Genomic DNA, 72,089 nt, shown 5'->3' on the forward strand with positions numbered 1-72,089 from the left:
CTGCTCTCAGACCACACACACACACACACTGTAGTCACTACACACTACACAACACCCGCTGCTCTCAAACCCCCGCGGACACACAGCAGTCGCTACACAACACACTAGTCTCAGACCACACACACACACAAAGCTGTCACTACACACTACACAACACACTGCTCTCAGATCACACACACACATACAATAGTCACTAAACAGAACACACTGCTCTCAGACCACATACACACACACACACACACCTGTCCCTACACAACACACTGCTCTCAGACCACACACACACACACAGCTGTTACTACACACTACACAATACACTGCTCTCAGACCACACACAGCACTCACTACACAACACACTGCTCTCAGACCACACACACACACTGTAGTCACTACACACTACACAACACCCGCTGCTCTCAAACCCCCGCAGACACACAGCAGTCGCTACACAACACACTAGTCTCAGACCACACACACACACACACACACACAAAGCTGTCACTACACACTACACAACACACTGCTCTCAGATCACACACACACACAGCAGTCATTACACACTACACAACACACTGCTCCCAGACCAAACCCACACACACACAGCAACAACTACACAACACACTGATCTCAGACCGCACACACACACACACACACAAAGCTGTCACAACACACTACACAACACACTGCTCTCAGACCACACACACACACACACACACACACACTGTAGTCACTACACACTACACAACACCCGCTGCTCTCAAGCCCCCGCGGACACACAGCAGTCGCTACACAACACACTAGTCTCAGACCACACACACACACAAAGCTGTCACTACACACTACACAACACACTGCTCTCAGATCACACACACACATACAATAGTCACTAAACAGAACACACTGTTCTCAGACCACATACACACACACACACACACACCTGTCCCTACACAACACACTGCTCTCAGACCACACACGCACAGCAGTCACTACACAACACATTGCTTTCAGACCACACACACACACACAGCTGTTACTACACACTACACTGCTCTCAGACCACACACACACAGCACTCACTACACAACACATTGCTCTCAGACCACACACACACACTGTAGTCACTACACACTACACAACACCCGCTGCTCTCAAACCCCCGCGGACACACAGCAGTCGCTACACAACACACTAGTCTCAGACCACACACACACACACACACACACAAAGCTGTCACTACACACTACACAACACACTGCTCTCAGATCACACACAAACACAGCAGTAATTACACACTACACAACACACTGCTCCCAGACCAAACCCACACACAGCAACAACTACACAACACACTGGTCTCAGACCGCACACACACACACACACACACAAAGCTGTCACAACACACTACACAACACACTGCTCTCAGACCACACACACACACGCACACACACAGCAGTCACTACACAACACACTGCTCTCAGACCACACACACACACACACACACACACACACTGTAGTCACTACACACTACACAACACCCGCTGCTCTCAAACCCCCACGGACACACAGCAGTCGCTACACAACACACTAGTCTCAGACCACACACACACACACACAAAGCTGTCACTACACACTACACAACACACTGCTCTCAGATCACACACACACATACAATAGTCACTAAACAGAACACACTGCTCTCAGACCACATACACACACACACACACACACACACACAGCAGTCATTACACACTACACAACACACTGCTCCCAGACCAAACACACACACACAGCAACAACTACACACTGTTCTCAGACACACACAGTAACAAGTTGGCGGTTGTAATGCTATGGTTGACGGGTGTATACAATCTGTTTTTAAACAAATCCACATAATGGCTCCAGAACAGAGAGATCAGAGAAAACCAGAGAACAGAACAGCAGCTAAAATAACGGGCATGTTTATTAATCTGTAAACACACACACAGTAAACACAATGGATGATGCTGAGGTCAGCAACAATCAATTCAATAACTCGTATTTCACACCTATGGCTTTATTCAGACAGATTCTGTATACACTGAGTCTCCTGTTGTTGTGAGGACTCACACATCCATCAGCTCAGTATTAATATAGAAGTGAGTGTGAGAGGTTTTCAAACGGTGAACTGGACTACTCTGGCAGCTGGTGAAAATATTCAAGGTGGGGCTGTGTGTGCGCGTGTGACCACCATGACCCTGGAGTGTATTAAGTGGTAAAGATGATGATAATGATAATGATGATGGCTGTGTGTGTCACACACAAATTCAACAACCATCAAAACACAGTTTAACACCCACTGCAGGACACACACACACACACTGAGAAAATCACTCGTCTTTTTTACTGATATTGAGAGATGAGACAGAGAAAATGTGAAATAGAAAGAACAGAGAGAAAGATGGATAGAAATGAGATGGAGGCAGAAAGAGTAATACAAAAGGACAGAAAGATGGAGACAGAGGAATAGAATTTAATTGAATTGAGAAGGGATCCAGTAAAACAAACTATAAAAAACAATAAAAAAGGAGAAATATAAAATGGAGAGATAGAGAGAAAGAGAAATATAAATATAAGAGAGTGACAAGAAAGAGAAAAAGGAGAAAGATGGAGAGAGTGATAGGGTGGATGGGGGGGTGTGTGTCACCATGACCGCTGTGGTTCCAGCACTTAGCAGATCCTTATCAGAAGACACGTCTCTCACACACACACCCCCACCCCCACCCCCACACACACACACTCAACCATTAGAACTGTTGCATATTTGCAGGTGGTGGTGAAATGGTGGCCATCACTTCTTCAGTATGTTCCTCTCTTCTCTGCAGTAACGCTCTACTATGGTGGGAGGGCTTTACACTTGACATCAGAACATTGCTGTGAGGATTTGATGGTGTTCAGCCTCACAGTCATCAATGAAGCTCAGGGGTTCCAACTAATCCCAGAAGAGCGCCATCGCTCCAGAGAACACATTTCCACCAGTGCTGAGCTCTGGGCATTGGGTTTGCTGGCATTTGGCTCATGTGCAACTTTGGCACAGGCCTCGTTTTATTTTTTATTTTTCCCCATTATTTTATATTTAGCAGAGAAATAGTAAAGAAAAATTCTGTATTATGTGTGTTATGTTTATAAACTGTGTGTGTATATGTTTTAAACTGTACAATGTGTGTGTGAGTGCATCTGTAGTGTGTATGTGTCTCTCGTTTGTGTAGTGTTTTCAGCATCTGTATTGTGTGTGTGTGTGGTTCCTGAGTGTCTCTCTCTCTCTCTCTTTCTCTCTCTCTTGCTATCTCTCTCTCTCTCTCTCTCTCTCACTATTTAGAGTGTGTGTGGTTACTAATTGTGTGTGAGTGTTTGTACATCTGTAGTATGTGTGTGTCTCTCTCTCTATATAGAGAGTGTATGGGTGTGCTGGTAGTACGTTTGTTTGCATTCTCTTGTGTATTTTGTGTGTGTGTGTGTCTCTGTTCAGTGTGTGTGTGTGTGACTGCTTAATGTGTTTGTGTGGGTAGTAAGTTTGTGTGCATTTTCTCTCTCTCTCTCTGTAGTGTGTGTGTGTGTTGAGTGATCTGATAAAGTGTGTGTAATCGTTTCACCACTCAGTCGGCTAATCTCTCTCTCTGTCTTAAAGGGGAAGTTGTGTTTGTAAGGGGAACTCAGTTCTCTGACACAACCTCTGGCCTCTCTTGCTTCAGATGGACGGTTAGTTTTCATCACCCTGAGAAACACACAGTCCTTTTCTCAGAGCATCTCAGTGTGTCTCATAGCATTTCAGTGTGTCTCAGAGTATCTCAGTGTGTCTTTGAGTGCAGCAGCCAATGCTGTATAATGTGTCCAACAGGAATTCATCTACGTTAAAGTTAACCCTCTGTGTATCCTCCACAGGACAGCAGTGATTAAGGCCAGCAGTGTCCAAATACCATCAGATTCTCACTGCAATGTTCCACTTCATCAAGAGTAAAGCCTCCCAGAAGAGCAGAAACTCTTACTCCCATGAAGAGGAACACACTTAAGAATAGAGACAAGCCAGTGTCCACAAACTTGTGGTCATATGGTGCATTTGATTAATTATAACTTTGTTGCGATTATTAATTTTAATATCTTCAGTAATTATAGATTAACGTGAAGCATAAAGGGTTGTGTCTTTGAAGTGGACATAAGGGGTGTTGCCTTGAGAACAATATTTTAAATGTACTTTTACTCTCACTGCGTTCAGCTCAGCTCTGAGAACACAGCTCTCTCTCTCTCTCACCTCGGGTTCAGCTCTCAACCACAAGACACTGCTGACTCACAGCAGACACTCCACACTCTCAAAATATAAACCATAATGTCCTCTTGATGTCTCACTAATCTGTTTAATATCGCCATGCTTTTTTTCAGAGAAATGCTGTTAACACAAACACACACTCACTATACACAGACATACTCACATTCTCAACTGCCCCCAAACACGTTATATACGTATACAAACTTTACATACATTCACTATACACACACACACACACATTCTGTACATGCACACACTCACTATGTACACATACACTTTACATACATTTACTATACACACACACACACACATTCTACATACACACACTCACTATGTACACATACACACTTTACATACATTTACTATACACACACACACATTCTGTACATACACACACTCACTATGTACACATACACACTTTACATACATTTACTATACACACACACACATTCTGTACATACACACACTCACTATGTACACATACACACTTTACATACATTTACTATACACACACACATACATTCTACATACACACACTCACTATGTACACATACACACTTTACATACATTTACTATACACACACACACATTCTGTACATACACACACTCACTATGTACACATACACACATTCTGTACATACACACACTCACTATGTACACATACACACTTTACATACATTTACTATACACACACACATACATTCTACATACATTCACTATACACACACACAAACACACACACACACACACACACACAAAGAAACGAGATGTTCCTGAGCAGGACACAGGGCTGTGAGGTTTTTGTGCTGAGCGTAGTTTAGTGTCTGTTCTGGGAGACTGCAGCAGTGAAGGTAAGAGTCCTGTGTGTGTTCTTCTCTGCATTAATATTTAAAGCTTATACAGTGTGTTTAATCTTCAGAGAAATGAAGGAATTCACTGCTCAATGCCAGGGGTCCAACAGAGAGGTGTAAAGCTCCCCGGCAGAGGGTTAGAGCAGCGCTAATGTGTTCAAGCCATACAAGACCTCAGGCAGGGAACCGGAAGCCTCCCTGTACAGTCCTGCTGGGTTGTGTTAGCGCCCCCGTGGGGTTCTAACAATGCATTAGCTCTGAGGCTTTAGAGACTAACATGAACATTTAATGATCTATTATTGTTTCAGAGTGTTTCCCCTGAAGACCCAGAGTGAAAGAAGAAACACAGGAAGTGCCTGTCACTGCAGAACATTACACATTTGTCTGTCTGTCTGTGTGTGAAGTGAGTTTGTGCAGTGTGTGTGTGTGGCTATTTGTATATTGCATATATCTATAACTACAATGTTATTCAGTGTGTGTACTGAATATCTGTGTGCATGTTACTGAATATGTCAGTGTATATGTGTGTGTGTGTTTATTGTATGTGTATATAATAAGAGTGTGTGTGTGTGTGTGTGTTTATTGTATGTGTATATAGTAAGAGTGTGTGTGTGTGTGTGTTTGACTCTCACAACAGGATGCTCTGTAGCAGTTATACATGGGCCTAAGGTCACCATACTCTTACAAAAAAGAAGTTTATTGAAGTGTGCTATTAGTATACATTTTTTGAAAAAAATAAAATAAAGTAAGCAAGTATATTTTCAGTTAATTTTTATGCACTCATCAGTGATATACTAAACACAATTATACTTAAGTATACTTGACTTACACTGACAGGTATACAGAAAAGTCTTAAGTATACTTGGCCTATATTTGTACTTAATTTTTAATGGAGATATGCTTAAGAAAAGTATAATCAAGAAGTATTGCCTTTTACATAAAGTTTAAGTATACTTGGCTTGTACGCTTGGGTGGAACTGAAATGTATATTTTATGAACACATTGTTATTAACCAACAACAGATTAACATTTGGCTAATTTTATTGACAATGGACTCTCACAAAGCTGTAAGTGTAATGTAACAGGCTTCATTCATACTGACTGTTGTCATATATATATATATATATATATATATATAATATTCCATCAGAAAACATCAAGTCAAACAACAAAAGGAGTGAGTCACTTTAAGTAATACAAAATTCATTGGCTACAACACTGGATTTTTGATGTAAAACCTACTAGACTGAAAAAATGTAAAACTGAGGGTTGTTCAAATTACAAATATGCAGTTTGTAAACATTAGCGATACATACTTGTGAACATGATTAAATCTTAGCAAATTATTTCAATCTTGAGTAGTCTACGTTCTACTAATCTATCGCTAAATCATGATATGAAGAATAAAAAGAATGATGTTTTAATAACCGGAAGTGGATGTTCCCGCCTCCTTTGGCAAGGCTCCAGCACAAAGAAACAGTTGCCGTTGAGTTTTCATAAGTGCCATTTTTCAGTGGATTTGGAGGTCTCTGCACGGTTAGGGTGACCAGACGTCCTCTTTTACCCGGACATGTCCTCTTTTTTAGACTTAAAAAAATGTCCGGCCGTAATTTCACAAACGTCCGGAATTTTGTTTTTCTAGAGTTTACATAGAATTTCAAGAAGCGTTTCGTTCACAAACTAGTCCCGCCTTCCCTTACTCCGATTGGTTCGCTTGAGTGAGAAGGGGGCGTGGTGAAGTAGCTTAAAATCTTCTGATTGGACGGTCTGACTGTAGAGCTACAGTTATTGGTCGATAACCTTCTCTGTAAACATTTAATTGGTCAGTCTGCACGTCAGTAGTCCTTGTTTACGTCAGTAGTCTCATGTACCCACCCTCATCTCGAGCAGCTATGCCGAAACGTAAATGTAAGTTCTCGGATGAATCCCCATGTTTTGTGTAGCAAATAAAGGTGTAAAGGACCTAAAAGCACACATAGGTTCCGCTAAGCATACAACGGCAGCGAGGAGCGAGAGCTCATCACCGCCCCCCCTTCCGAGACGTGTCCTCTTTTTCACCATCTCAGATCTGGTCACCCTATACACGGTGAGTGTAACTATAAACTGTCAGTCAGAGTTAGAGGTCGTGTGACTTCACGCAGTGTTTTAACAAGTTTAGTATTGTGTTTGCAGGAGATATAGAGGAAAACAAATTCCATTTTTAATGCTAGCCCTTACTCAGCTTCACTAATCACACAGTTAAAATATCTGAGTTATCAGAAATATGTTTTAACGTAATATTTGCCTGGGATCTGTTTAGGAGCTGGACATCATATGTCCAATTTTCTGTTCAAATTCACATTAGTTGCTTAAACCGTAAACAAGCTGATCAGCGTCGGAGAGCTAAGCTAAACGTATGGAATCAAAAAAGGGTCAAAAAGATTTTGAGATTTGTAACTGTGTTTGAGTAACTACATATACGTAAAATTCAAATCCACTAATGTACTGGAATGCACAAATTTAAAACAACAACAATAATAATTAAAATTCACAAATGTGTAGAAAAGATTTGCATAAATTGTAAATCAAATGTCAAATGAAAGTGTGAATCAGTACCTTCTCAAATGGCTTAAGATGTGCAAGAGCAAACATTTTTAAGGTTCCAAATGTGATAGTGGGAGTTTTTGAATGTGGTGGAAAAAAAGCCCCATGCATTCACCACCTCTGCTGCTTGCGTGAATCTCTTTGCAGTTGGATTTATGATCGTGTTTTGTAAGCCTATTGATGGACCAATAGGAAAGCTTTAATTGGACCAATCAGATCGCAAGGTTTGATTAACCAATCAGAACAGTGATTTGTTGCTGACGCCTCCTTGCAACATAAGTATAGTTTGGAAATATACTTGAACTTTGTTTTCATTAATTTATTCATTGTCTGTTCCACACATCCAGTTCAGGATCGCGGTGGGTCTGGAACCTACCTGGAATCACTAGGCAGGAACACGCGCTGGATGGGGCGCCAGTCCCAACACATACACTCACACCTATGGACACTTTTGAGTCACCAATCCACCTACCTAAAGTTTTGGACCGTGAGAGGAAACCGGAGCACCCAGAGGAAACCCACACGGACACGGGGAGAACACACCAAACTCCTCACAGACAGTCACCTGGAGCGGGACTTAAACCCACAACCTCCAGGTCTCCAGGCTGTGTGATTACGACACTAACTGCTGCACCACCGTGAGGCCCTAAACATTACTTAAGTTTACTTAATGAAATTAACTTTAAGTATACTTTTTTTGGTAAGGGTACCCTTTGAGTCTTGTGTTGTCCAGAGTGATAAAGTTCCGCTTGGTTGAGTTAGAGTGGTGTGTTTGATCCAGAACTAATCACCAACACCATCAGATCCTCACAGCTATCACCTGATATCGAGTCTAAAGCTGTCCCAGACGACCAGGCAGCTCTGGGAGCAGTTTCAGTTCTGTCCTGTTGGTGGCAGCATTATTCAGTAAGAGACACTCACTGATGAGCACTGAGCACTTTTTTATTCACCGTATACAGGACAGTAACAATGAAGGGAGTCATAGTGTGAGCTACAGAAGTTTAATTTCGAATATTGATGCCACTGAAGAGTATTGTTTTCTTTTGTTTTAGTGATATTTTTTGTGTTTAAAGGTGATATTCACAATTTTAATCAAACAGACTATAAAATTCAGAGATTTATTTCTTTCCTGTCAGCCCTGGAAAAATCTATGGTGGTTGTACACAGCTCAGGCGCAGTAAATGGGAAACAAACTAAGTGTCTCTGTCCAAAATGGCTCAAGCGTCTCTCTTTCTCTCTCTCTCTCTCTCTCTCTCTCTCTCTCTCTCTCTCTCTCTTTCTCAACACTCTGGATATTGAAAAGCACGAAAAGAGATGAAGATGTTGCTCAAGGTGGGTAATACTGATTTATTTTTGCTGTTTCAGTTCCATTAGTTAAGGTGGAACTGACTCTAAATTCAGGATAGCACAAACTACATCAAAGTAACCACAGAGCGAAAGCGTTACACAACTAAACAACTGGAGTTGCAAATGAGTTTTTGTGGTAATTCAAACTATGTATAAAAACTTACAGATAAATTAAATTTCAGCCACCAACAAGACACAGTATCTTCTTGGTCAAACACACCGTTCCTCCTTAAAAGATATGGAGCTTCTGAATGTCAACAAACAAAGGAGGGGGAGTTTGTTCAGCTGTGAAAAGCAGTAGTTCTCCAGAATCATCGTGTTTATCTCAGTTGGGCTCCCCCTTTTTGAGTTTCCTTGTGTCAAGTCTTCCTCAGGGTCTGGGGGCCAGTGTCTGTGGTAGCACATCAAACCATGGGTTGCACCTTTGACGTGATTTCTCTAATATTCCTAATTTATAGATTAATTTAAGAATATTAAAATATTAGTTACATATTTCCGGACATTTTGAACTAGATTTAAATGATTTTTATCTCTGGAAAAAGTGACTCATTCCTCTGGCAGATTGTTTGACTTGCTTCAGGAGATAATAAAATGATCTGCCCCTGTGAGAACTTTTTTTAACCAAAGATAAAATCACTTAAAACAAGAGAAAACTTGCAAAAACAGGGAGGACAACTCATAATATTCTAAAGCAATTCCAGAGTAAGGAATATCAGAGACAGCCACTGGATTTTACTAAGAGAGAATGTTTATCCGAATGATTTATGGTAAAATAACAAGTGAAAAAAGCACAGAACACTAAAAGTAAAAAGTGAAAGATGAGTAGAAAATGCTTTAAATCCAAGAGAGAGAGAAGAGAGGGGGGTCAAAACTTTGAGAAGAAGGAAGAAGGAGAACAGGAAAGGGGACGGGTAACAGATTTGGAAAAGGGGGAGGGTGGAAGGGAGAAAGAAGGGAAGAGAGGAATAGAATGGGTGGAGAGAGAGAGAGAGAGAGAGAGAGAGAGGGAGGGAGGGAGGGAGGAGGAGGGAGAGGGAGAGGGGTGTATTTTCCTTTAGTGGAAGAAGCCGTGGAATGAGTTCTGTGTGGAACTAAGTGCAGGACAAAGTGCTTTTGATTGTCATTTTTGAAAATGAAGCTCTGAAAGGTGTCTTTTTTTTTTTAAAGATGGACTGATCCAGGCCTGGGGATAAAGGAGAAAAACTGACCCTAAATTCTGGAGTTCACCTTCGTTTGGACCAAGCTGTTATGGATTTACAGAGTGCAGGATTAAAATGACCCCACAGCAGGGCACCACACTATCCTCTGCACTAAAGGACTATGAGACCTGCAGGAAGAAGGTAAGATGGGAGGGATGGAGAGAGAGAGAGAGAGAGAAAGAAAGAAAGAGTGTGTTCCATTACTGGCCAGTGGTGAGCAAGCAATATTCAGTAAATCATGGATTAAAATGTCTAACAACGTGCAGGAACAAATCTTTTTATATTTGACCTTAATTCAATTAATTATGTTTAATTTAATTTAACTGTTTTAATTTGATCTTGTTTTAGTTTCTTATTTTAATTTAATTACTTATTTTTAATGTAGTCATTTTTATATTGTTTTAATTTGTTTTATTAAACTTTATCTTATTTTGTAATTCACAACAGTGTAGCTTTTGTTTTACATTTTTTTCCCGTAAACTTCAGCATCCTAGAATTAGAAGAATATTTGGGTAGGGATTAAAAAATATAAATATACACAGATCAGCCTCAACATTAACACTGATCTGGTTACAGCGCCCCCTATTGAAGGTATGGGGGGGTATATCAGACAGTGACTGAACGGTCAGTTCTTGAAGTTGATGTTGGAACCATGTGTCCATAAGTGTGAGTGTGTATGTAAATGTGAGTATGTGTTGCCCTGCGATGGACTGGCACACCCTGTGTGTATTCCCACCTTGCTCCCAGTGATTCCAGGTAGGCTCCGGACCCATGCGACGGTGAACTGGATAAACGGTTACTAATGATTAATGAATGAAAGTTCTTGATCATTCCAAAATAACAAGGACACATGGGTTCATGACTCGCCAGCTAGAACAACCTGAAAAGCCAATTGTTAATGGTGTTTTTAATGGCGAGGTGATATTTGAGGAACAGTCTGCTGGAGGACATGTCCGTTCTGTGTGTTTTTAGGGTCTCCTGGGGTTCTGGTCACAGGGATTTAGCCGCCCTGATGATCTCTCTCTGTTTCTACAGATGATGAAGACAACAATTCACAGGAGACAGACCAGACAGACGGGTATTAAAGCCCTTAGCAGAACCAGATACCACACCAGGTACTCTCTCTCTCTCTCTCTCTCTCTCTCTCTCTCTTTCTCTCTCTATATAATTAGAATTAGAATCACAATCACTTTATTGGCCACTGTGCTTGCACACAAAGGAATCTGTTCTCCACATTTAACCCAGTCCCTGCAGTGAAACATACATTTACACAAACTAGTGAAAACTAGGCTGCAGTGAGCACACATGCCCGGAGCAGTGGGCAGCCCCAGCTGTGGCGCCACAGGGAGCAGTTCTCGATCTCAGTTGATTTATTGATATGACTGTGTCAGTACAGTGTTATCAAAGTATTTAAATTCAGATAATATTTACAGATAATTCAGAATGTTGTGTCTTGGTCAACAGTAAAAGATGCATAGATAAGATAACATTGAATTACATAACATGCAAAATACTAAATTTTCAAGTTCAAGGTGGGTCCGGAGCCTACCCGGAATCACTGGGCAGGAACACACCCTGGAGGGGGCTAGTCCTTCACAGGGTGACACACACTCACACATTCAAACCTATGGACACTTTTGAGTCGCCAGTTCACCTACCAACGTGTGTTTTGGACCATGGGAGGTAACCGGAGCACCTGGAGGAAACCCACATGGACAAAAGGAGAACACACCAAACTCCTCATAGACAGTCACCCGGAGCGGGACTTGAACCCCCAACCTCCAGGTCCCTGGGGCTGTGTGACAGCGACACTACCTGCTGCACCACCATGCCGCCCCATGTTATATTATATATTCTATTATTATATTAGACGTATTATATTATATATTATACATATAATTGGGGAGTAGAGTGCCTCTCTCTCTCTCTCTCTCTCTCTCTCTCTCTGTTGTTATGTATGGCATCTGATTCTTTATCATGTAATAAAACAACTATTACCCTGACATGATGAAACTAAACACTAAACTTGTTAAAATGATGTGTGCCCCCATGTGGGTGACCCGCTCTGTAGAGCATAAGCTGCTTCATTCAGGGACAGACCAAGCAGATTAATTCTTTAGCTCATGTGAGCTGCACTTTACAAAAATTTTTAGAAATGATTAATAAACACTTTCATAAAAGTTTTTGGTGCTAAAAAACCTTTTGCACCTTTAAATCAGTGGTGAAATGAGGTTCAAGGCACTTTAACTCAATAGCAGAAAATAGTGTGTGTGTGTGTTTACAGCTGAAATGGAATCTCTTTTCCTCTTCTCTACTTCCCTTTATCACTACAGCCATCGCCAGGACAAAATCATTAAGATAAAGCTCTCTGTTCCACACGCAAACGCATTCACACACGCAAACACACACATGCATTTACACTCTTTCTCTCTCTCCCTCTCTCTCTTTCGGCTCCTAGTGGTGTCCAATTATACACATTCACTATTTTTTACATAAAGAGACAGTGTTTATGTTCATCTGATTTGGTGCTACCAGTTACTCTCGACCTTATATGGGCAGGAATGTGGTGCTGTAACACACACACACACACAGGGAAGAAAAAATAAAAGCATATAACCTGCGTCATTCATGCCTGAAGTAGAGAGAGAGAGAGAGAGAGAGAGAGAGAGAACAGTAATTTTTTTGGATGTCAAACACAATTCAATATAATGATATCACACAGGAGATCACAGAGCATTCAATTTTCCCTCCTTTCAACTTTCATCTCTCGCTCTCTTTCTCAGAACTCTCTCACACACACACACACAAACACACAGGGAGAGATTCAATCACAGGTGTAGATTGTATTTTTACTGTGCAGATATTGATCTTATGGCTGTGGGAAATTTTAATTATAATGTAGGACTGACTGAAATACAGCATCACCATAGACACCTCAGTGGATTTCCACGTCCATGGCTACACAACATTGGTTTGCCATGGTTATGCTAAATTCATTTTCATAGTACTGTATATACATGTCCTGTGATGGACTGATGATTCTGGTTGAGCCTTGGACCAGTCGCCACCCTAGATTAAGCACTTGGAGGAGATGCATGAGGGAATGAATGCAAGAATGAGTAAAAGAAACTGCCAATTTTATCATAGTTAAATAAGAGACATATACATAAGTTGTGGAACGTGAAAGGGTATATGAAGGAAAAAGGTTTTGGTCCCCACAATGTAATGTATTCCTGGCACACACACACACACACAAAAACCAAACTTCGATACAGAAATTCTAATTGGTCTCCAGCAGCATCGAAACTCCAAGATGTCATTACCACACTCAAACCGATGTGTGAGTATGTGTGTGTGTGTGTGATGCGTGTGTACAGGGGCCACATGGACTTTCTTATTTTTAAAAGACTTCATTTCAGGTGTGAACTGAGGCAGACTCTATTACAACTTTTATGTTTTTAACTTTTAAATACTCTTTTATATAACAACACTTTCTATTTTCCTTGGAGGCTTCAAACTAGACGCAGTGGAACATTAGTGTGAGGATCTGATGGTGTTCAGCCTCAATCATCAGTGAACAGAGAAACACCATCACTCCAGAGAACACATTTCCACTGATCCACACACAATATGATTTTTCATATCATATTTAGAACTTTCACTTATGAAAGGGTCGTCATGGTAACACTAACACTTCCTGTCCACAGTGATGTTTATGGGGAGGACCTCATGGCTCAGAAGGCGGTGCTTCTCATGGAAGACCATGCCCACCTCTCCATCGGCATGGAGACGCAGGAGAGGCTCCTCCTGCTTTTCACAGACTCACTTGTCATCGCCAAAACCAAGTAAGTGTGTTTGTGTGTGTTTATGTGTGTTTGTGCTGGTCTCTGTATCTGAAGCTGAGGTTGTGTTTTTTGTGTTAGTTGTGTGTGTGTGTGGATCTCTGAGTCTGAAGCTAGAATTGTGCATGTGTGTGTGTAGGTCTCTGTATCTGAAGCTGAAGGCTCGTGTGTGTCTCTCTGATGTTTGGGTGGCGTCATGTATCCATCACGTTACTAACAGGAAGTTCAGCACAAAAACCTCGTTCGTGATTGGCTGGCCGACCATCAATTATGCTGTCACCTTCAGGTAAAAATAAACACAGCACACTGAATAGGATTTGTGAAACACACAAGAACACTGAGAAAATACCCGGGACCTGAAAAAGCTCAGCATTGTCAATTAATGTATTATAGGAATGAAAGAGATGATAGGTCGGAGAGTTTTTGTCAGCCCTTAAAGCAATTGGACATAGTGGGGATAAAATAATGACATAGTCTGACTAATGTACTCTCCTCCCGACTGTGGGAGACAGCAAGAAACAGTTAAAGACATTGAGAAACAGTAGGACAGTGAGAGACAGGAGAAAGTGACTCTGCTGTTTGGACATTGAGAGGCGGTGGGATGCAGCAAGGGACAGCTTTTTGGACACTGAGAGTCAGTAAATCAGGCCCAGTGTGCCTCAAGTATTTTTCTTTTGTTATATTTGTCAAGTACTATTTCAAATACAAAAAAATTAAATGAGACAGTCGCATATTTCATTTTCAGTGACATTTCTGGCAGATCTTATCCAGCTTTAACACGCACTTCAATTCCCCTTTTGTGGTTGAAGCAATTTACTGTCTGTTTTGTTTTGTCTGTTTTGTTTCTCAGCTCCTCAGAGACAAAGGAGAAGTGGCTCCGTGCTCTACAATGGTGAGAATATAACCTCAGAAAAACATAAAAAACAAAATCATTATCAAAAACCTCTTCATCTTTTTCTAAATCCTTAAAATAAGACTTGGTAAGGTAAGGTTTGTTCCTGGGCTGCCCCTACAGTTGAAGAGTGTAATTTTTAAACCACTGTCCCGAGATAAAGAGGGAGTGAGGGGAGTGGTTTCCTACCCTCATCCTAAAGTTGCATAGTGCAGTTTCAGCAATGCTGAGCCCAGAGTAGCAACGACAGAGGTTCTATTCTCCCTTTTACAACTCAGTGGAGCGTCACAATGTAATTAATTTATTGTCTGTAACTGCTTGTCCAGTTCAGGGTCACGGTGGGTCGGGACCTACCAAGAATAACTGGACGCAAGGCAGGAATACACCCTGGAGGGGGTGCCAGGCCTTCACAGGGCGACACACACACACATTCACACTTATGGACACTTTTGAGTCGCCAGTCCACCTACCAACTCATGTTTTTGGACCATGTTAAGAAACTGGAGCACCCAGAGGAAACCCACACAGACACAGAGAGAAAACACCAAGGAAACTCCTCACAGACAGTCACCTGGAGTGGGATTTAAACCCCCAACCCCAGATCCCTGGAGCTGTATGACTGCAACTGCTGTGCCACTGTGCCGCCCCTGAAGCTGTAATTTTAAGGCAAAAATATTACCTAATATTGCTTTAATACAAAAGTATTATTACACCCTGAATAATGTGTGAAGTAATTAGCAATGCCCTAGCAACCACCTGAGATATCATAGCAACCATCGAGCAACATTTTAGCAACCACCTGGGATAAATCACCACTCACTTGTAACATCCATAAAAAACAATTAACAGTTATGTATATGTGTGACTTATTAGACAATTTTCATGTTTAAATTATTATTGTTATTGTTGTATTTCAGGCACAGTGGAAGAGTCAGACAGAGTTTAATGTCCAACAGAATCCTGCTAAATGTGCAGCTCTTCGACCATACAGCGGTGAGTTCATCATGATTCAGGGACAATCGAAGTTTCAGAGAACCAGCATCCTGAGAATTATAGTGTGGCAGACATTGAGAGACAGACAGACTGGCAGACAGTGGAAGAAGGTAGGAGACAATGGGGACAGTGTGAAACAGTTTGAGACAGTAGGATTCAGTTAGAGATGTTAGGAAACCGTGAGAGAGAGATAGAGAAAGGAGGAGACAGTAGAAGTCAGAGATATTTAGAGACAGTGGGAGACAGTAGGATTCAGTTAAAGACATTAGGAAACAGTGAGAGAGAGATAGAGAAAGGAGGAGACAGTAGAAGTCAGAGATATTTAGAGACAGTGGGAGACAGTAGGATTCAGTTAAAGACATTAGGAAACAGTGAGAGAGAGATAGAGAAAGAAGGAGACAGTAGAAGTCAGAGATATTTAGAGACAGTGGGAGACAGTAGGATTCAGTTAGAGACATTAGGAAACAGTGAGAGAGAGATAGAGAATGTAGGAGACAGTAGAAGTCAGAGATATTTAGAGACAGTGGGAGACAGTAGGATTCAGTTAGAGACATTAGGAAACAGTGAGAGAGAGATAGAGAATGTAGGAGACAGTAGAAGTCAGAGATATTTAGAGACAGTGGGAGACAGTAGGATTCAGTTAGAGACATTAGGAAACATTGAGAGAGAGATAGAGAAAGTAGAAGTCAGAGATATTTAGAGACAGTGGGAGACAGTAGGAGTAAGTTAGAGGCAGTGGGAGAGATTTAGCGATAGTGGTAGACAGTGAGTGACTCTTATTACAGTGACCGACTCCTATTAGTTTAAGTGTGTGTGTATGTGTGTGTGTGTGTGTGTCTGCAGCCCCGTCCTGCTGTAATTCCCTGAAACCCTGATCTTATATGTTGAGTGAAATATCTCCTCATTATTTTCTCCTCCCCTTGCTCCACGGACCCCTGTCCTGGAGACAGCAGTGCTGATGATGTCCAGACCCTGTTGAAGCGGTGAATGGGGGTAGACGGGAGTGGGGGGTAGACGATGGGATCAGTTGAACACCTCTTTCTTAACAGAAGAGAAACCTCTGCCTTGACATGATCCTGAATATTTGATTTCTTGCAGCTACAAGAGCTCAGAGACACATCCCAACACAGTTCCCACACCTGTCGATGTCCTCTGTCCACACAGATATATTTACATACAGCAGTGGGAGACACTGATGTGGGAGAAGTACAACAATATGAGATAAAATGGGAGACATTGCAAGGCAGTGGGAGATTTTGGATGGGGCATCTTGGCCTCTAACTGTTTCTCTTGAGGATGGTCAGTGTCTGCACTCAACTGAATCTCTCTGGACTTTGTTTAAAGTTGTCCAGCGAGATCTCAGAGCACTCTAAAACTGTGTGCTAGGGCATGTTGTGAGACAGTTCACTGAGTGGAGAGAGACGACACTCTTTCAGTCCATCAAACCCAGAGCAGTGGAAATTACTATCATTTGTCTCATGGTCAGTCAAACGGACCAGTGACCCATTGCTTAATAGTGTCTTCACAGTAAAGAGGGGAGTAAACAGAGTGATGCTCGTTCGAACTTTAACACCCAGATAAAACTGCTCAGATAAAACAAAAAATAAAAAAGTGGCCATTCTGGAGATGGCTTTTCTAGCTTTTCAAATCTGTTGTAATCCAAATGAGTGTATGTGATAATTTACAGTACCCTTACACATCACTAATAGAGACCATGGTATATACTTACCTGTACTTACTGATACTCACCTGCAGATGGGTTATGTGAGAGGGAAAAGAGAACTAGCTCCAGATGCTAAGTTTTACTTACCTGGACGAGTCCATCCTCCATAGAGGGAAGGGAGAATTAGAACCTGAAAGAAGGAAAAATGTATTAGCAAACAAACATGGACGTTGTTGACGAATGTCATATCATGATTGTAAGTGCATATTTTAAATATTGATGGTTTATTGTTATTTTTATTGATTATGAAACCTAGGTACCTGAAAAGGGGGGAAACCTTTCAAGATGGGTGGTGATCATGATGGCCATTTTGAAGTCGGTCATTTTGGATCCAACTTTCTGTTTTTTCAATAGGAAGAGGGTCATGTGACACATCAAACTTATTGGGAATTTCACAAGAAAAACAATGGTGTGCTTGGTTTAATGTATTTTATTATTTCATGAGTTATTTACAAATTTCTAACTCCTTATAAAATGTGTTCAAAGTGCTTCCCATTGTGTTGGATTGTCAATGCCCTCTTCTCCCACTCTTCACACACTGATAGCAACACCGCAGGGGAAATGCTAGCACAGGCTTCCAGTATCCGTAGTTTCAGGTGCTGCACATTTTACACACAAGTTATGTTAAAACAAAGCACACCATTGTTTTTCTTGTGAAATTCCCAAAAAGTTTGTGTCACATGACCGTCTTCTCATTGAAAAAACAAAAGTTGGATCCAAAATGGCTGACTTTAAAATGGCCACCATGATCACCACCCATCTTGAAAAGTTTCCCCCCTCCCATATACTAATGTGCCACAAACAGGAAGTTAATATCACCAACCATTCCCATTTTATTTTTTATTAAACCTTATTAAGGTTTATCCATATAAATGGCCCACCCTGTATAATGTATGTATGTAAATATCTGTAAATTCTGGTGTGTAAACCACAGTGAAAGGGATTCAAGATCAACCTCTTGTGTACCCCAGGTCCAGTGCACCAGACCCCTACGCCTGACTTTACCCATAAAGAACAGGTCTCTCTCTCACGATGCCATGCGTGCGATTCCAATCATTGCATTCATAAGATGTGTACATGGTTTGAAAAAAGCTGAATATCTCAATCAATTATATTATCTTGGTTTAGGGTTCATTAAAAGGAATAAATTCAACGTAAAATGAAGCAAACTTGTTTTGGCAGCACTATTTGCACATTCACAGCTCATTCAGATCTGTGTGATCTGCCATGTGGACTGACTGTGCTGCTCCGTCTCTGGGAGCAGAGGACCCGCGGAGAGAGATATGTGTCCCCCGCAGCTCTGTCTCTGGGATCCGTGAAACCGTGGAGGGAGAGCCGTGTCTCCCGTTGCTTTGTCTCTGCAATCAGAGGGCTGCGGAGGGAGATGTGTCTCCAGCTCACGGTCAGTCCCAATATTCTAACGAGATTTGCTGTCGATCATCTAACATAAAGTAGCTAAGATTTGTAGAGAAAGTCGCTGGATTTGGTGCCTGTCATTTTTTTCTTTTTAATAACTCGCTAGAAGTTCTGAAATGTCAGTAAATGTAGTGGCAAAATCACTACATTGACTCTACGTTGGTCACGACTTAACGGATAGCGGATAGTGCCATCAGCATTTAGTGTTCTCTGAGCGTATTGAACTGGTAGAGAAATGTTGGCCCGCATGAATTCAGGTCACTTTATCTAACCTGTTTTTGGTTGTGTGTGTATGTTTGTAGATGACTGAAGTGATGGTGGACATTAACTCCACGGCTGAGAGCGTGGTCCAGACCATTGTCCAGAATCAAAGTCTGACGGTGAGTAATGTCTCAATGCTTCAATTGTCATGTGTTTTGAGAGGGTGCTGTAGGTATCTCAGTAACTTGTAGAGTGTAATGAATTGCTAAGTCTGAGACCACCCCCCACATGCACCTGAGGCTGTGGTCAGGAATACAGTTTGTGTTTGCTGCGGAGAGAGAGGATGCAGGGTTTTTTTTTCTGAAGTTTAATGTCTTTGTGTTTGTTTACTGTTTCCATGTTTTTGGCATTTCCTGTCTTTCATATCTCCCTCTTTCCTGTTTCCTGCTGCTCTCTTTTGGATGTAATGGTCACTTCCTGTGTGCAGGGTCCGGTCTCAAACTACTCACTGTGTGTCGGACACAAAGAGGAAATGTTCCCTTTAATCGGTAACACACACACACACACACACACACACACACCAAACTCTCATAACATTATTACCTCCACCTAATTCTCCTCTCAGTCCACTCTCTCAGCTTCACTGTGGGTTGTTAGTGTGTGTTTTATGTTTTGTGAGTGGATCAGACCCATCGGTGTTGCAGGAGTTTTAAACTCTGTGTCCGCTCACTGTTCACTCTGTTCTCATTCACTCTTATCTCATTATTCCACCTTGTAGATGTTAAGTCAGACAGTAGCTCATCTTTATCAGGACACACAGGCCTCTGTGTATGATTAGGGTTTTTGGCACTGGGATTTATTAAACTGCTTAATTGTCCAACTTCTGTTGTTGACCCTGAATGAACCAGTTTCAGGTCCATAATGGCAGTCCCCAACATGAGGGCACTCAGTTTTAAAACAGAATCTCTGAGGGTGTCCAGAATCCAGTCTTGAAATATATACAGGTTTAAGTAAGATGTCCACGTTTTTGTATGAAGTGTGTTGTGTAATTTTGTTGTTATAGGTCATGAACTGCCATTCTGCATTGTTACACACTCGCACAACGTAAACACGCTTCAGCAACCACCTGACAAACTGGGCTCTGGACCTCTACCGAAACCCCCTGTGTTCACAGTGAAAAACAGACCTGCATCATACACACTCTCACACACAGGTAAGTTCACCTCACGCACGCACGCACACACACAAAATTTATTCACACTCAAGAACAAACTTGCATCAGACACACTCTTTCAGACAGCATACATGTGGGATACACACACACACACACACACACACACACACTTATTTACAATGAAGTGATTGCATCATGCACACTCTTTCACACAGGAGAGTTCACCACACAAACACAAATAAACACACACACACAAACACACATTTTGTTTATTCACAGTCAAAACAGGATAAGATCATTCTGGTTTCCAGCAGGTGATCAGTACTGTGCGAACACACCCAAGTAAAGGTTAAAGGTAAATAAGTGTGGTTTGTGTTGGTGAAAATCTCTAGAGGGTACAGGAGAACAGTTGGTGGGAAACATGGGAAATAATTACAGCTCATTACTGCCCCCTGTTCATACAATTACACACAATTATACTTGCACTTCCAGCGATTACAGCCCCTGTGTGATGGCATTTTACATCATTCACCAAGAAAATAATAATAATAAATATAATCATGATAATGATAATAATAATGGTAAGGATAATAAACCCAGAAGACAGTTGTTCATTTCCCTGACGTTTAGTCTGCACCATTTATGGTTCAGATTCCTGATGAGTCCATTTGACTCATAAACAGAACAGTTTAAACATCATCAATGTGTGAAAGTGTCCACAGGTGTGAGCGACTGGGTGAGTGTGTGAAACTCCCAACAGGTGAGAGTGTGTGTGCGAGTGACTGTGATGGACTGGTGCTCTGTTTCTGTGCTTCAGTCTGGGCTCTGAACTTTTTTAATCTGGTTACAGAAAATGAATGAATTAACAGTGTTACATTAAAACTCAGAACCCATACAATTGTGCGTATTGTCATTGTTGATGAATGCTATTCACACTGAAATACTCCAAATGTTTCAACCAGATTTGAGAGTGTAATTATCATTCTCGTTAAATCCGTTTCAAAAGAAGATAAGAGTGTAGGTGAAAATGGATCAAATCTGTTCAAAGCTCCTGTGCTCTTCACTCATTGTGAGAGCCTACTCTCATCAGATGATGAAGGGCTGCAGTACTCAGAGCAATCAGAATGAAACGGTGTGCTGCTGTATATCACAGAGAGCGAAGGAGTGTCTCTTTCTTCTTCTTTCCTGAAGAATATTACCATTTACTCTCTCATCGCTGGAGGAGACTTTAAAGGCTGAACTAAAGATACACAACTAAAGATCAAAGGCATTCTATGTAGGAACGGTTAAAAGACTGATAACCCAAAAAGCACAAATTACTCATCTTCTCTGCAGTGGAACACAGTCCTGGGTAATAATGAAGCTTCTGAAAAGCCCCACAACAACGCTCCCCTTGTCTTAACAGTCCTGTTAAAAATGGCTGCTTTCACCCCAATGCACAGCATTGAAGAGTGTGGAGAAGAAGCTCTGGTTTTCCGCAGTTTTTACTTGGTTCTCTTCAATCTCCTTTCTCTGTTTTTACTCAGTGCTCCTATTTCTCCGCACACATGGTGTCCGGTTTGCTGCGTTTGACCTCGTCTTTGCACACTCACATAAAAGCTGGTCCAGCTCTGTGATTGGACAGACTCAGACAAGGGTGCAGGGCAATTCAAAAGTCTCTGCACTTGACACCAGAAGCAGAGCAGAACAACTCATTCTATGCCATGCTTTCTGACTTAGGTAGTACAAAGAAAACAGACCAGGTGGTCTTGTTTCACACGCTGTGGGTTGGTGGGACCCAGAATCACACATTTATGTGGATTTATTCATAATATGTCCCTTTTGGAACATACACTGGCCACTTTTTTAGGTACATGCTAGGTAGATACATGGACAGATTGATACATAGGTAATTTTGTGTATTCATGTTTTAATGACAGGTTCTTCTATGAAACACAAGAGGAAAAAGTCTCTGATTGGTTGGGCTCTGAGGAGAGGATACAGCAGCCAATCAGTAGGCAAGAGTAACACCGACCCCGCTCCAAACATGCTGTTTGGCCAGTCGCTGTCTTCGGTTTGCAATGACGGAAATCTGCCCAAACCAATCATGGTGAGGACTTTAATTATTGCACTATTCTGGACATAATTTTATGTAATAATAATAATAATAATGGTGAATCATTATGCAAATTGTTTGCTAAATGGTCTATCATTGTGAGTGTGAAGTGACAGTGTGAAGGACAGCTGTTGTGTTCAAATGTTGTAGTCAACTCAACATCCACAAACATGGAGATACATGTCTTTCTTTGGACATTTTTCTCTTCTCTTCTCTTCACACAACAACATTTGCTGTGACGTTGTTGCTGTTTCTCAGATGATTCAAGGTCAGAGAAAAACAGAAGCTGTCAGATGGTGTGTGTGAGATGACTCTTCTCTGTTGGAGGATGAATTGAGCGTAAAACCACTGAGTCTTTTGCGAAAATTAAGCCATTAGCAAAGCTTCTCTCGCTGGGGCTCTGGACTCAGCAAAGGTCCAGACAGTGACAGTTTTAACATCAAGTTCCAAACTTGTCTGCCTCTGAGCTGTAGCAGTGAATAATTAGTTTAATTTTCATTCATGCCTAATTAAATATATCTATTCCACCTTAAGTGGTGCTGCGGTTGCATTTTGGTTCCACACATTCACATTAAATGTAGCAGCTTATACAATCTAGTCTCTCTGTTTCACCTTAAACTGTGTAGCGATACATTCTGTTGCCTCACTTGGTGCTGCGAAAGTACCTGATATTTAAATTGGAAAACTCAGATAAGAATTATGTTGGGTCTGTTAACTAATTGTGTATTTGATGCTCTGTGTGTGTGTGTGTGTGTAGGATCTGCTGTGTGTGTTGTATCGTGAAGGCCCTAAAACCCTGGGTATTTTCCGGCGCTCTGCAAACGCTAAGAGCTGCCGGGTTCTGAAGGAACGTCTGAACTCTGGTTTTCCAGTTCCTCTGCTCGGAGAATCAGCATTCACTGCAGCATCACTGATCACCGTGAGAATCCCACTGTGGACTTACAATCCATCCAGATTTACACTTAATCCATAATTACACTCCATCCAGATATACACTAAATCAAGATTTACAGTCAGACTTTATGCTTGTATCAGTGTAATCCAGATTTACACTTAATCAACATCTATATTTAAACTTGATCTACTTTTGACTTGATACTTAATACAATGGTAAACCAGACTTTTTGTAGTCCTGTGTGTGTGTGTGTGTGTGAGAGAGAGAGAGAGAGAGAGAGAGAGAGAGAGAGAGAAGAGTGTGGAGTGTGTGTAAATGACTGTATTTAATGTGGTTTATAGACAATATAATTACATGGTATATTTAATTATGTGGAGCTTGTATGTGTGTGTAGGAGTTCCTGCGCCGGTTGCCAGACAGTGTGTTGTGCTGTGACATTTTTGATGATTGGATGGAGGTGTTGGAGATGGAGGATCATCAGGAGAAATGCACCTCGGCAAAAAGGTGTCACTCTCTCTTTCACACACACACACTTTAAGTTTGATGATTATAACTGACAACTAACGAAAACCATAAATTCATTATCTCAGAAAATTAGAGTATTGTGAAAAGGTTCAATATTGTGATACCTGGTGCCACACACTAATCAGCGAATTAACTCAAAACACATGCAAAGGCCTTTAAATGGTCTCTCAGTCTAGTTCTGTAGGCTCCACAATCATGGGGAAGACTGCTGACTTGACAGTTTTCCAAAAGACGACCATTGACACCTTACACAATCAGGACAAGACACAAAAGGTCATTGCTAAAGAAGCTGGCTGTTCACAGAGCTCTGTGTCCAAGCACATTTAATAGAGAGACGAAGGGAAGGAAAAGATGTGGTAGAAAAACTGTACAAGCAATAGGGCTAACCACACCCCGGAGAGGACTGTGAAACAAAACCCATTCAAAAATGTGGGGGAGATTCAGAAAGACTGGACTGCAGCTGGAGTCAGTGCTTCAAGAACCACCACCACACAGACGTATGTAAGACATGGGTTTCAGTGTCGCATTCCTTGTGTCGAGCCACTCTTGAACAAGAGACAAGTGTCAGAAGCATCTCGCTTCCAAAAAGAACTGGACTGCTGCTGAGTGGTCCACAGTTATGTCTCTGATCAAAGTAAATTTTGCATTTCTTTGGAAATGAAGGTCCCAGAGTCTGAAGGAAGAGAGGAGAGGCACAGAATCCACGTTGCTTTAGGTCCAGTGTAAAGTTTCCACAGTCAGTGATAGTTTGGGGTGCCATGTCATCTGCTGGTGTTGGTCCACTGTGTTTTCTGAGGTCCAAGGTCAATGGAGCCGTCTACCAGGAGGTTTCAGAGCACTTCATGCTTCCTGCTGCTGACCAACTTTATGGAGATCCAGATTTCATTTTCCAACAGGACTTTGTACCTGCACGCAGTGCCAAAGCTACCAGTACCTGGTTTAAGGACCATGGTCTCCCTGTTTTTAATTGGCCAGCAAACTCACCTGACCTTAACCCCATAGAAAATCTAGGGGGTATTGTGAAGAGGAAGATGTAATACTCCAGACCCAACAATGCAGAAGAGTTGAAGGCCACTATCAGAGCAACCTGGGCTCTCATATAACACCTGAGCAGTGCCACAGACCATCGACTCCATGCCACGCCTCGTTGCATTGCTTTTCATGTTCATATTTCTCAGTTGGCCAGTGTTTCAAAAAATCCTTTTTTTTGTATTGGTCTTAAGTAATATTCTAATTTTCTGAGACACTGTATTTGGGGTTTTCATTAATTGTCAGTTATAATCATCAAATTAAAAGAAATAAACACTTGAAATACATCAGTCTGTGTGTAATGAATGAGTATAATATACAAGTTTCACTTTTTTAATGGAACTACTGAAATAAATCATCTATACACACACACACACACACACACACACACACACACACACATTCTGTATAGCCTGTAATTATTCTCATTAGCATGTAATGTTTTGTGTGAATTATGCTAATTCTCCTCTAACGCGAGTGGCCTCGGTCCTGACCACATAAGTGCTGCAATAAACCCTTTTCCATATTCATAGCCTTTTATTCTGTATGTGTGTGTGTGTGAGAGTGTGTATGAGGGGTGTTATTGGAACATTGCCGCTGGGTAAACTCCCCTCTTGTGTGTTTCCTGCTCCCAGTTTGTTTACATTAAAAACATTTTTCCTAGTGTTTACCTGCTCTGTGTGTGTGTGTGTGTGTGTGTGTGTGTGTGTGTGTGTTTGGAATGCTGCCTCAAATGATCCACTCTCTGATGTGTTTATTGTTTCCTATTTGTTTACATGTTTTTTTTTCTTGTGTTTACCTGCTGTTTTGTTGTGTGTTTGTGTGTGTGTTTGTGTGTGTGTGTGTGTGTGTGCACATGTAGTGTGTTAGAGAGGCTGCCCCAGGTGAATCACTCTCTGCTGTGTTACCTGTTTCTGATTCTGCACCGTATTCACTCATGTGCGGATGTTAACCAGATGACAGCTGCCAACTTGGCGTTGTGCGTGGCACCCAGTGTGCTCTGGAGAAACTCTGTATCTAGCACTGAGGAGGAGAACCAGAACAACCTGGAGGTAACACTTACACAGCCCTTATAATGTTAAACACTGAACTAAACACAAACATGAATGAGATCAGTCTAAACAGTATTTACAGTATAAATTTTCCAGAAGGTCCAACAGAGAGAGAGAAAACACAGAGAGGGAAAGAGTCTCTTTCTCTCTGTAAGTCTTTCATTAAAAATGAAAAGGATGTATGAGAAAGATGCATCCTCAACTTTAAAATCATTTCATTATTTATGAACAAACAATTACAAGTGATTCAATCCTTTAGCAAAACAGTAAAGAAAAATAAGTGAAAAGAGCTGGGTGTGTGGTAAAGACAGGTGGGTGGTCTCTGACTTTAGCTCACAGTTCAGACTCTGAGGTGGGTATACTTGTGCTGCATTTGCCACACCGCAGGGCCAGGGTGCACTTTGAGCTCCTGTAAACAGCAAAGCATTGTTGTATGGCCTTGTTTTGTTTCTGGTGCAATTGTGAGCTGAACAGCGGGAGAAGAACAGTGAGCGTAAAGGCTGATGTTAGAGGAGCAGAACTCGTATTTTCTTCTGTAAAGTGGAGCTCTCCTCCATCAAAGCACTTTTAACCCATTCCCGCTGACGTCACTTACCGCTCTTTACATTAAAGATAAAAGCATAAAGGCACGGAGCCGTGGCATCATTCAGGGAAAAGGACGGCTGGCTTTGTTTGGACATTAGTGGGTAAAAGGAGACTTGAGAGAGTGTCTCAAATCCTCCACTTCACAAACCCCAGAGCAGATATGAAGCCTGAGATCCAGCTGAAAACTGACTGTTACTCATTTTTCGAAGAACATCAAATTTATAAGACATTTATTACATTAAAAATGAAATGAGGGCAGGCATCCTTTTCAGGGTAAGCGTGATTGGGTGAGTGTGTGAGTGACTGGGCGAGTGTGTGAAACTGTCCACAGGTGTGTGAGAAACCCTGTGGGCTCTGGACCCACTGAGACCCTGATCAGAATGTGTTACAAATGGATGAGTGAATGAATCAGCTCTTTTTAGGCTATGGATCCTCTTGTCGTATGTCGAACTGATTGTTTAGGTGCTAAAACTTTCCAGTTGCTCAGACACAGACTGGTACTTCACTGTTGCCGTAGCAACAGTTGATTCACTGCGTCCATGCTGCCAACTGAATTGTGCCGCATCAAAAACGATGTGTTTACTCGTCCGCATGCTGAGATTAGCTTATCCTCCCTGCGATAGATCTAGAGCCGTAATCCTGAAATGTACAGCACTCTAGACACCGTAATCAAGGGAGAGCTGTGATATAAGTAGGAGGGCAAAACATGACAGGACTACACCAAAATGCATTAGCATACCCAGCTACACAACAGCACCTCATGAGTTAGCGTCTCAGAACACACAGTTTTGACTTTAAGGCCTCATTCACAAGTTTAAACATAAAACACTTTTTGTAAAATTCTGAGGATGTTTCCTCATCATTAGTGGTTCTCCTGTCCATTTGTGCTGGAAATGTGTTTACGAAGGCCCAGTGTCTGAGACAAACAGAGGCTTGTTCAGGATAAACTACACCTCGCCTTACTGGTCAGCAAGAGCAGTCAGTTTCAGTTGGGATTGGAGGGAAGAAAGAGCCATTAGCATGGACATTAGCCACCTGCAGCCCACCTGAGCTCTGGCAGATCTCACAGAATTTCATGACATGAGCTACATAATAATTAATATAATAAAATAACTAAACTCACTCTACAAGAGATCATGAATTTATTACTCTACACACAGGGTTTTAAGAGACATAATTGAGATTCATATTTTAGAACTAAAAGAAACCAACGTCATAGGTTTCAACTAAACCTCTAGCCAGTGTTTATCAGGCTGTCTCGTCTTGCACAGCTCCAACTCTAACAAGCTTAGAAACTGCTGTTCTCCTCAGCCAGAGGGAGGGGCAGACACACCCACAGCTCCTAAACAAAAAAAAGCACTTGTCTTTGGTCGTGACATTTATTTAGCCAATCAACAGCCAGAGTTAGCTGTCCATCATTTACTGTGGCAGCCAATTGAGTCACAGTCCCGCCTACAGATGGTTGTTTATGGTGCTGAAACATTGCGAAAAACAACAGTGCCTGCTGGCCAGGGTTATGAATGAGACTGCATTTGGGTGCGGATCACGTGAAATGTGAAAGGAACATCTCAAAATCCAAAATTATGCGAGAGGAAATGAACAAAAAATATGCCACGGGAAACAGGCGAGTGAATTTATCCACAAACCTCCTTCCAATGTGTGTTTTTGGACCGTGGGAAGAAAACCGGAGCTCCTGGAGGAAACCTACATGGACACAGTCACTCGGAGTGGGAGTCAAACACACAGGAGCTGTGACTGCGACACCACCTGCTGCACCACCGTGCTGCCCACTTTACGAATATATGCCTTGTCAAATAAAAATTTATAATAATAATAATAATAAAAGAATATATATATATATATATATATATATATGAGAATTATTGTCATTAAAAATGAATTTAATTAACAAAATACCCCACGCAATTATTATAGGGTATTTCATTTCTGTCAAGGGAGCCTTTTAGTCTATGAGTGATCTGAACACCAGGCGTTCTAACTGCGGTGAATCGGGGATGGATTCTTTGCACAAAGACAGCTTTTTTTTTCATTTCTTTTCAGCAATAAGCCTTTTCTGTTTGTTTCATTGGACCAATGCTCAAGTGGCTTCTAAGTATATCTCAGGGATATTGGTTGATTCACATTATTAAAATGAACCAAGATTCAACCTGCACAGAGCGATGGACTGTTCAACGACTGCTAGATAGATAGATAGATAGATAGATAGATAGATAGATAGATAGATAGATTGATTGATCTTAAACAGCAAATTCATTTTCACAGTCTGTGCCATTCATACACTTTACTAGGACATTAGTACAAAATGACAATGTTAAATGATATCTTTTCTGTTATGTAGGTCTTTGAAATACTGTCTAAGAGATTAGAATCACTGTACCAAGACAAAAGGTTAAAGGTTAAATGCAGGCAGTGACCGTGGTTGAAATTATCTCAATATTTGATAATATGTTTCATCAGCCCAAGGCTAGTGCCCCCACTGCAGTGCTACTTCTGCTGTTATGGTAAATGTACAAAAGTAAAGGATATATATATATATATATATATATATATATATATATATATATATATATATATATAAGCCATTTTCACATATTTTTCATATGAACGAAAGTCTGGACAATAAGGTACAGGAGTTACCTTAATGATAGTCTCAGTGATGGCCTTCTGTCTAGGGTGACCTTGGTGGTATACTTGCACTCCTCTTGTTAAGGATGACTCAATGCTGCCCTGTCTTTCAGCACTGGCCACTTTCTTTGCTTTGTTAAACTCTGTAAACCTGTAGATGAACATGTAAAATTAATTTGCTTGCTTATTATAGTAGCCTACTACATTTTTGAAGCTAAAACTGTGTATAGGAAAACACATAAGGAAGTGTTCTGAATTAATTGTTCTACATAAATATTGCAGTTTAAATTTTTTATTTATTTTTAAATCATCAGAAAGTGGGCAGCTGTATGTGGATATGGACTTTTCAGGATATTCATATTGTATCTGGTAACGTTAGGTTTTTATAATTGTAGCTAATTTAGACAACAATTAAGAAAAGGCTACATCCATAAGAACCCTGCACTGTATCTCCAACATAGGAAATCCTATCTTTTGTTGCTTAATAGGCGGCACGGTGTGCAGCAGGTAGTGTCGCAGTCACACAGCTCCAGGGACCTGGAGGTTGTGGGTTTGATTCCCGCTCCGGGTGACTGTCTGTGAGGAGTTGGTGTGTTCTCCCCGTGTCCGTGTGGATTTCCTCCGGGTGCTCCGGTTTCCTCCCACAGTCCAAAAACACATGTTGGTAGGTGGATTGGCGACTCAAAAGTGTCCGTAGGTGTGAGTGTGGGAGTGAATGTGTGAATGTGTGTCTGTGTTGCCCTGTGAAGGACTGGCGCCCCCTCCAGGGTGTATTCCCGCCTTGCGCCCAATGATTCCAGGTATGTTTTCTCAACTGTATTCACTGTCTGTGTCCAGGTGGCTGCACTTGTCCGCTTCCTGATAGAAAACTCTCCCTCCATCTTTGGCGAAGAAGTGGAGACCACCTTCTCTGAACTGTGGAACGCTGCTGAGCAGGAAACAGATGACCTCTCAGGTCAGACCTCAGAGAAACAAGAGCAGAAAAGAGGAGAGAGACAAAACGATGTCTTACTTTTTATCTTCATGATTTAATTATTATTTAAAACAATTGTATGTGAGGTTACGTTTAAAGAAATTGCTCCATTCAGACTGTATACGGTGATATACAGACCTTATATTGATGAGCACTTTGTAGTTCTACAGTTGCAGACTGTAGTCCCTTTGCTATGAGTGGATCAGGCACAGCAGTGATGGTGGAGTTTTTAAAACCTCAGTGACATTGCTGGACTGAAACATCCATCCAACAGCGTCCTGTGGGCAGTGTCCTGTTGGCAGCGTCCTGCGTGCAGTGTCCTGTGGAAAGCGTCCTCTGGGCAGTGTCTTGTGGGTAGTGTCCTGAGGGAAGTGTCTTTTAGAAAGTGTCTTGTTAGCGGTCTCCTGTAGGCAGTGTCCTGCGACCCTCTGATAAAGGACAAGAAGATGACCAACATGAATTGGCAGTGACAGAAATGCTACTGCCTCTGACTGTCTTTGTTTCTGACATTGGGCTTAAAGACTCCAGCAGCACTTATGTGTCTGATCCACTTGTACCAGCACAATACACACTAACACACCACCACGTAAATGTCACTAGAGCACTGAGAAGGACCCCAATCATAACTGCTTAGGAAGGAAACAGATGACCTCTCAGGTCAGACCTCAGAGAAACAAGAGCAGAAAAGAGGAGAGAGACAAAACGATGTCTTACTTTTTATCTTCATGATTTAATTATTATTTAAAACAATTGTATGTGAGGTTACGTTTAAAGAAATTGCTCCATTCAGACTGTATACGGTGATATACAGACCTTATATTGATGAGCACTTTGTAGTTCTACAGTTGCAGACTGTAGTCCCTTTGCTATGAGTGGATCAGGCACAGCAGTGATGGTGGAGTTTTTAAAACCTCAGTGACATTGCTGGACTGAAACATCCATCCAACAGCGTCCTGTGGGCAGTGTCCTGTTGGCAGCGTCCTGCGTGCAGTGTCCTGTGGAAAGCGTCCTCTGGGCAGTGTCTTGTGGGTAGTGTCCTGAGGGAAGTGTCTTTTAGAAAGTGTCTTGTTAGCGGTCTCCTGTAGGCAGTGTCCTGCGACCCTCTGATAAAGGACAAGAAGATGACCAACATGAATTGGCAGTGACAGAAATGCTACTGCCTCTGACTGTCTTTGTTTCTGACATTGGGCTTAAAGACTCCAGCAGCACTTATGTGTCTGATCCACTTGTACCAGCACAATACACACTAACACACCACCACGTAAATGTCACTAGAGCACTGAGAAGGACCCCAATCATAACTGCTTCCCAACCATTAAAACAAGGCAAAATTGGGTAACAGTAAGACCCCAGTCTCCAACTATAGAACTACAGAGTGACCGGAGTGGACAGTGGAGCTGAGAGAGAGGACAGTGGAGCCTGGGTCGATATGAGCACGGTTGGGCTTTTCCCTGGAGGATTATGCATTGTTATTCTTTGGCTTTTGTCTGTTTTCTCAGTTTTGTAGAAGGGTAGACTATTCTAATGCTTCAAGAATCCTCTGTGGACCCTCCACTGAAAGTCAATGAGGTGGGCTCTTTAAGCCATCCACTTCAGGCTTGGGTCCTGTGCGACACGATCTTAACATTTCTGGGGAGATTAGCTTGTTAGTTGGTAGGGGTTACGTGTCTCAGATGCCTTTGGCAGAGAGGAATCAGGGGCCTCTGAGTCAGTGACATCTTTAGATCATGTCCCACTGTAGCCAAGATTATCTTCTGTTGCTATGCGACACTAATATGTGATGGATATATTTTATACAAAGTAACAACCCTTGGTACCTCACTAGTAATTAATTAGAATTTAAACCATCGTAACTAAGACAAAAAACTCAAGTTATTTGCTCAGAATATTCTGTCATTTCACTAAATCGTGTACCTAGGCTAAAACTTGATTGTGCCCAAAAAGATTATTTGGAAAGAGGAAATTAAAATAAATAATAAGAAAATAATAGTGCAGGGAAAGTACAGGCACTTCCCTGCACTTTAATAAATAAACAGAAAAAAGTACTGAAATACAGAATAAACGGAGTACAAAAGATGGTGTAGTGTTGCCTTAATGTGGATCTATAGAGCACAGGGTGTAGGTTTGCCAACTTCATATCTGACTTTCCATTTCCACTGTAGTCTATAAGAGCCCATGGTGACATGTGTGTCACAAACAGTTTCTAAGGACACAAGTTTATTCTTCACTTTAAATAAGATGCCCTTGAGTAACGTTCACTGAACATCCTGTATGCAGTCACATGACAGTGAGTGAATGTGTGTGTGACCTCAGTTACAGAATGACAGTGTGTGCTGAGGACAGGAATGCTGAGGTGTGTTCCAGGATTAGATGCTTTAGTGACACTGGCCCACACTGATCCCAGTTCAGGAACAAAATGTTGAAATACAAATTACAAAATTGCTGCTGGGATGTTCATGTTATATTGGGATTTTAACACCAATATAATAACAGAATAAGGCAATAAATGTGAATTTGTGTCTTCCAAGTAGTTTCTCTTAAGAGTTAAATGTTTACCTACACAAGCCTGATATTGTCATCCTTATTGTTTTTTCCCTTCCACCTTAAATATTGTTTAATTCCATGTTAAATGGGTCAGGCATTGGTGTGGTTTAACAGATTTGGGCAGTGAGTGTTCTCCTCTGAGTTTGTTCAGCTGTTCTACATCACAGGTCTCTCTCTCTCTCTCTCTCTCTCTCTCTCTCTCTCTCTAAACTCTTTCCATCTCTCAGCAAGTGCCTCATTCCTGTTGCACTCCTCCTCCTCCGAGACGGATCCGGACGGTCTTCCCTGTCCTCTCCTCTCTGCTGATCTACACCCCTTCCTTCCTCTGAGCTTTCTCCACCGCGAGGTTCACCCTTTAAAGATCACCATGGCGAGGGCGGGTGTGGCATGTAGCTACGGGTCGCTGGCTATGGCATCATCTCGTTCAAGTGCGTCTGTGAGATCACTCAATGCCGGAAAGCTGAGTGAGACTCGGAACCGGTGTCTTTCAGAACCGTCCGTGTGTTTGGAAGCGTCAGGAATGCCGAATCATCTTCCTGTTCTCCGTCAATTCAGCTGCGAGAGCGAAGCAATCAGTGGCAGAATCAGCCAATCACAAGGCCAGGTTCGCAAAGGGGCAGGGAAAGGGCGGTACGCCTTTTGGAAATCGCCACAATTTTCATCTCGTTTCCGTCACCCAGCGCAGAGGCTCGCCAGCATGTCCAGTCTCTCGTCCACCACCACCGCATCCTCTCTCAGCTCACTGGACAGCACAGTGTCCTTTAGCTCCTCAGAGCCAATCCAGAGCCCTGGTGAGAGTCAGCCCCGCCCCTTTCTGTTTGGCTCTTCTGCTAGGCTCCGCCCACTAACTCCAGAGATGCCCAGAAAGCTGTGGAACATGGCTTTCACATATGAAGAGTTTGGAGACGGACAGGACGAGTCTAAAGGTGTTTATAGGTCTCATATCACCCTCAAGGATGAACACAAAGACAGTGATGATGCAGGGAAGACTAAGGAAGGTATAGGACAAATAATGGAGAGCGATAAGGATGAAAAGATAGGTGCAACTGCAGATAAAATCAGAGAGACACAACCAGAAGGAAGTGAAAGTTCCTCTGATGAGAGCTGTGCCGAGGCTCGCCCAAACCCAGATGACCTTGAACCTCTTTCTAGCGCCTTCACACCTGGAGGAGATAAAGGAGACTCACAGGAGAACGAGCCCCAGCTGAGGCACGAAAATGATGAGAAGTGGGAGACATCTGTGGCTCACATTTGTCTGGAGCGTCCAGCCTTGGATTCAGATGCAAATGTAGCGCAAATGTCTGCTAATAAACATAACCTGGATCTCCCTTTAGGACAAGAGAGAGTCAACAGGATGAAAATCACTTTTTTTCCAACTGTGGGTCGAGTGATGCTTAAACAACAAACAAAAGAGGGTGCAGTTGCTGATGCTGGGAGCTCTGGGATTACCATGGAAACAAGTCAGGCAGGTAGCATAGCGCAGGTAAACATTCCACAGACGCTATTTTACAGGCAGGATGCTCAACTGTTGCTGCATTCATCACAGATTAACGAATGTGACCAAAACAATAGCTGTGTTTGTGTTTCCACGGCAACCGAAGATAATGCTAACCCATCATTTAGCAATAGTGAGGTCGTTAGCGATAGCATATCAGCAGAAACAACAGATAGTATCTGCAGCAGCGACCCAAGCCACATACTTAGCATTAGTGATTCTTCCAATATCGGCCACGCCCCTCCTAGCATCTGCAGCACAGACAACATTAACAACAGGCCTAACATCCTTCCTGCTAACGAGAACAAAAGCCCCAGAAACTTCCGCCACACAATTCGCATCCGCCTCCCTACAAATGTGCGCAACACCGTCCGAGCGTACTTCACCAACACAAATACGCTAGCTAATACTAGTGCTAATAACAGTGCTAATGCTAATGTGTCATCCGCACACACTACTAGCACGCCCAACAAAACACAAAACAAACAGTTGTTCAGCAGCAAGCTCCACTGGCAGAAAGCAGGCAGTAATACACAGCCATATCCTCAAGGGGGCGTGACTACTGCAAGCCATTTGCTTTCAGAGGAATTTCAAGCCTGAGCAGTAAAGCGTAAAAAATTGTAATTATTTTCTCATTTGTTGCACACGTTTAATAATTAAAGTAAATCAGACAGACTTGAATAATCATGTCAAAACAAACAAACAAACAGCCTCTGTCTTTGACTGTGGATATGTTCCTCTGAATCTGAACTTAAAGGGCATTAATCAGGAATGTCTTCCTCTTTCAAATGTAGACTCTGTGAGGATTTGATGGCATTCAGCCTTCCTATCTGTAAAGTCAGGTGCTGGTGTTGAAGTTCACACAAACCACTCCAACTCTCCAGAATACACAGTTCCACTGCTCCACACACCAGTGATGAGTATCTGATATTGATTGTGACATCACTAATGCGCTTGTGGCTTCCATCAGTGTGTCATTTACGTCTGAGATACAGGGGGTGGTATTGAGTCATCGCCACTGGAAGCAGGCAGCCTCAGGGGGCGGTGATTAATTTAAGCCCCTTTAGCATTAACACCATTCGCAAAGCTCTGTGAGTGATTATTATTCTGTACATACCCCCCACCAGTTGGACAGAGTTTTGTAAAACCCCCTTCAGAGGACAGTAGACAGACCTGTCCAACTTCACTGTCGCCATGGCAACTGCACAAGGCAGTGGACACTAATGCACACATCAGTGCCCCATGAGTCAAACAGTTTTTGTATGCCTTTGACCAATCATCTATGGCACGTAGCAGTGACCGCCCAGTGGTCAGACCCCAGACCGTTGTTCCCAGTGCTGGTTGAGGACCTGATTGAGACCAGGCGCTTTCTGAGGAGAAACATAATCATTAAATATATACGACAACAGAGTGTAAAACACTCACAGTGCCCATCTCTGAGAGAGAGGAGGACATGCAGCTGGGTCTGAAAAGACATGGAGCAGAGAGAAGAACAGCTTGGCCCTGTGGGGTCTGAAAGGATAAAGAACAACTCTTTCATCCCGATCAGTGTCATAACGAGTCTGGAGTGACCTGGTGTGTGTGTGTGGAACTATCCACAGGTGCGAGTGTGTGTGAGTGATGAGGTGAGTGTGTTCCACCGTAACCCTGATGAGGATAAAGTGTTTATGGACTAAGCAATAAACAGTTGATTAATGAATTTTTAACTACATTATTTTGAGTAATTACACATGTATCTTTAAACGGATAATGAAAGGTGAAGAAACCTTTTGTGTCTTTATTTTTATTTGAATGTTTAATGTAAACACTAGGCACTGCTTTATTTATCTCATGTTTATCATATTTATTAGAAGATCAGTCATTCCTGAATAATTGCACAGTGCACACCTGATTTTAAATATGATGTGTAGACGCACATCTTTACATCCTACGTTAACCCTTTAATGCTCAGATAAAATAAAGATCTGTTGTATATGCTCAGTTTGTGGTCAGCTGTTTTAAAATGTTGAAATAATGAAAACATCTTTTGATATAGAGAGAATGTAACTTTTTTTAAATTAAAGCAAGTAAACATAATGATTTCTGTTTGCCTCTCGGTTTTTCTTCTTGAGCCGTGTACAGAGACGTCAGGCGGAGGGAAGGTTACACATGTTAAACACGTGTTCTCAGACTCAGGGCAGGTTTAGGAGTTTGTTGTTGTGTGTGATGTTTCTGAAAGTTTATTAAGTGTCTGTCTTTCTGAGAGATGTGTTTCAGGCCGTCTTTAATCAGAGAGAAAGAGGAGCAGATCTGTATGTGAACACAGCAGGGGTCCAGCCATTAAAAGCTTTTAATTCTGGCTGTAATTTAACTGAGAGGAGCTTTTATAGATATCTATTTAGTCCGGGAAATGATGTAGTTTGGGTAAGTGTGTGTGTATGATAGAGAGAGAGGGAGGAATATAGAGTCATTTGCATTATTTGATTATTTGATACAAAAAATAAAAAAAATCAATGTAACAAACACATTCTTTTCAGAGAAGAGTGCTGTAACGAATTCTGTCAATAAAAACTCTACAGGATGATTTTGCTTCTAATTAAATGAAATGGTGAAATGTAAAAGATTGAAAGAATGAATGAGTGAAACTAATGGAATTAGAGAAGTAGTGAGAGAGTGAAACTGAAATGAAAGAGTGAAATGATGAATCCATGAAATGATAAAATATTGAACAGGAAACAATGGAATAATGAGAGGGTCAAATAAAATTGAAAGAATGAAATAACGAGAGTGAAATTGAAGTAAAATAGAATGAAATAAATAGTTGGAGAGTGAAATAATGGAACAGTGAGAGGGTGAAATAAAGCAAGTGGAAAAAAAATGTTGTTTTGCTGTGAATAATCAGGGTTATGTTTAATGGTGAACGCCAGTGGAAACATGTTGAGACCCTGATGGACAGAATTTGTTCCTGGAAATATAAATAGGATTATTAATGAGCAGCGGACATTTTACAATTGAGGCGTAAACCCAGTCTGCCTCTAGGGGGCGTTTTGTCATTTATTTATTTATTTATTTAAGTTTTTGCTTATTGTGGTTTAGCTAGGACTCTAGCCTCGCTGACCTGAGTGTGCTCATGTTCACAAACTGGTTTTAGTTTTGAGTAACGGCACTGTTGCAAGTTCACGATTGTACTTTTATGTGGTTTATTAGTTGTTTTGTCAGCGGTGACTCTTAGCCCCTCATGGTTTTTAGAATTATGAATTATACAAAACAGAGATTTTCTGTTATTAGAACGGCACATATACTGAGGTTAATGGTAATGAATTAAAAAAATATATCTGTGAGATCTTGTGTGTTGTTCCTGTCTGCTCTCATCTGCCCAGATTTCCAACAAACACTGCCCCTCATTGCTGGACCAGAGTGAACCCTTTGGTACTGAGTGTGTTGACAGTGAGTGTCGCATCACATGTTCCGGTTTGGCACTCTGGCACCGTGAACGTTCACACTAGTCAAACCAGCTGGATTCTGAGAGAATAGAAGAAGCTGGGATTAGTCATCAAAAGGCACTCGATTGCTAATGGGATGGAGAACAGACTGGATGGAGATTAGATAGTGGCCTGTGACTTGTGTTTTGTTGTCTCCCAGGAGCTGAAGTGGATTCTACAAAGCTCTTGGTGCCAGTGTGTCCCCTCTCTGCTGCTCTGTAATGGATCAGATTCAGGTGGATCTTTTTCTAAGAGCTTTCCAGGAAAACAGGTCTAATGGTCAGGGCGATGATTACCCCCAGACTCACATTTTGGACATCAAACATGATTACCCCCAATTTGGACACACTTCCTGTCAGAGGTTAGCTGAGGATTTTTAAAATGTATTTATTAACAAACACTGCCTTCTGGAGTCTGTGGCATTTAAAGCATTAATACTAAGATGCCTCAACCACTTTCGGACATACTTTACACCATTCAGTTTTTATCATCATGCTCCTAAACACACTGCACTAACCACCCCCAACAGCCGTCTCTCCATCTCCTCCATCAGGTAAATTAGTGTTTCTCAGAACCTTCGGCTATCGATTCTGGAGAACAGGGAATGTAGAGGTTTTAGCAGAGTGTGGGAAGTGGCTCAGTAATAACTCTGTAACATGGAAAGACACATTTCTTTTATTCATTGATCATCTTCTTTGCCCTCCTGAAATTGACCAGTAACTGTACATTTACAAAAAATGTGATTTGTATGTTTAAATAATTATGTTGATTCATGAATCTGTGATGTGTTGAGGGAGAATTAAATGTTTTTCTCCAGGACATGATGCTAACATTAGTTCTATCCGAAATCAGAGCTGTGCTGCCGTAAAACATCCCCTGTAGGAGGGACTCTGACTCCATTGGCTGCACACTGAAAGATGGACAGATAACTCTGGCTGCTGATTGGCTAAATAAACGACCAATGAAATGCGCGTACTCCGTGTCAAAAAATGAGAAGATTACGTAATTTACGTGACGGTTGGCAACACTACGTGTGTGTATTCTGTCAAGCAATATCAGACCGACAGCGTCGTAGTCGGGGGAAAAGTGGGTGAAAAGAGTTATCAGGGCCCCAAGTGGGGGGAGGGCCCTTAAGGAGTCTGGGATTTGATTGTCCTTTTAATATTACTATCACAATAAATGTTGCTAACTAATGTAAATTAAACATTTTGGGTAGGCAAATCGGTTGACGTATGGATTGAATTGTGTGTCTGTGTGTCTATTGTGTGTCATATAGTGTCTGAGGAGCATCACCCCTTGTACAAAATGGTTTAGTCCGCCTTCACTGGGCTTTTTTTTTCTTAATTAGGGGTATTTAAATTCTAGCGTTCATTCTGCTGAAGAGGCAGTGCACATTCTATTGGTGCTATTGAAGATGATGCCCTGGAAAGCGAAATCCGGTTTCCAGAATAAAAATCAGAGGCAGGAAAGAGACAAAAGAAATGACGGCAAGCAACTACAAACTTCTATCTCAAAGAAAGGTGAGCCCAAATGTGAAAGCAAAAGTCTACAATAAATTAACTCCTGTGGTTATAAAACACTTCAATAACACCACGATTGTCAGTGCTAAAACTTCATAACACAAAATTAGAAATGACATGCTGCCTTGTCTGTAATCTGAGGTAAAATCGAAATAATTTTTTGTTTGCAAAGCCTACCACACCATTGCAATATTATACTAATTAATATTTATTATTGGGCTATAACATAATTAGGCTAAGAGCCTAACTTATTAATGTGATTGGTTCACAAATTAGTAGCTAACTTGTAAAACGCATGGCACTCAGTTTCAAAAACGTTCACAGAGGGTGATGCAGCGACAGACTTCTGGTTTGGTGGTTGAGGGGGGCTCATGGTTGTTGATAATTAAAGGATTGGGGGCTACAGCCCCTCTAAAAGAGGTCTAATGACATCCATGTGAGTAATTTTGATTATATTGGGATGATTTTGAGATTATTCTAGGATTATTTTGGATTTGGACACTGTGGAAATGAGTGGTTATTACTATTCACTCATCAGAATGCATGTTTATGCAAACAATAATTACAGTCTGATAAACAGAGAACACATCCAAAAGGACAAAGCCAGAGATGCTGAGACAGAGGAGATATTCATTAATCACAGTTGAGAACTTTTCCTAAGGTTAAGTTTTTGTGTGAGAGAATAACATGAGAACATGTTCAGCACACTTTAATGACAAAGACAAGAATGAGATGTAAACAGGATTAAGTCCATAGCACACAACCTTGGCTTTTGAAACTAGTTCAATGCATTCCTTTTAAACCTTTTAAAAGGGAATGAAGTTAGTGTGTTACAGCAACGTCTACAGATAAACACAAGTACAAACTATAAGCAAAATAATGTACAATGCAATTAAATACTAAACAGTATATTTAGCTATAAAGGAATGTAATGGGGGGAATAGTGAGAAATCTGAGGCGTTTCCACTTGAGAGTTGACAGAGAGCAGTTTAGACTGCTGCATGCTTACACAAACAATTAAAGAAACATGTGCTCTGTTTATTCCCTAATACATCACTAATACAGAAACAGACACCCTTAAAATCGTAAGAAGTAATGAAAAATAGCAATTAATATTCAGATTCTCAGCATTTCCAGGGCCAAAACGCTGAGGAGTGTTCACTTCAAAGGACTGGTCACAGTCATCATTATAAAACTCTGCTGTTGTCCACCACATAACAATGGGTTCCTTAGACGACCTCAGAGCCTCAAATAAAGCATTATGGCACAGTGGAGCTGGATGGGTCATTTACTAGAGATGGACTTGCATTTGAGTCGCACTTAAATCGCTCAAACAGTGGCTTGACTTTTGACATTAAGTAGCTCTGACCTTCCTCGGACTTGGGATTTGGAACTTGTAAACAATCTCTGTGTAATGGAATAATTACTTTTATTTGCTTGATGTATATCTTTTGTGTTTGTTTGCTGACCTGCATTCAGTTCCCTCTCTGCTGTGCTCATTGTAGCACATGCGTGCAACCACAGATATCAGCACTGACCACGGCAGAGGCAAGTTCACCTGCTGGAGCTGAGCCATTTTTCTTTAATTGAAGGTTCAACATTTTTAAATTCTTGCTTAGTGTTAAAAATAAACTCTTAATCTCTTAACAATACATTAATGTCCAGTCTTAGTGGCGTAGCTCAAACTGGTCCAAGTCCCCTTCAGCCAAGTGGTAATTCCCCGCGTGAGAGTTCATGTGTGAAGCTGCACTCTCCTTGATTGTTCCACAGTTCCATTAGTCAGACTCGGAGCCAGAGAGCGAGGCATATGAGAGGTAATTGCTGCCTTTTTTCCTTTCCACCGGTAAATGTACGGTGTGAGGCACAGGAAAGTGTGCAGTAATCTCCTCTATTCATCAATGTCAGTCCAGTGAAACCCCCCTGTGCGGTCCCGCACAGACCTCTAATTATAATTGATTTTTTATCTTTAAGCACAAAAATATATTAGGCATGAGCTACCTGGGCTACACAGCCAAGTAATAATTAGGCAAAAAGGACACTAAACACAAACTCCATGTATCATGTAGTGCAGAAAAAAATTACTAAAATATTGCAATACAGCTGTAAACTTAAAGCTTTTTTTGTAGGCTTCTACATTGAAATATTCTTTTAAAAGTGATCATATAACTGATCAGTTTTGATACTGGAATGTGTGCTAAAAATAATAGAACAGTACACAGTACATGATTTAAACTCATCAAACATCTCAATGCAGTGTTATTGGCCAGACCACACGGCATTCATTTCAACAATAAGAGGATTGACTTGGACTTGCAAAAAAATGACTTGTGATCATCTCTGTCCTTTACAGAGTATTACAGAAAGAAATAAAATGAATTCAGCGTGACTTGATTAGTGTCGGATACTTCCCTTCATTGTTCTCTCAGTGCTCACTGTAGTCTCTGTTCAGGAGCTCATGAGACAACTCAAAACTCTGCATCATTTCCACATGTGTATCATATCTCAGTGGAATCTGACTGCACAGTAAACAGTGGATAAACCATGACTCTATCCTGGCTCTATCTGTTTATCTCTGGCACTGAATTCAGACACAGTGACGCTGGAACCCAGACCCCACAGTGCCCCAACACAGTACCGTTAACAGAGTGCGAGGGCCCTGTTTGTGGTTGGTTCTGTTTGTTCACTCTGCGCTGATCGCTTTCGTAGGCGATGAAGCCCGTACTGGCGATTTTTCTTGAGTGACTATATTTTCTTATTTACAAGAGGACCCTTCCTGACATTTTAGGGAAAATACCATATAAAAAATAAAAGAGATTATTTCAGAATTAACTACATAAATAAAGCACAGAGCACAGCACTCCCTTCAGGAGAAAGGATGTAGAATGAGCCACTCTATAGATAGCCTTGTCAATGGCAGACCCCAGTGCCCCCTTCAGGAGAAAAGAGTATCATCAAGAGACTCACTGAAAATCGGTCAAATAACATTTCAAAACATCCCTCAACATTATAGTGGTGCATAGCAACAGTCTAGCTCCCTCTTCAAGAGAAAAGCAGTTCTCAGTCTGGCTCCCCCTTCAGTTCTCGTTTTGATAAACAGTCTCAGTCGCCTTCCTCAGCTCTCCTGGGGGTGCACGATCGCAGTTCAGCTCCCCCTTTAGGAGTGAAGTGGTAGAAGGCCCTCCTCAGTTCTCCTGGTGGTGCACAGCCTTGCCCCGGCGGCGAAGAAAGGGCAGGGTTCTGAGTTCTGCTCTGAAGCTGTGGTTAAGCCAGCAGTAGATGAAGGGGTTGTAGCAGGTGGAGCTCATGGCGAGCCAGTGAAAGCAGAAGTAGAGGGCATTGTTTGCCTGGATGATTTTGCTGGAGAGCAGCACCACGTAGCAGTTGAGCGGGAACCAGCAGACGGCGAAGACCAGCACCACGGCCATCAGCATCTTCATGGTCATCCGCTTCCTGCGGCGGTGCGCTGTGCTCTGGGCCAAGGTCACGTCCCCGATGGCGTTCCTCAGCCACAGCTTCTTTGCCACTACCACGTACGCCACCGAGATGATCGCCAATGGCAGCACGAACAGCAGGAAGAACGTGGTCAGGTCCAGGTACTTCCAGAACAGGTCAGATGGATCGGGGAAACTCGGCAAACACACCATTCTTACCTTCTGGTCTCTGAGAGGGAGAGAGAGAGAGAAAGATGTAACTACTTGTTTAGTGTGGTGGATAACACTGTTGCTCTCCACACAAAAGGCAGTTCGGTTTCTTTTTAATGAAAGTCTGAGATATAAAGCGAAAGAGAAAGAGGGAGAGAACTATGTGGAAGATTGAGAGATTAAAAAGATAAAGAGAAAAATTCTGAAAAGGAAAGCAGGAAGACAGAGGGGATGTGAGAAATTAAGAAGAGAAACATGGGAAAGAGGGTGACAGTGGGAGACAGAAAGAGCACATATAAAAAGAAGGAAGAAAAGAAAGTAATTGGGGTGAAAAAGAAGGAAAGGGATTGAAAAAGAAGGAAACAGGCAAACCTAAAAAGAAGAGAGACAGAGAGAGGGAGAGGGACTTTAAAGGAAGGAATGAAAAGAAAGATGAACACAGACAAGATAGAAAAGGAGAGAATAATAGAGGAAATAAAGGAAAGAGTAAACAGCTATTCATGTTTTTAGAATTTCATTTCCATGCTGATGCTGTTCAGTTGTTTAATTTTGGTAACACTGAAGAGAGAGAAGAGTATGGAAGCCTGTTTCTGCCACATAAAATAATACAAAAAGGCACCAGTTTTTATTTTTCATTAATATGCAATTTACTATCTCAATATTTTGAGATACTTATTTTTAGATACTAAGTCAATATATTATGATATTATCTCATTATTTTGAGATACATAAGTCAACATAATGAGATTGTGTACTATCTCATATATCTACTTATTATATAAAGTAATGAGATACTATCTCAAAATAATGAGAGTATCTCGAAACACTGAGATAGCAACTTGCATATTAATGAAAATTAAACATTGGTTCCTTATTTTTAAATAGGGAAATGTGGAAGGAAGTAGGTAAAGTTTATTTAAAGAAGGTAATAGTTTATTGAAAACATGGACAAACCCAACCACAGCTGAGACACTCACTAAAAAGCAAAGTAAAGCAGATGTAACCACAGAAGTGGAAAAATAATGTCACATAAACATTCATTCATTATCTGACACATACTCACGGACACTTTTAAGTCGCCAATACACCTTCAACGTGTATTTCTGGACTGTGGGAGGAAACCAGAGCACCCGGAGGAAACCCACGCGGACACAGGGAGAACACACCAACTCCTCACAGACAGTCACCCGGAGCGGGAATCAAACCCACAACCTCCAGGCCCCTGGAACTGTGTGACTGCAACACTACCTGCTGAGCCACCGTGCCGCCCATCACATAAACAATGACTGACAAATAAGACAAACACTGGGCTACTTCACTTGAGGAAAACAAGGGACATCTATGAGTTTCAGTCACTTTGTAGGACAGCCAGAAGAATCAAAACACAACAAAAGCACAGGACAAAACGAACACAGTGAAAAAGAAAGGAGAGACAAGGTCTCGTTAAAGTTGCAGCCTGGTGGACATCCACCATGAGGCAGAATATTTTGTAAACAAAGGAGAACAGAGATGGTGCACATAATCAGTAAGCTCAGTAGAACCACCATGAAACACCACCTCAAATCTTCTACTGCTATTATAGCTGCTGTTTATGGAGCTGTTTGTGTGTGCACTGTAAACAAAGTACAGACAAAATTCCCTGAGCCTGTATCACTGTATGCTTTAAAACTGTCAGTTCTTTCCGCCTCAAAAAATAGTTCTTTTGTGTTATGGATAGTGACATGACACTGTGGCAGTGTGAGGTTTTCATATGTCTCATGACCGTTCTTCTGTCACTTTTCAATACATCTCTGATTATTCCAGCTTGTTGAATTTTTTCAGCGAAGAAAATCCCAATTTCTGAATTTCACCTCTGTCTGTGCTCACACTTAAGAGTGATAGAAAATGATAGAAATGTTCAGACTCCCTGCGGAGGAAACCAGCCGCTTGTCCCTGCAGTCTCACTCTTTTGGTCATTTCCCATAGCTCATGACGACAGGTGAGGGTTGGGACGTGGATTGAACTGCCAATCAACATTTCACTTCTGGCTCAGCTCTCCCTTCACCACTGAAAATTGAGTGGGTTTTTTTTTGCCACTTAATTCAACTTTTTACAAAATATAGTTGTGATATAAGGACATTTTAGTTAGACCGTGTCCAGTCTGAACCAATTCAAACGAAAAAACATTTACAAAGCTTTCGCTTTTCACTGTGTTGAACAAACTTGCACCTTCCTCCACCCCTAGTCCTCCTCTATCAATACTTATCTCTGCCAGTGGGAGCTAGGCATCACACATGCTTTTTATGTCACCCTGAACTCCTGCGACTCGACTTGACACGGCTCGGCTCGACTCATCTCGCTTTTAGCTGGACATTTTTCCTTTAGTTCAGCTCCCCCATGAAATGGAGCAGCTGACGTCCCAGCAACCCATCTCTAATGGGAGCTGCATGCGTTGAAACCACAACAATGCTGGGGGTAAAGTTAGGTGTTATTTATTTGTATTTGTGTGTTGGAGATTTTCATCAGTCGCCAACCCAAGGAGTGTTTGAACCTCTTCAGAACACCTCGGGGTAATGTTACACGCTGCTGTTGTAAGCTGCTCTTATGTGCTGGAGCTTTGCATTTCTTGGTAATTGACAGGTCTCTGGCAGGGTTTACACTCAGCTCAGTTGGAACCTGTAAGCAAGCAGGGACTAAAAAGGTATGGTTCTAGGTACTAGGTACCAGATATGGCCAGCTGAGCCAAGTCGAGGGAAGTTGTCTAGGATTCTATGCGGTTTTCAAAGCACCGCTTTACAGCACTGTCTGGAAACCAAGGGAGTGGGTGGTTTCTCCAGTGCTGAGCCTGGGGATGAAAACACATAGGCTCTATTGTTGCTTTAAAACAACTCTTTTCATCAGTCGACCTCCATCAATCAGGTTTGAATCTCCTGCTTTTAATACACCTCTCATCCAGTGTGAATTATCCATTCTCCACAATCCTGTCATCTGATTGGATGGAATGTAATCAAAGTCAATGTCAAATGAATCTGGACACAGCTCTCTTTTTTGACACTGACACAAATGAGCCAAGACCCACACAGGTCTATTTCCAGATCTTTGCTCTGATGTTTGAAGTGATTTAATTTGCCCTAATCTTCTTTGCGGTTTTTGAGCCTCTAAGCTGAAAGATCAGACCTGTTTCCTCCATCTGCAGATTTACAGAGCCCTCCTCAGCAGGCAGAAATAAACACAAGGGAGGCTGTGAGTTACAGATGGAGGGACGTGGTGGAAGGATCCAGATGGTGGGGTGTTAATATAAAAATCATGAAGATTCTCCTGGATGTTTCAGTCTAGCTCCATCTGGAAAAATTCCCCACTCAGAACACATCCAGCCCACAGCGGTTCCCCAATAATAATCACAGCAGACACTGCCAAGTACGGAGCGGCACAACAGATGGTCCACGCTCGACCAACTGACTCAGGCATAGCTGGCGAAGAGGTGTTATTCTGATGGCAGCAGTAAGTTTCTGCTTCCAGATCGAGGAGCGCTGTTATGTCATTAAAGTATTCTTATCTTAATTCCTTTCAGGACAAAACACTGCTGAGGTCCCTGCAGAGATATCAGAGCCTCTTCCTGAAACCTCCAGCTGTCTTCTGCAAATTAATCTCACTCAGGTCCAGAGTAGTGTTTGAAGTTTCTTTTTAAAATCTTTACATGCTTTTGAAATTCTTTATTTAAATTTTATCTTTTTTTCCCCTTGTGTCATTGGATCTCTGCGTCCCACTTACACAGAGGGCGAGACCAACTGTGCCCTCTAAGGCTCTGTGCACACCTGCATTAACCTGCATCCTGACCATTTTTATTGGACAAATGTCCAAATATGAATGGTGGACAATGCATCTTGAGGACATATTGCAATCATTCAAACCCCACTCGAAGGAGGTCAGAGACACAGGTGACCACATTATTCCTGTAGTGTGAACACCAAAGAGTCTCAATGTGTCTCCAACCGCAATAAGCAACACCCACATTAACCGCATCACTGCACCAGCCAGGGGTTTACCAATAAAAATAATTTCAAGCCATATGTATATGGTCTCTGTGTGTGTGTGTGTGTGTGTGTGTGGTTTTTTTATGTTTCTAAAGCCTCTTTCATGCATGAATTCTAGAGAAATTCTAGAGAAAACCCTTTATACAGCGGACAACTATAGATTTTCTGTGTGAGACACAGGAGATGCTCCGGGACATCATCGGCTCTGTTCACACATGCACTGACTCAGACTTTCTATGGACCTAGGAGGAATTTAAAGGAGGATAAAATTAGGGAAAAATCCTGGACAAATTCTGCAGGTGTCTGCGTTCACACATTCAGCTCCTATGGGCCAAGTCCGGAACATTTCTGGGTCACAATGTGTGAAAGGGAACTCACAAAAACTCGGCTAAATCCCACCTGGGGAAGCGCTGACTCAACTCCTCTAGAAATGATGTGAGAAATCTGATCACAAGCGTCACAGAAGGTGCGTATTAATGCCGACTGCGGCATCATTACAGGTTTAAGATTTAGACACTTACTTTCTCAGGCACAAGCATAACCCCTCATTCTGTCCACTCCATATCCTCTGTCTTCTCCTTTACTTATTTGTTTGCTGTGTTTTCCTGTGTGCTTTGCTCTATATTCCTGCCATAGTCTGGTCCTTGTCTCTGCCTTTGCTGAAACTGTGTCTCTATCCTCTGCCCTCTGCCTTCTGCTCCCCACTCCTGTGGTGATTAACGTTCTCCAACAAATTTCCAGCTTAAAAATCACTGTGATGCTCCACTGAGCTATAATAGAGCCTCTGCCATTGCTACTCTGGGCTCACCACTGCAGAAACTGCACTATGTAAATTTGTGAAGAGGGTTGTAAACCACCAACCCTCCCTCCACTTTCCCATTGATCTCAGGAAAGTGCTGTAAAAGTGCTGTAAGGGGAGCCCAGAAGCAAAAATAAAAAATTTTACTTTTCCTTTAAATTAGTTTTGAAATATTCAGCACTGAACGTCTGTCTAAAATTTGACAGAAAATGTAACAGAGAATGACGTTCCTCACCCGAATTCGAATCGCAGCAGTGTTTGATAGATGGCGTGCGGCAGAGAGAAGCAGGTGGCCATCATCCAGATCAGTGCCACCCACACCACGCCCTGGAGCCGAGACATCCGCTGCTTCATCGGGTGCATCACAACCTTAGGAGAGAGAATCCACCAATCAGAGACAAGAACTCACCATCTCAAGGACTAAATCACACAACTACTGACCTGTGGTGATTTCCCCTACTCTACTGGACTTACTTTCTGTGTGGTTCCTGGTTTTCCACTATCACACTACCCCACAGAATGCGTCATCTCAAAACCCTGTCTCTAATGGGAATAGCGGACTTTGGAAACCACAACATACAGCAGCAGTTAATTGTTGTTGGTTGGGACTGAACACAGAGTTTTTTTTTTCACTTCCTTGTTGTAGCATCCAGCTTTCACCGGATTCTTTCATCAGCCACCGACCAAAGGAGCATTTGAACTTCTTCAAACCACCACAGCATAATTTTATGAGCTGCCCTTGTGAGTTAGTGAAAACAAACAAGATTGCTGCTGCATCTCTCTGGCCAATCAGCACTCTACATAGTTTACACATCATGGATTAGTCATTACTCAGCTCGTTTGGAACCATGAGAGAGCAGGAACTAAAAAAGAACCAGTTCCAGGAACCTGATGGAGAAGCAGAAAAATAGAGTAAAGCAGAGACCAAGCAGAGGGGGCACGTGTGTTTTGTTTACACTCACCTGGTGTCTGTCGATGGCGATAGCGACTAGCGTGAGCACGGACACGTGGACGGAGCAGTACTGAGCGAAACGGCTGATGTGACACATCACCCTTCCGAACACCCACGTACTGTACACAAATCTCACCTACACACACACACACACACGCACACACTTTCTCTCTCAGTTCATTGTAAACAAAATAGGACACCACCACCTGTGTTTAAATTCCTCCCCAGTTTGAAGGGTGTGTTGAGGAGTGTTATGAGGAATGTGTGTGTGTGTGTGTGTGTCCTTACCAATGTGAAGGGTGTGTTGAGGAGTGTGATGAGGATATCTGCAACGGCGAGGTTCATGATGAAGATGCTGGTGACGGACCTCATGCGCTTGTTCTTCATGACAACGTGGCAGACGGCTGTGTTTCCACTGAGGGAGATGATGATGATAATGGAGTACGCCGCAGCGAGGAGGGCCTTCACCGCTGGGCGCTGAGAGTCTGCTCGGTACCGGGGTTCCGCAGCAGACGACAGGTTCCACAGTGCGCTTAGGTTCAGCGCCTGGAGCCGCGAGAACGCAGCCAGGGAACTGTTATTCATACTGGACATCCCCGACATCAGCATCACTGTCCGGGACAAGCTCAGAGAACTGTATTCATACCGGAACCAGCACTTAGGCAGAACCTCACAAAATCATACTGGACACTGAAAACTATACTGTCCTGAACACGTATTCATACCATACACTGAAGAGATCACTGTATACACTCCAGCAAACTCACAGAACCACTACTCACTACTGGATTTCTAATACACCATCATCTAACACTTCCAATGAATCATAATTCATACCAGGTCCAAAACTCTTCGAAAACTGCCATTCACACCGGACACTGAAGATATCGCTGTGCACTCTCCCCAAAACTCTTCATCCTCATCCTCTCTCTCATTCTTCTCTCAGTCTCTCTCTCCCTCTTCTTCATGCCACGACTGCTCCTCCACTTCTGAACATAGAGTCCTCTCTCTCCTCTCTGGCTCTTTTCTCACTCTTCATGTTTTTTTTCTCTCTCTCTGCCCCTCCCTCCTTCTCTTTCTCTCTCTCTTTGCTTCCTCTCTCTCTCTCTCTCTCTCTCTCTCTCTCTCTCTCTCTCATCTGAGCAGCAGAAAGTGAAAGGTGGTGAAAGGTGGGATGAGTGAAAGATTGAGGTTCTCCAGTAAAAAAAAAAGAAACAATGTTTTATTGCTGTTTTCTTGCTGTTCATTTATTGATGTTTATTCTGTGTTTATGTTTGCTGCAGAGCACATTTAATTGTTTATTGATTGGTAGGGTTTGGTCTGTGAGAGATGAGAGACAGAGATGCACAAATATGGGGGACAGAATGAGAGAGAGAGCTAGAGAGAGAGATCAGGGAGAAAGAAAACGATAGAGGGAGAGAGTGTATATTTGTGTTTGTGTTTGTGGAGAGAGAGATAGAGAGAGAGAGAATATAAGTAACCAAAAGAAGAAAACAGTGGTTATAACATTTTGGAGCTAATTCTTGAAAATTTGGTGGATGTACCTTTTAATGTGCACTTAAAATGTAGAACTATTGTACACTTCAGAGAACACAGGTCCACTGTTCCACACACCAGAGGATCTCCATCACTCTAGAGAACACAGGTCCACTGTTCCACACACCAGAGGATCTCCATCACTCCAGAGAACACAGTTCCACTGTTCCACACACCAGAGAATCTCCATCACTCCAGAGAACACAGGTCCACTGTTCCACACACCAGAGGATCTCCATCACTCCAGAGAACACAGTTCCACTGTTCCACACACCAGAGGATCTCCATCACTCCAGAGAACACAGTTTCACTGTTCCACACACCAGAGGATCTCCATCACTCCAGAGAACACAGTTCCACTGTTCCACACACCAGAGGAGTCCCATCACTCCAGAGAACACAGTTCCACTGTTCCACACACCAGAGGAACTCCATCACTCCAGAGAACACAGTTCCACTGTTCCACACACCAGAGGATCTCCATCACTCCAGAGAACACAGGTCCACTGTTCCACACACCAGAGAATCTCCATCACTCCAGAGAACACAGTTCCACTGTTCCACACACCAGAGGATCTCCATCACTCCAGAGAACACAGGTCCACTGTTCCACACACACTAGAGAATCTTCATCACTCCAGAGAACACAGTTCCACTGTTCCACACACCAGAGGAACTCCATCACTCCAGAGAACACAGTTCCACTGTTCCACACACCAGAGGAACTCCATCATTCCAGAGAACACAGTTCCACTCTTCCACACACCAGAGGATCTCCATCACTCCAGAGAACACAGTTTCACTGTTCCACACACCAGAGGATTTCCATCACTCCAGAGAACACAGTTCCACTGTTCCACACACCAGAGGATCTCCATCACTCCAGAGAACACAGTTCCACTGTTCCACACACCAAAAGATCAGTTCTGTAGACTCTGGTTCTTTATCACCCCCTGGAGTTCAGAGAGGTATCTACACCACAAAGCAGGGAGCGAAAAACAATCTGTGGACACTGCTTTACCTCTGTAGAATAACATGTAATGAAATGTAACACTCAAAATTCACCATCACCATGCTCATGCATCCCCAGTGCTGGTGTGTGGAACAGTGGAACTGTTTTGTGAAGTGTATATTTGTACTGTATATTTACCTATATATTCCCTGCCATGTTCTCTCTGTCCTCTCTCTTTCCAGTTTCCAGTTTCCACCTCTCTTATCTCTCACTTTGTCTCTCTCTCGCTGGCAGGCACCAGTGAAAGTGTCGTGTTTGTGTGTGTGTTTGTGTGTGTGTGTGTGTGTGTGTGTGTGTGTGTGTGTGTGTGTGTGTGTGTTTGTATGTGTGTGTGTGTGTGTGTGTGTGTGTATTTTCTGAGCTTTTAAGCTGTTGTTGATTTCCAGAGTAACATTTCCGTAAATCAGGACAAATTGACGTATTATTTTAGTTGACAAGAGACATTCTCTCTCTCTCTCTCTCTCTCTCTCTCTCTCTGTCACGCACTACATGTGACTGTTTTTCTATTGCCTGTCAGAAAAGCATTAGAGTTGAACTGAAATTGTGTAAATTCTGAAGGGAATGTGGAGATGGAGACGGAATAAAATGGTGGTTGTGTGTTGGAGACACAAAGATGTCTGACTCTATTCACCAACACTAGAGAGCGATCAACTGTTTAATTAGCTTCTTTACCCAGGGACAACTGACTATTAACACTGACCCTAATCACTGCTAATCAGTGCAGTACCATTTTACCTCAGGATAAGAGAAGTGTTAGCGTTCATTAACCTACGCTAATTGGTAGAGTATTGGATCTCTTTGGTGGAGTATTAGCTGAAATTGCCCCATGCTAAGTGGTAACCTCAGGATAATTACTGGGGTGTAGTTTTCTTTACTTAGGCTAAATGGTGCTATATTAGCTGTGAATTAACCCAGGCAACCTTTAACCTTTACATTGTCCCATGCTAATTGCTAAAGTACAGTCTTTCATTACTTTTTTACTTTATGCCTATTAGTGGGATATTAACTTATCTTAGAATTCTTAGTGTAATATTAGCTGCCCAATCCCTACATAGAGTAACGATTACTTTTCCATAGAGTACGAAAGCTAATTGGTGGGAAATTTATTTTACATTCTAAATGGTGTGTCATTAGCGTCTGTTATTCCATGCTAAATGGTGTACCTTCTGTTATGCTATACTAATTTGTGAGTCATTAACTTCTGTTATTTTATGCTAATTTGTCTGGCATTAGTATTTGTTTCTCAATTCTAATCCAGTAATATTTGGAGGGGTAGTTAAACTATGCTAATTAGTGAGGTATTGATTTTGGTTACCTTAGCTACATTAGCCTCATAGCTTCAGTGCTAAATGTTAAGATGTGAATTTGGACACTGTGCCTGTTTGAGTGATGATTATATTTGGATGCATTTGTTTTTCCATCACATTTAATAAGCCCATTAACGCAGAGGATTTCTCTGGGTATCTGTTTTTTCTCATGAGAAAAGAGGTGTGACAGCAAATAAACACAAATATAAAGGTGTGTTTGTCAGATTTGGAGCAGGCAGCGATGTGGCTGGGAGGATGTGTTTTCATGTGTCTTTATGTTGTCAGGTATAAATAATGTATAGAGACGGTGGCTGGGTGTGGAGAAGAAGCTGAAGCTCAGAAATAGCTAATTGTGTGGCTAGTTTTGACATGTCTCACTTAATGCATCAAATTCACGAACTACACCTCTTGCTAATGGGTTCTAGGAGTTTTGTGAGATTTAAATGAAGCTCAGAGGGAAGTTTTCCTTCTTTTTATTAACATTAATCATGTGAACTATGTAAATGTTCTACTGTTTACTACTATCACTATCCTCAAATCTGAACCTGCGAATTAAGACTAGGTGCCTCCCAAATTTCAGAGGGTTTGAAACATATACAACATTGAGATTTTCTTCTCTTCAGCTTTACATCCTATCAGAACCACAGCAACTAGTTGTTCTTCTCTCAGCTCCATGTCCTTTCAGACTCACAGCGCTGAGCTGTTCTTCTCTCAGTTAAAATGATTTTGTACCTATAGAAATTTTTAAAATCACTTTTATTTTTCACTTTGTAAATCCAACTCCAGTAACCAGCTCAGGCTGTTGAATCTACCTGCTGCACCATTTAAGGTGGAACAGAAAACTGACCCCTTGTTGTGAAGCAGAATAAGATTTTTTTAATGGCATTCTTTGCAGCAAAATGGAACTCAAAGCTCCCTGAAGAGCAGTAAATGCTAGTTTTCCTTTTGACACTCCCCCTCTCTCTCCTGCTGTAATCATCTGAGATGGACATGTTCCACACTCGGTTCCTGGAAACAGAGGAAGATGTGCTTGTGTGTGAATTTGAGATGAAGATGAGGGGACACTGAAATTCAGGACAAACAAAAAAAAATGCATATTAAATAAACACATTTTATACATTCTGACATCTGAGCTTCTTAAAAGAACTGTCCATTCCACATAAACTTGTGCAGCAGTTAAATTCTAGCATAAATCTAGTTTATTTATGAGTTCCACCTTATAATGTGCAGCAGATAGATTCGGGTGACTAAGCTTATTAATAGATTGTTAATTTTTGTTCCACCTTTGAAGTATTCAGGCATTTAACATCTACAGCATTTAAGGTGGAAAAGTATGATAGGATAACAAAATTGGGCTAGACGGTAACTGCTGAACTATTAAAGGTGGAATGGACAATCCTCTTAAGGAGCTCAGGCATGAGAATTTAATTCTTGTACAGGGTGGGCCATTTATATGGATACACCTTAATAAAATGGGAATGGTTGGTGATATTAACTTCCTGTTTGTGGCACATTAGTATATGGGAGGAGGAAATCTTTTCAGGATGGGTGGTGACCATGGTGGCCATTTTGAAGTCGGCCATTTTGGATCCAACTTTTGTTTTTTCATTGGGAAGAGGGTCATGTGACACACCAAACATATTGGGAATTTCACAAAAAAACAATGGTATTCTTTCATGAGTTATTTACAAGTTTCTTTTTGTTTACGGCCATTGACATGTTGCAGAGTTTAACACATGAGGAGCAGATAGAAATTGTGTTGATGTCTGGTGAACGCAGTAACAAGACACCCTACGAGACCCCCCATCTCCCATGCTACAGTTAGCAAACTGCTTGCCAAGTTTCGTGAATCTGGTTCAGTGTTGGATTTGCCAAAATGTGGACGCATGAAAACTGGCACTAATGAAGAAACATCAGTGGCTGTCCTAGCTTCATTCAGCAAGAGCCCACAGTGTAACACTCGCCGCATGTCACTGGAGAGTGGCATCAGTCGAACATCACTTTGGCGGATATTAGCTACTCACAAATGGCACCCTTACAAACTCCAGCTGCTGCAGCATCTCAACGAGGATGACCCAGATCAGCGCACTGAATTTGCAGAATGGGCAAAACAAAAATTGGAACAGGACCCTCAGTTTACACAGAAGATTTTGTTCAGTGATGAGGCAAACTTTTATGTGAATGGTTAAGTTAACAAACAAAACCTCCGCTATTGGTCTGACACTAACCCACATTGAATAGATCCCTCCAAGAATGTTGGAACAAAAAAATGATAGTATGGTGTGGTATATGGGGTACAAGGATAGTGGGGCCATTTTTCATCAATGGAAACCTCAAGGCCACTGGATATGCGAAACTGCTACATGATGTTTCACTCTTTATGCACTGAAGCTGGCACATTCCCTGAGTTTTTCCAGCAAGATGGTGAACCACCACATTATGGGTGTCAGGTCCGAGCATTCCTACATGAACAGTTTCCTGGAAAGTGGATTGGTCGTTATGGGCCAGTTGAATGGCCCCCAAGGTCTCCCAATCTGACCCCCTTAGACTTTTATCTTTGGGGTCATCTGAAGGCAATTGTCTATGCTGTGAAGATACGAGATGTGCAGCACCTGAAACTACGGATACTGGAGGCCTGTGCTAGCACTTTGAACACATTTTATAAGTGGTCAGAAACTTGTAAATAACTCATGAAAGAATAAAGTTACGTTTTTCTTGTGAAATTCCCAATAAGTTTGATGTGTCACATGACCCTCTTCCCATTGAAAAAACAAAAGTTGGATATCACCAACCATTCCATATTTATTAAGATGTATCCATATAAATGACCCACTCTGTATATTTTAAGGTGGAACCTTAATTTAAATTTCATTCCATTTACTCCATTTGAGGTAAAATGTATATTTGTCTTCTGATGCTCAGTTACCAGCATATATTTTATGCCTCCTCCCCTCCAGCTTCCAGCTTTATTTCACACAAGAGCTTTTATTTCGATTCAGCTCTAAAGGTCAGTTATTAAATAACTCCAGGGAATAATTCACAGACTCAAGAGAAATGGCATGCAGTCGTTTTAAAAGTGGTCCTCATTGATACAATATTATTACATTAGAAGTCATTGATCTTTTTCTTTCATCTCCACTCACAAAGATTCCCTCTTTCACTTCAGTTCTAGCCTGGTGATTGAAAAAGAAAACCAATCTTCAGGAGTGTGCCACGGTTTATCTGTGTGTGTGTTTGTTATGCAACTCGTGATTTCTATCATCTATATGCAAATAAAATTAACTCCGCCCTCTGAGGTCCTGTCCATCACAGTAAAGTCAGACACCACAGTAAATATCATTAAGGGTATTATACCCCATGTCTCAACTCACTGTGTACAACCAACTAACTGATTTATTGACCATGTTAATCATTTGCATTTCAAGTGTAAATAAGTGTTGCTTCTCCACGGTTTACCCTCTTCTCCATATTTGAACACCCTTACTGTTAATTTACTTAATACATTATATTGCAAAATGCAGGGCATATTTCATATGTTTAAGCTTAAACAAATACACAGTTCAAAAATTTTGCTGAAAATGACATATTCAAAAGTGTATCATTGATTTCACTCTGAAACCCAGATGCAAACTGCAAAACCCAAAGGTCTCAAAAGGTCTTACAAGTTGAAACCAGGGCTTTGGCCCCCTCTAGTGTTTAGAGTTTACACATTTCATCCCCTCTTTCTAATGTTTTAATTATCTATGGCCTAAATTTAATCATCAAGGCCTTTAGGTGTTTGAAATACAAAATAAATAAATGATCAGTAAATTCATTATGGACAATAATGTAATCATTAATAATTAATTTATCTATTGTATATTATATTGTTTGCACCCTGATTTTTGCTTTAGTTTGTTACTAAATATGGGCTGGATACTAAAGGGGTAAACTCCTGTAACACCCAAGAGAAATGTGTCTAATCAGGATTTATTTCTCAGTAGTATCTAGGCAGATTACAGCAGGCTTCTCTTTCATTGGCCAGGGCTTCAGGGGCTGAACTGAAGGTGTTAATTACCAGAGATGGGGGAGCCCACCAATTATATTCAATTTCATAATGACTGGAAATATCCCTCTAGGACCTTCTAAAGGTTCTTGATAAAGCAGTGTTGTATCAAGAACAGCCGTAACATGCATTTATATTAGAATTTCCTTACAAAATAATTTTACATATTGATTTTATTAAATTATCGAGATTATATAAATTATCCGGAAAATAATTCTGGATTTTAAGATAACATTATATTTAGAACATTATTAGGTATTATTTTGTTATTGTAACTCTATTCTGGATGTTGCTGTGACTGGACCTCTGTGAAGAACATTCTAGAACTGTTATTTATTTTTATCTGGAGCCGAACTGTCTTGTTACCACACTTTTAAACAGCAACGTGGTAAAAAAAAAACCCGATGACACGACACTGAGATACAGTTCTGTTTGATGAACACCAGGGGGCGCGTTCTGTACACATTTAGTTCAAGTTTATTGTAAATCTCACAGTAGAAAACGCAGAGAAACATCCAGATTTGATCTAGTCCTGTCGTGGGACATGAAAACATTCAACATCAAGCAAACTACACAGGAACAGTACAACAAAATACAACAGAAAATCAAAATACAGTATATTATATTTAACAGTAAAGCAATTTCTTCATCAGCTTTATTCTGGAAAGACAAACATGTTTGAACAGCAACAAATTGAAGAAAGACAAACTGTCAGAAGAGGTGTTTAAATACTTTTGAACGTGTGAGTTTTTATGAAAACAGAAACGTAAATGTTATTAGCATTAGCCTCCCTTCACACTGGTCAGATTAGTATGAAACATGAACACTGGTACAGCTTTAAAATCAATGTATAAAAATATAAAAACTCAAAAGAATTAGCTCAACATTCACAAAAATCACATTTTTGCTGGGATATGAGACAATATCTAGCATCAGAACATACCTTTTAAATCCTGTACACACAGCGCTGAGAGGGTTCTGATTTTAAACTCTGATTTCTCTCCAGTGGTGGTGAATGGAACCACACGTCTCCACGTCTCCAACACACACCCAGCATTTTATTCCCTCTCCACCTCCACTGTCTACAGAGTCTCTATGGAGTGATAATGATGCCGATGAAGACCAGTGTGTGTCCCTCACAGTGTCCTTCAGGTCCCTCTCAAACTGGACTTGAATTAAACACCACCACCTTCTTCAATCTATGGTCAGACCGTGTGTCCCCCACCCATTACTGTCCTCACTTTTTGTTAGGAGCTTTTAGAGGAGGACGTCTGGTTCCATTCACCTCCACTATCCACTGCTCTGACTCCAGAAAGTTCTCTAGAACCAGACACACTGTGTGTTTGCAGCTTTGCAAAGTAAACAAATATCAGCAGCAAAATAAACTCTATTTGTTTATCGACTCTTTTCACAATTATCCTGAAGCAAAACAAATAAAGTATTCATAGATCTGTAGTATAAAATTAAAGGTGCGGTCAGTTTTTTTAAAAACTGCTAATAACTGTAGCTAACATTCATGAAAGTAAATATTACTTTTATTTATTTATTTAAAAGCACCAGTGGGTCTCCTTTGGGAGTGGATGTATTCAAAATACAGTAGTACAGTTTTAATACAGAATCTGCTACATCCAGGCCACTATGTGTCAGTCAGTAATGACTATAAATGTATAAAAGATTACTACATAACATAAGAAACACTGGAGAAAATGACAGATAACACCTTTAAATATATATCATTTATGTCTTTAATTAGTAGCAAGTTGAATTTAGCACCATTTGATGCTGTGTCTAATGTGCTTTTCCTCACAGACTCCTCAGTGCCTTCTCGCTGCACTAGTGTTGACATTAGTGTTGCTAACTTTAGTGTTAACATTAACATAATGCCTTTATTTCTGGTGGAGATGTGTAAACAGTACGTTTCTCTGGAGCTTGGCTCTGCTCAGGTTTTTCTAAGCATAGAGAGACATTAAATAAAAAAAGAGAACCATTTTAAAATGCTTTGTTAGCTACAGGGAAGGTTAGCATTAAAGGTGCTAATGAGTGATGGTTTCTCCTTCGCTGTTAAAAACACCTGTCCAGGAGTTTTGCGATTTCACTGTTAAATCTATCCTGTAAAACACGCGACAGCTGCATCGGCACTGAGTGGCGATTAGCACTGACAGCTGCCATGGTTATATCATTGCATTAAAGTTGCAATAAGTTATATTTACCACTGAAATCTAGCAAAGATTACAGTATATGAAACATGATGATTTACCCATGAGTTTGGCTCTGTGGATGTAGTGCAATAGTTCACCATAGAGTGGGGATGGACATGTTAAAAACAAGTTTGAGAGAAAAAAACTGATGGCTCCTTTAAATAAATATTGCAGTTATTGATTAGTCAGGTCTGGACAGAGGTGGAATCTCCATCAGCTCAGATTCAGATGTCTGAAAAACAGAGGAAACGTGTCAATCATTCTGAGCACACATCTACATCTGTCTGTCTGTCTCTCAGTCTGTCTGTCTAACTTTATTTCCTAAAATCACTTATCAGTAAATTATTTAAAACAGGATTCTTACTGGATTTAAATCAGTCTGTGGTTTTGCATTGTTGATTCATACTGTATCAAAATCCCTTTCTAATTGTCTGCTGCAGAATCGTACTGGATCAAAAATGCTTCACAGTTATTCCCTGCAGATTCATACTGGATTAGAGTCACTCTATAATTATCCCCTACAGATTCATACTGGATTAGATGCAGTCGGTTACAGGAAGTGTCAGGCAGTAAAGTTTGAGCCATCAGTGTTTGTGTGGGTTGTTTCCCATCACTCAGCACACTGCGTTTCTCCACATCAGCACAATCCACCAACTTCCCCAGCTCCACCCACCACCACCAAAACTTTCAGTGTCACCGCAGTGACCGCTTTTAAACATGCGCCGATTTCTCCACTGAGAAACGAGACACTTCATAACCTACAGGTTTACTGCAGGAGCCCTGCATTTACACCACTGACCTCTCTCTCTCTCTCTCTCTCTCTCTCTCTCTCTCACACACACACACACACACACACACACATGCACTCTCAAACAGCTCAATACATCCATCTATCCACCTGCCACAGAGGAGTTGAGAAATGACAGGCAGAAGCTGTCAGCGTACTTCACAAAAACCTTCGGCCAAAGTTAAAGATACGCACACACACACAGTGAAAAGAGAGAGAGAGAGAGAGAGAGAGAGAGAGAGAGAGAGAGAGAGAGAGAGAGAGAGAGAGAGAGAGAGAGAGAGAGAGAGAGAGAGAGAGAGAGAGAGAGAGAGAGAGAGAGAGAGAGAATTTCGAAAGTGAGAAAAAAAACAGAAAAGAAAGATGGACTTAAACCATGGCAAAGATCAAAGGCTGATTGGAAAAGTTTGTGAGATGTGGATTCAGGAGGATTGCTTTTTCTGCAGTGAATGATTATGGAGTGATTTGGATCCAGTGTGAATCTGTAACACATCTAAACTGACAATGAGCCTCTTCACTTCAGTGACACTCTCTGCTCGACTTGTAAGACTTTACACTAGACGTAGTGGAACATTGCTGTGAGCATCTGGTGGCATTTGGTGTGTATGTGTGTAACAGTGTGTGTGTTATTATGTCTTACCAAGGCAACACTTGCGATTGCCTCATCATCGCCACAGCTGCTTCTCCTCTCTCCACTTCCTTTACTTTACTCCCCTCTGTCTCCTGTTCTCTCTCCTTCCTCCTCTCTCCCTCTCTCTTTCCTGGTGTCTGGAGAGGAGGAGGGGTGTGTGATGGGAGGGTAGTGTTTCTGTGTGTGTGCACTTGTCTGGAAGTCCAGAGGTGGACAGATGTATATGAAGTCCAGTTCTGAACATTCTACAGGAACGTGGCGACCCCAGGACGAGTCCTGCTCCATGGCACAGTGGCGTCCTCTGGTGGTGAGGTCATCTGCAGAGGTCAAAAAATATTTATTATAATATTAATTAGCATTTCTCTTCTGGTTTTTATGCATTATCAGTGCAATTACATTATGAAAATTACAATTACATTATCAATTACATTATGTGAACAGACAAATTTGATTTTATTCTGTGACAACACCTAGTCATCTTAGTTCATTATCTCTTTCTAAGATGGTTTTAAGAATGTAAAGCTCATAAACATTTGTTTTTAGATGTTGATTTCAGGGTTTCATAGAACAGGACAATTTTACTGGATAAATTCACTTAAAACATGTTAATGAAACTGTGACCTGCTTTGGTCAAAACCCCACAAGCCCCACAGCAGCGATCTCCCCCTGTCTAAACAGCCCTGTTCAGAACGCCCGCTTTCAGCGCCTGTTCCTTTAAATGATAATGAACCGCTCACTGTTCACACTGACCCAAGAGAATAGCAGTGAGAATTTAGGAGCAGAAGTGCTCGATTCTCTTTCATCTCCATTCTCGTCTTCTCCGTTTTTACTCAGTGTTCTTATTGCTTCGCGCACATTGTTTCAGATTTGTTGAGTTTAAGCTCAACAAAGGGGGGGGGGGGTGGTTGGTGTTCCAGACTCACACAGCAATGTGAACATGCACGGAACAAGCGATTATTAAGAGATTATGACTCATTTTTCAGTGTAAATGCTTCATTAAATATGGTTCTTATGAAGAACCGGTTTTTGAAACTGTATGCATACCTGTGTTTTCTGGGATGTCAGGGGATATCCCTGTTGCTTGTGAAATGAATCCAGATGTGAGGTCACTGGTGCTACAGTGATGTAGGCTGTTCGGGGTCATTGTCATAGAACAAGGCGAGGTTGAGGACTGATAAGCATCTACAGGAAGAGATTACAACATTTTCCATAAATAACATATATTATGGCTTCTAAAAAACACAAAGATTATGTGCAATTATTTGTCATATTACAATGTTATTTTGTTTAAGTTTTGATATAATATACAAGGTCAACACTTTTTGGGGAACACGCTCACCTGAGAACACCTGGGTCACACTGGGCTCTGTCACCACGGAAACGGATGCAGCTGCGATGTCACAGCGATTGTTGCCAGGAGATGATAAACAGCCTGGAAGCAGATTTCCATTGAGATGGAAAACACAACACAGGTGAGAGTGTATCTGTCTGTGTGTGAAAGTGTGTGTGTGTGTGTTTGTGTGTGTGTGTGCTTTCTAATTGCTTTCTAATTTGCGAGTAACAGGCATATATTATGATGTGGGAACATATGTGTTTCTTAATCATTTATACGTGTTTTTTCTTTGGACAACAACAATAATGTGTAATGTCCCAACATTGCATAAAAACAAACTTCAGTGTGTGTGCTCTCCATCCTGTGTGCACCAGGTATATATCATGTTGTGGGGACAAAAGTCTCTTTAGCCACTGGAGAATTCTCTTCATTGTAAATCAATTGTCAGTTATGTTTAAGATTTAAGATTAGGTGTAAGATTAGGGACAGGATTAGTATTAGGCTTATGTTTAATGTTAATGCTAGGATTACGGTGAGGGATAGGGTTAGTATTAAAGGAAGGGTAGTAGTAATTAGTGTAAGGGTCAAGTTAGGGGAAGAATGAATGGAAATATATCACTGTGCAGAAATCTTAGGCACTTAAGATAATTATATATATATATATATATATATATATATATATATATATATATATTTATACCACAGTTAGTTCCGACCCTGCAATGTAATTGGCTGAGAGTCGTTCCAGGAGAGCCAATATTACACGATAATGGCACTCTGACCGAAGCTCTTCAGGTATCACTCCGCAAAATACATGTAACCTAACAATGACGCCAGCGCTTACAAGACAGAGCTGTGCCTGGACTTGTTCACCCAATGGGGAATCGGTTCTTTTTCTGTTCACCCACCACATTATGAACAGAGTAAAGAGTTATGGCGCAGTGGACTCTTCTTTCTGATTTGTAAACAAAAGTAAATAGGACAAAACCCACAGTAAATTGTTACGTCTATGTGGTTTCTCCGATTGTGTTTAACTCGAGTCGCAGCGCGTCTTTTTTCTCCACTGCTCTCGTTCACCAGCTCCACAGCAGGGCATTGGAGCGACACTCTAAAATACTGACTTTTAACTTAAACAGAGAGAACGTGGCATTGTTTAGTGTATGGTATATATCAATATGAACATCGCAAAAGTTAAAGATTTAGAGTTCGTTAAAAAGAGCAAAAGTTAATGTGTGACTGAATGGAACTATTTTTCCTCACGGAAGGTTGATAAACAAACAAAATTTTCACGGTCTTCCTAATAATAAACAGTGATAATGAACTGTGGTATAATCGCAATAATACACTCGAGGGTCATGCTATAACGTGAGATATTGGCATTGGTGTACTGTGCCAATATCTCAAGTTATAGCACTCCCTCTCCTGTATTATTGTGTAATTAAACTAATGCCTTCCCAGTAAGCGTGGTGCTTGTATAAAACTATACATAATCACAGTAATTACAATAAATAAATAAATAAATAAATAATATAAAATAAATAAGAAATATAAGATTTCTATAAATTAGCAGCTGTGAGTGAGTTTGAAGAACAGTTTTGTTCAGATTCTGCTTGATTGCATGAATTGGATAAAATCAACAGCACACATTTTAAATCATTGTTTATTAACTGGTTAAACTAGGTATTGGATGATAACCTTGAAAAATACGGACTGCCATTAGGAGAGATTTGGAAAAAGTTAAATTTACACATTCACACACACAACATCACATTTACTGGAATAATGTTATTTGGTTTTATTCTAATGTTGGGCGTTATTTGTTGTTTGTTTTTTTAGTAAATAAACACTTACTGCTCAGATAAATAGCTTTTTAAATCTCATAATCTCTGGTGACTGAAACTTTTGCACAGTCCTCTCTATATAAAAGCAATTACACGTGTGTTTGTGTTGTTTATATACAGTTGTGTATAAAGTATGTATGTGTATAAACTGCTGTTTGGATATATGTGTGTATATATGGTGTGTTTACAGTGTGTTTATGGTGAGTTGTGTGTCTCTGTTTTGTGTGTGTATTGGTTTGAGTGTTGTAGTGGAGTATGAGCCAAATATGAATATCGGACAATCAAGAAATGAAAAGTTTTGAATTAAAACTTTTCCAGTCTGCAGAAGACTTTTCGTCTGCAACATAGCAGCCCCCACACACACAACCAATCTAAAGACATCAAAAGAACCCTTTTAAGTAACACATGGCCCCAACACCCCCCTTCTCTCTTTTAACTAACAGGAACTGTCGAGATAACTAACTTAAAGAGACAGGAACCTCAAACAAAGAAGAGAGCTTTTACGGCCCGTTTTTATGACAATGGCACCTAAATGTCTAATCCTTATCTTTCACGGAGATCAACAGATGTTCAAACCAAAGTGACCTCGAGTGAACTCCCGTGAACCAACAGCTGAAACACGGATTAACAACGACACCAAATGGACACTGGCGGAACTACACCTCGCCCGGAGTCGCCGCAAGACAATAGCGAAAATAGTCGTTCTCTGAGTTATTTGTGTATAAACGAACGTATGAATGTCACTTTCTGTACCCTCAGATGAATGCCTACCTTCTAATGAAATGATGTATAATGCCGATTGTTTCTATTACAAAGATCAGTTTTGTCTCTGAATGAGAGAAAATGGATTAATGTTTTATTTTTCAGCGTATCATCACGAATTGGACGTGAACAATGTACTCAAGATGGGACCTTATGTAAATGTCTGATATTAATAGTCCAATGTACTCATTGTTATAGGTTGATAACAGGTATAAGAATTTTGATACGAGAAACTCATATTCCTTATGTATGAATCACAGAGTCAAAACCCCCTCCTCCTACTCTCTCTCTCTCTCTCTCTCCCTCACGAGAGTCACGTGAGTCTGGACTCGCGTCCAATCAGAAAGAGGACGCCTCCCATTAGGGCGTGACCGCGCCAGCCTTGAAAAGGCCAAACAGCAAGACAGACAAGGAGTTCGAAGTTTGAAGAGTCGCGAGGACTCTGCAGAAGTAACGGACCACGAAAGGAACTGGAAAATAGAGGACGCCGACAACAAACAAAGAAAAACCTCTCAGACTTCAGAAAAGCTTACGAGAGACGTCTCGAAATTAGCTAAGAGTATGAAGTTTTACTAATACGTCGAGTAATTTGAATATCTTTCTTTTCCTTTAATCTTGTTTATGTTTATTACCTATCGAAGTGTGATCTCACGAATGATTAAGGCGGGTGAAACTTATTTGTGGCCAAAGTAAGGTATCAACCGTTTGAGTAATCGATAACAGATATATTAACGTTATAAGCTGATTCCTGAAGACATCAATCCTGGAAAGCTGGACAACGAGACTAGCTAATACTCTGAAAAAGCCTCCCCACTACGGTGGAAAACCAGCCACGCCTGTGAAAAACCGAAGAAGGGAAATCTCGATCAACGCAGCTCAGCTCGGAATCGAGGGTCTTCAAATCGACTGTAAAGAGATCCTCCATAAGCGGGCCTGCTTCTCACCACGTGGGAACGACGAGAACACCCCGGGACACGGAGATTAAACAACAGGACGCGACGGCTCGGTGAAACGGCGAACGAGTAAGCTAGCGTATTTAACACCTTTTCAGTAGCTGATGTCCAAACAAACCCTCTTTATAATTTACCATTTATTAACCTTAGTTAGCAACAATTTAGTCACAAGTTAGAAGTGTCTAGCTCACCTTAAGGTCAAAATCAGTTCCCCCTGCCGGACACCGTGAGATTACAAGGTTGTGCTATGTTAACTAAATATCTTCTTTTTATTAATAAAACTCTCATTATTTGAAGTCACAGTGTTTGCAATTTATTCATTAGAATTTCTGAAAATCCTGAAGAACTCATTTAGCATGATTATTATTCATTCTCAAACTAATTATTAATGTTTTAATTGCTTAAACCAATTATAAATCTTAATTAATATCATTAAGTCAAATATCAGAGGTTGGAGGAGTTTGAATAAGGTCAAGGCTATAAAACAAATTATAAAATTATATATATATGTATCGGGGTGTATGACCAACATCCACTACATATAAAATATATATATTTTATTGGCGCCCAACGTGGGGCCGGAAAAAGGCTTTTAATGAACAAACTGCAAAACACTGAATATCAGCTTGGGTTTATGAAATACTTTCCGCTGTTTGTGTTGCTGAATAACGATTGAGATTCAAAGCTTGATGTGGGTAATTTCGTGTTGTGTTTGTTACTGCTGAAAAACTGTTCTGTGATATATACCGGTTAGAAAATAAGCTTGGTTGTTTTTGAAAGAGCGCGGCTCTGCGCCATTTTGCATGCATTAAATTGAGGCCTGGGCACGTCTGAACTGCGCGAAATTCCGCTGTGAGACTTTGCCGTCGGATTCGACCTCCCGCCGCGAAATCCCGGCGAAGAGAGACCACCGAACCGAATACCCCCGTTCGTTTTAAACTGGGTCGCTACCAGCGTTAATAACGAGATCGCGCGCTAGGCGATTGGGAGGTTATTAAACAGCCGAAAATACGGCTTGTATGAAGAGCAGTCTGCTCTCGTCAGCTGTTCCTGTTAAACTGAAATCATATTCAGAAAGGAACGAACCCCTTTGAAGGGGCGGAGCTGAAACTAAGGAGGGAAATTCAAAACGCCCCCAAAACAGAGGAAGACAAATTCCCTCTTGTGGTATAAGTGCGTAATTGCAGGGAAAAATACTTCATAACTAGCGTCTATTGAAGCGTGTCCTCCCTTGCTCCTCCTTGTGGTCAAGCGGTGCTACCCTTGACGTTTGATTCCCGTACACCCTCTAGTGGTTGGGAGGTTGTCCGCCGAGACAACATAAGTGTTTAGCAGCCCTCTGGTGTTTAAAAGTTGTCATTACAGATGAAATTCTTTTAAAAATACCTTAGTGTAAAATCTCTGTTCCCCTTTTAAAATTTTAATTTTTATTTTTTTGATAGAGTATCTGAGCGTTTAAAATCTTTATTCCATTTTAGATTTTAATCTGATAACACCCTCTAGTGTTGAAACTTCCCGCTACAGTGGAAATTCCCATTTGTGTTAGTGTATCTGCTGGTACCGTGTCTATTGGGACTCTCACCAGCGCCGACTGGTGTCCATTGCTGCTATTGCATTGTAACTTGCTTGTCGCCCTCTGGTGTCCTAGTCTGGTATTACAATTTAAGTTCAACTTAAATACTGAAGCTCGCTGTTGCCATTCAGACTTACCTTCAGTACCCTCTGGTGGAGAAAACTTACTATCGCAATTGAAATTGTCGACCAGTTCACACTGATAAGACCTGGTATCACAGCTCTAGTGGCTGTCTCTAAACTCTGCACATCTGAATAATTACAAGTAAAGGCTTGGAAGCATAATAAGTTGATACAACTACAGCAGACAGCGTGCAATAATTAGAGATTGACACTTTAACTTGATACCAGATCACAAACGCAGTTAAAAGAGAGAGTCTTTTAATCTTGCTATTCTTAATAATTCTTTCATTTGGAAAATTCTTTTACTTTCATAATTCCTTAATTGGAAATTATATGTAGTAATAAATTTCACTTAATTTAAAATTCTTTAATCCAAATTTTTCGACAATTCTTTAATTCAAAATTTTAATAATTTTAATTATTGAAAATTTTTTCGTTAATTTTTTCTCTCTTCTTGTATTCACTTGCGCATAGCAACTTTCACTCCACCCTCTCATACTAACAGACTTCCCTTAGAGATTCACAAGTGAACTCTAACACCATACATACTAGCAGTTACTCTTAGAGCACTCGGTACAGGTGAATTTAGTTCAGATTTAGTTAGAAAAGGGATTAACGGAATTAATCCTAACTAAATAGAAGTAAGTTACACCTCGCAGTTAAAACACAGCTAACATGGCCGAAGGGACTTTTTCTTCGGAAGTATATGTAGAAGGTTTGTGGGATGAGGCATTCTCTGTTCTGACCAGCATCACCAGCGATGTGATGCCTGGACTCGCAGAAACCGTGCAGAAAACCTCACAGGCCCATCGTGACCACATGGTGGCTAAGTGGGTAGAGAACCACTTAACCGACATCCTCAAGGGCAAGCCCCTAACTGAGGCATTAGGTCAGATAGCCCTCCTCGCTGTAGTACAGCTCAGAGCCAGCGAACGTGAGCTTGAGGTATCAAGGCGACAGCAGGCAAAGGTAGAAGCAGAGCTAAGTCGACTTCAAAGCGAAATAGCTGAAGGGAACACGCTGCCCCAGGTCACACCCGATGTGCCACCTAGTGCCGCTATAGGAAGACAGGACCAGCAGGAAGATAGTGAGGATCAGGAACCAGACTCAGGGACCGTAACCTTTAGAGCTGCTGCAGCACCTCCTCTGGTATCAACGGGTATTTCCCCCTCCCCTGTGTCTCCTGTCAGTCGTCCCTTACAACGCCCTGCTAGACCCAGAGCACTGCAACCCAGTGTCTGGTCCCCTCAACCTTTACCCTCTCATGGTCCCTCATACAAGGACCTAGATAAAATCGCGCGTAATATAACCCGCTTTGATCCCAAACCTGACGGTTCTAATGATATCTTTTCCTACCTAAAAGATATTGACTTCTACCTCCAAAGGTTCCCCGGGATCACCATAGATGACAGACTATATGTGATTAAACTGACCTCCAACCGAGACGTCAGTAACTTCATTGAACGTCAGCCAGACTATGTAAAAGCGCGATATGATGTGCTGTGCCAAGCATTGGAGGAAGAATTCTCCAATCACCTGTCACAGACCGGACTGGCCGCTGCTTTGAACATAAAACAGCAACGCCAGGAATCCCCTCAGCAATATTATAATCGACTCAGACAGGCGTACTTCGGACCTAGAAATGACTCCGGAATGGAGGAAGAGTTAAATTTCAAATCACTATTTATCCAAAACCTCCATCCCCACACCAGTCATCAGTTGGGAGTCTCAGCTTGCCCTCGCACCCTGTCTAGCAGGCAGCTGCGTGATTTAGCACTCAGAGGTTTCCTCAAAACCCAACAAATTCCCAACAGGCGGTCCGAAACACCCCAAGTCTTCAATGTCGACTCCAGTTCCCCACATTTAGAGTTAGAAGGTGCCACCCAGGCCGATCCACAAAGATCCGCCCTGGACCCTTCCTCCACTCCGTGGACCAGTGAGGGCCCGAAACCTCATCCGCCCTCACACCAATACAAGCGCTACCCTCCTCGCAGGCCAGACAGAAATCACGACAAAGATTTCTGGAACCCTCGGGACAGGGCTGGGTATGGTCGTGACTATCACCCTATAGAAAACCGCGGTGCGGGCCGTGGAAAACCATCACATCCCCATAAGGGATATGAGCGAACAGCTCCGAACCAGCTTTCTAATTCCTATAGAGAAAAGAAAGAGAAATACTGGTATCAAAATAAAGAAAATCACACTAAAGACAAGCTTAAAGGCACGGAACCCAGCTCTAAGGAGTTAGAGGACATCCGCCGAATGCTTGCAATGATTTGCAAAGAGAAAAAGAAAAAACCTGACGTTCTTTCTATCACCTCTTCGCGGTCTAACCCAAAGCCATCCTCTAACACCCCAAAGATGTTAGAGAGTTATGTAGGAGAAGTGACAAGCGAAGCTCCGTCTTCTAGCGCACCGCGCAATCTCCTAGTGACCCAAACAAACACTGAAAACCCGATGATACAGGGGGGTGACTTGCAACCACCCTCCAGTGCTGTTTTGGTTGTTCAGTTAGACGGTAAAGAAGGTTTAACGCCAAATGACCCCTCAGTCATTGAAGGCGACACACCCGTCCGACAATTCATGGGACACCTAACGGAAAAAGGGGTTGCACGCAAATTCTACTTGTCCACCATTGTGGAAAGAAGGCTAGTACATGAGGCCCTATTGGACACTGCATCAGATGTCACGCTCATGTCTTCCGCCTTATTCCACCAGGTTCGAGCCATTGCGCGGCGTGAAAATCGCGAGATACAGCTCCAAAACTGCCCTCTTAAAATTCAGCCGTATTCACATGCAGGCCTCACTATCCAGTCTATGGCACTAATACACTTAGCCATTGGACCAATGACCTTAGTGCATCCAGTCCATGTGTCTCCTCTCGAAACAATTCCCTTCCTCATCGGCAAAGATCTCCTTAATCGCTTCGAACCACTGATTGACTTCAAAAGGTCAAAGATCTGGGCACAAGTGCGTGAGCCGTTACCCATCTGCACCCCATACCACCGGGAAGCTCAGTGTTGCCGCCTCGAAATCCGGCCTGAATCAATAGGAGATCCACCCAGTCAGATCCCTCACTTCGAGGAAGAGGAAACTGAGCCCATGGCAGCCACACCAGAGACAGCAGTCTCTCCCTGGCCCCCTAGTGCCATGTTAGAACAACGGAACACATTCCTGTGCACTTTCACACAGCCGTCCACAACAGACGCTCCAGGCCTTCCCATCGTGAATGGTCTCACAATGCAGGACTATCGTGTAGACAATGCAGTTCTGGCTCTATGGGCCGACCAGTCCGCCATAAGCCAAACCCTCTTTAACACTCTGCGCCTCACTCAACCAAATATTCCTTTGGTGAGCAGTCCTTGTCGCTTTCCTCTTAACCTGGCATCAAAAGCAATGTCACCCACTGATGGAATTTGCGCTTTAACCGTCCAGTGGAACAAAAGGGTAATCACCCATTATTTCTTAGTCGTCCCTAACTTGCCGCACGACGTTTACATTGGTAGTGACTTCTTGGTGCGCCTCGACGTCCACGTAGACACCCTCAATAGTGTACTGTGGTCTTTGACTGATGTTTCAACGGAAACCTGGTCCTCCGATCTCAGCAACCTAGGCTCAGGACAAACTATTCCCGAGGTATGTCAGGTCACTAACCAAGGTTCACTTGTGGTACCTGCGAACGCAGCAAATGTACCCATCCGCTTAGTCATGCGACCTGGCCAACACTTAAGCCACGCGCATGCACTTTTCCAACCGTCACCTCAGTTCTTCGAACTAGGCCTCACCCTCGAAGCCACACCTTTGGTGGAGACGCGAGCAAGATCCACCTATCTATTCGTACGGAACGAAACCACTCAACCCTTGACGATCCCTCACTCATCTCCTCTGGGTTGGTTAGTCAGTACGAAATTCCATGACTTCGAGTTGCGAATTCCGATCATAGGACCAATGCCTGAATCCCTGCTTCTTGATCATGCAGAATCAAAGGTGTTCTACACTCATCCGACACGAGCTGTTGCTCTCTTCTCAGCTCTGGACATGAGTAATGATGCCATTTGCAGGATAGATCTCGCTGACGACAATCAAATGACGATCACGGTCCTTTCCATAGATTCATCCCCGGAATCCTCCCGGGAACCATCTCTTCTTCCCGAAGCGGGAGAAAACACTTCAAATCCGCGTACTTCGAAAGAACTATCTGACTCCGAATTTCGTATCCAAGTCGAACAAGTTCTAAAGGAGGCCGACGCCCTCCAAAGCAAAGAAGAACGTGAGAAACTCTGTGAAGTGCTCCTTAAATATCAAAAATCTTTTTCCAAAGATTCAACGGACTGTGGTCTCACTGACATTCATTCAGTACGTATTCCCACTCGTCCGGGAGCACCACCCACGTTTGTCCGCCAATACAAAATTCCGTTGGCATCCTATGAACCGGTACAAGAAATCATTAATGACTTGCTGGAAAAGGGCATAATTCGACCCTGTAACAGCACGTACTCGGCACCATTATGGCCCGTCATAAAACCAAATGGTAAATGGCGCTTAACCATCGACTATCGGAAACTAAATCAACAGGTTCCCTTGTCTCGATGGCCGATGACACAATTGGAGCAAGAGCTTCCCTCGGTCCGAAACGCTAAATACTTTTCCACCATCGATGTAGCCTCTGGCTTCTGGACCATCCCGGTGCAAGCAGAAGACCAACACAAGCTCGCTTTCACTTTCGCAAACCGACAGTACACATTCACTAGGTGCCCTTTTGGATATGCCAACTCACCCGCGGAGTTTAATATTTTCTTAAACAAAGCATGCCCTGATGCCCGCGAGCGAGGCACCCTCATATATGTGGACGACATACTCATGCGTAACCACTCCCTACAAGCACACATTGACGAGATTGATCATGTTCTTGACCAGCTTACAACAGCAGGTGCGAAAATATCACTCTCCAAATGTCAGTGGTGCAGAACAAAAGTGAATTACGTCGGTCTGCTCGTAAGCACTGATGGTGTTGAACCACAAGTGAGTCGAGTGCAAGGGGTAACAAACCTCGCAGCACCCACCAACCTTAAGGAACTCCGCAGTTTCTTAGGAGTATGCAACTACTCACGACAATTCATAGAGAACTATGCGGACCTAGCTCGTCCACTTTATGACCTCCTGAAAAAGGACACTCCGTTCACCTGGGGCGAAGCCCAGGAACACGCCATGCAGGCACTAAAATCGAAACTGTGCACGGCCCCATG

At 41.8% G+C, this 72,089-nt stretch overlaps 2 protein-coding genes across 5 annotated transcripts; one reads left to right on the forward strand and one right to left on the reverse strand.

Moving 5' to 3' along the window:
* The first annotated feature begins 7,175 nt into the window (after positions 1–7,175).
* Positions 7,176–36,800, forward strand: arhgap20b (Rho GTPase activating protein 20b). 4 transcript variants are annotated; one of them, XM_066662217.1, is made up of 17 exons: positions 7,176–7,234; positions 8,079–8,369; positions 10,246–10,418; positions 11,313–11,392; positions 13,985–14,122; positions 14,259–14,405; positions 14,970–15,011; positions 15,929–16,004; positions 19,446–19,523; positions 19,832–19,892; positions 20,408–20,557; positions 22,438–22,607; positions 23,371–23,532; positions 23,903–24,012; positions 25,925–26,114; positions 30,183–30,300; positions 33,090–36,800. In XM_066662217.1, the coding sequence occupies exons 3-17, from the start codon at positions 10,353–10,355 to the stop codon at positions 34,955–34,957; spliced, it is 3,456 nt and encodes a 1,151-aa protein (XP_066518314.1). In that variant the 5' UTR covers positions 7,176–7,234; positions 8,079–8,369; positions 10,246–10,352; the 3' UTR covers positions 34,958–36,800. The 4 variants fall into 4 exon arrangements, with proteins under 4 accessions (XP_066518314.1, XP_066518313.1, XP_066518315.1 ...); XM_066662216.1 differs by lacking the exons at positions 7,176–7,234; positions 8,079–8,369 and having other exon boundaries at positions 10,153–10,418; XM_066662218.1 differs by lacking the exons at positions 7,176–7,234; positions 8,079–8,369; positions 11,313–11,392 and having other exon boundaries at positions 10,153–10,418; positions 33,090–36,799.
* A 3,286-nt stretch (positions 36,801–40,086) lies between these two features.
* gpr83 (G protein-coupled receptor 83) lies at positions 40,087–49,352 on the reverse strand. Its single transcript, XM_066661425.1, has 4 exons — positions 49,032–49,352; positions 48,754–48,879; positions 48,027–48,160; positions 40,087–42,998 (listed from the first exon to the last, which is right to left on the reverse strand). The coding sequence occupies exons 1-4, from the start codon at positions 49,350–49,352 to the stop codon at positions 42,521–42,523; spliced, it is 1,059 nt and encodes a 352-aa protein (XP_066517522.1). The 3' UTR covers positions 40,087–42,520.
* Between the last annotated feature and the right edge of the window lie 22,737 nt (positions 49,353–72,089).

The sequence above is a fragment of the Hoplias malabaricus genome, chromosome 2 (genome assembly GCF_029633855.1).
Source record: "Hoplias malabaricus isolate fHopMal1 chromosome 2, fHopMal1.hap1, whole genome shotgun sequence".
NCBI classification, from domain to species: Eukaryota; Metazoa; Chordata; class Actinopteri; order Characiformes; family Erythrinidae; genus Hoplias; species Hoplias malabaricus.

Coding starts and splice junctions, on each gene's coding strand:
- gpr83 (XM_066661425.1), bottom strand. CDS start 49,352: ATGCTGATGTCGGGGATGTCCAGTATGAATAACAGTTCCCTGGCTGCG. Junction 48,880..49,031: donor TCAACACACCCTTCACATTG/GTAAGGACACAC, acceptor GTGTGTGTGTAG/GTGAGATTTGTGTACAGTAC. Junction 48,161..48,753: donor TCGCCATCGACAGACACCAG/GTGAGTGTAAAC, acceptor CTCTCTCCTAAG/GTTGTGATGCACCCGATGAA.
- arhgap20b (XM_066662217.1), top strand. CDS start 10,353: ATGACCCCACAGCAGGGCACCACACTATCCTCTGCACTAAAGGACTAT. Junction 11,393..13,984: donor AGAACCAGATACCACACCAG/GTACTCTCTCTC, acceptor TCCTGTCCACAG/TGATGTTTATGGGGAGGACC. Junction 23,533..23,902: donor CTGCAGCATCACTGATCACC/GTGAGAATCCCA, acceptor ATGTGTGTGTAG/GAGTTCCTGCGCCGGTTGCC.